At 39.7% G+C, this 72089-nt stretch overlaps 1 protein-coding gene across 2 annotated transcripts; it reads left to right on the top strand.

The window, feature by feature from the left end:
• Nucleotides 1–36864: 36864 nt before the first annotated feature.
• Nucleotides 36865–50136, top strand: LOC147891185 (uncharacterized). Of its 2 annotated transcripts, none has more exons than XM_087389937.1 (2): nucleotides 36865–38068; nucleotides 50054–50136. In XM_087389937.1, exon 1 carries the CDS (start codon nucleotides 36961–36963, stop codon nucleotides 38062–38064), a length of 1104 nt encoding a protein of 367 aa, XP_087246063.1. In that variant the 5' UTR covers nucleotides 36865–36960; the 3' UTR covers nucleotides 38065–38068; nucleotides 50054–50136. The 2 variants fall into 2 exon arrangements, with proteins under 2 accessions (XP_087246063.1, XP_087246065.1); XM_087389939.1 differs by lacking the exon at nucleotides 50054–50136 and having other exon boundaries at nucleotides 36865–37626; nucleotides 37738–38357.
• Nucleotides 50137–72089: the final 21953 nt, after the last annotated feature.

Here is a 72089-nt window from a genome sequence, read left to right as displayed (position 1 = left end):
GTTAGTTTGCTTGAAAAAAAAGCCGTTAGCCAGAAAAGCCGGTTCACTTGGAAAAAAAAAAGCCATCTGCCAGAAACATCGGTTCACTTGGAGCCATTTGCCAAAAAAGCCGGTTTGTCTAAAAACTGATGTTTGCTTGTTGAAAGGGCCTTATGCCAACCAAATGGGCTTTATGCCTGCCAAATGGGCTTTATGCCTGCCTAACGGGCTTTATGCCTACTTGTGAAAAGATTGTTGTTTACTAAGACTGTCAATGAAAAAAGAGAGTCAAATAAAGCAAAAAAAAGGAAAGAAAATAAAGTAAAGAAATAGAAGGAAAGTTGCCATCAACACTTTGCATATAATTACTGGTTCAGGAGATATCATTTATAAAATTTTCATTGTTTTAGTTATTTTCTATTTTCTTTACTAAGCTATGCACGGCTTCTAGAAGGACATTAAAGTGATTCATTTGAAACTATAAAGGTTGTTGTTTACTAAGACTGTCAATGAGAAAAGAGAGTCAAATAAAGCAAAAAAAAGGAAAGAAAATAAAGTAAAAAAATAGAAGGAAAGTTGCCATCAACACTTTGCATATAATTACTGGTTCAGGAGATATCATTTATAAAATTTTCATTGTTTTAGTTATTTTCTATTTTCTTTACTAAGCTATGCACGGCTTCTAGAAGGACATTAAAGTGATTCATTTGAAACTATAAAGGTAGCCTTGTTGACATAATTGTTTCTCTTTTAGGAAAAAAAAGGCACGCTTGTTCAAAACAACAATGGACCCAAACAAATAAATTAATAACATCTTGCACAAACATAACTTAACTGTGTCATGCATTATGCTTACACACTAAGCGATTGTTTATTTGACACAAGTTGCATACCTGTTGAAAAATGAGATGACCTCTGAACAACCACGGACTATAACAATCCAAAATTTTATTTTCAAACTTGCACAACAATAACCAGCACACAATAAACTCTTTCAACACATATTCGAATTTGAGCTTCATACGTGTATAATATGGAGTTAAAATGCACGATAAATACCTTATACGAATTAGTGTTTTGATATCATGCCATTGCATGGCTTTCAAAGTTACTTCAAATACCAATTCAAGTGTGGTAATCTGCTGGAAAGATACGTATGTAGTGTGGTAATGAAAATGTATTGATTCCTTTACGAATCTTATATGATGATAGTTCTATACACCCTTACCGCTTTGAGCCAATTGTTCTATACACCCTTACCGCTTTGAGCCAATTGTTAAAATGACAACTCAATTTGATGATGAAGTCTAATTCTTGCAACAACTACATACCCAAATCTCGCACTTAGTGTTGAAAACTAGCACTCAATTGACACTATCTTACGTTATCAACACAGCCCCAGTAATTGTTTATTTGATACAATAAAGTACTTAGTCGACACTATTGGACTCTAATATTATCGATGTTGCTTCAGCCTGAATTCTTACATCATTTCTCTCTTTTAATGCATGTTCTCGATGCAAATAAGTTTTGAAATCAACAAAAGAGACGCCACATGGGATGCAGATCGAAGAATGATATTTCATATGGTTGTAGTCCATGACACAATATTATTTAGGTTGCAACCAAGGATAAGTTATGAGCTCTTGTGAGTGTAGTCTTATTTATGTATTCGTTGGGCTTCAATTCCCAAAAGGTGCAAATCTTTGCACATCACCAAGGCAATAATAAAACACAACCCCTGACATTTGCAGGGAGGACCTATGTCGTGTCTCACGCTTATATTTTTTTCTTTTTTTTTCTCTTTATGATATTTTCATAAAATTGTAGGGTCCAAGTTTTAGTTTAAGATTGTAGTTATGTGCTCCATGACAAAAAAAAGAACTTTGACATATAGAGAGCTATCAATGACAATAAGTGGGTCTCTCAAGGTTAAGTAGAGGCTATTCACTTTGAAGTAGCCTTGAAATTTTACATAGCCAGCATAGAAGTGTTTTATGAAATTCTAAAATCATGCAGAAATTATCATTCATTTTGTTTTTAATAGAGCCTCATAATTTGAAGCCAGTGCTTTTGTGCATACATGCACTCTTGTTTTGGAAGGTTTATTTATTGGCCTACCATGGTTAGAGGCCTTAGTGGGAAAAATATGGATTTCTTAATTCCTGGGTCTTCTATGTATTCAAAATTCGTCCATTGGTGGATGTGCTTGTGGAATGAATGTCAACCGCTAGACTCGGTAGATAGACATTCCATTTTCTCTAAGTTTAGGCTGCAAGCAATGTGCATGGTTGGGATTTCGGCGGGTCACCAAACTTGTAGGTCATTTCTTTATGGCCTTTGAAGAATTTGCAGGTCTTCTTAATGGCGTTGGGTGGTGCATTATTCGCATGAACCTGATTTTGGCCGCTATGTTTGACCTCCACTGCTGTTGTGCAAGGAATTCTACTTAGTGCCACGATATTTCGTCCAAGAGAATCGGTGCTCCTTGTGTCAGATAGGTATCCGCTGGAGAATATGGAAGATCTAGCTTTGATTGTTCAAATTTATCTCTCATGCAATTCTTTCCTCGGGGAGCTCGCCATCTATAAAACGACGGAGATTGGTTGTGAACGACCCATCTTGTGAGAGTGTGCTCTATTTTGTTAGCTTTTGATATGGTTGGTTGTGAGGGTTTTGGAGAATTCATTGTTGATTACCAGATAGGACAAGGACCTCTTGATGCGGTAGAAGGCTCTCTGGAGTCCAAGGACACCGGAAATAATGCCTTCCAAAAGGGTGTTGTGTCATTCCATTCATTCTTCTGAATTCAATATTCAATTCGTCCTTCTAATTCACTTGCGAGGTTCATATCTCTGATTTCAATGTCCTGCAGAAATGCTAAAATGAGCTCGTGGGAAGAGTGTGCTTGATATCGATGACGAAGCAATGTCTACAGTGAAAGGTATTGTTATTCTTGTTGTTGCATGCATCATTGTCTAATACGGGCACAAAATTCACTACTAATTGTTCTGAAGTTCTACATGCATCTTCTAGAACCAGAGAAGTTCCACGAGAAATCGTGCGCTTCTGTCTTCAGTACTCGGTTATGCTCTCAAGTGGGAGCAGGCCTCCCAAGTAATCAGAGTTGCTGAAAAACTCTCCGATTGTGAAAGACACGAAGCGTTCACTGAAGAAGGCACTCCAGGTTACGACGACGGCTGAACAAGCGTACGCTCAAGGTTGCAAATTTTTGCTCTAGTTTTTCATTCGCCAATGCATATTACCTCAAGGTTGCAATTTGAAATACTTTGTAAACTTTGGTATTATTGTTGCAGCTACAGCTAGTGCTGAGAGATTAGTCTATCGTTTGATGACCTTTTGGAGATTTGAAGTACTAACAAACATTTTAATCATGAACAACAAACAATTCGTAGCAATTACAAGGCTGTCATTCTGTTTGTTGAAGTTTAAAGTTTTTTGATGGCTGACAATCATATGTTGTTTCGTTGTTGCTCTACCTTATAACGAATTGCAATAGTTTTGTTTTAAAGACGTTTGAATCCTGGTTGAGCGATGACCAAGAAAGACAATTACAGTTTTGATTGTGCATTGAACAAGAATGGCATACTTTTAGTTTTGAAATTAGATACTGTGGGAATTCTGAGAACTGTCAATTTGTTTTTGTCTTGTGAAATGGTATTTGTTGTCTGGCTTTTGCTTTTAACGCATATACCATTGCCCTTGGACAATTTCTCAAATGTGGATTTTAGTGCTTATTGAATTCAATAGTACCTTCACCTTCATTCAACATGGGGTGATAGTGTCTGTTAGAAACATGAATACAACCATTATTTGAATGTACTGCTACAGGCTTGTGTACAAAAATGTGCGACTAAGTTATTGAAACAATGTGAACTTACAAAATGGACATATCGTCATAGTGCTATACTTTGTTCTGCCCCCAAAATAAAGAGTTGTTGTTGCTATAACGACTTGGAATTACAAAGAAAATCACAAGCATTAAAGTTGCCATAACTTTAAGAAATCATTTCCTAAAATAATGTTTTGTAAGTCTTTTGTTTTAACGTATCCATTGCATTTTCTTAACAAATGCCTTTGACACCCTTTTGCATACCATCTATTGTTGTAGCAAGCAAAGCAACATCATTGAAAAAATCAAAATGCCCTAAAGCCCAAGAAGGGTTGGCCCATAATGAAGAAGTTTCAAGAAAAGGCCATGACATTGCAACACCCAACAAGGCGCTAGCCCTCACGCCTAGTAGATTCATAGGAGGGGGAAATACCTTGCCTACGCTTGCCATTGGTCAAGTCACTAACAAGGTTTGCTTTTGAGGGGAAGCTCCTTGTCAAGTACAAGAGTTTCAAAGATAAAAAAGCAACATATGCCACACGCTTATGTGCAGACTTAACTGATCATCACAACTGTGAGACCATAGCCTTGATCGTGCCTCATGCATTCATACAACAATACTAGGACACACTAATGCCAGATTCCTTCTATAGGATTGAGGGAGCAGTTCCTTGCAAGAAAGGTCCAAGTGAGGGGGGAAGCTGTTACTTTTCTTTGCATGTCAATGCAACGACCTTTGTGGTCAAAGGAGAAGAATTCGAGAGCGACATTCAATTCGTGCATGAAACATCAATAGGAGACTTTGCAGCATCATGGACAGTAAGAATGAAGCAAGGCACAATTTCAACTTTGATGGCCACCATTAGTGTTATTGTGATCAAAGTAGACGATGAGGGTGGCATCGTGGACCATGTGATGAGGATCGTGCAGCTCTAAGTCTCTTTGCCTCTTCTTAGCTTTGGGTAACTGGCGCTTTGCCAACCTTCTAACTTGCCATCCTCTATAGCTATCTTTCATCACAGAGCGGAGTATGGATTCTAGGAACTTAGGTAGTACTAAATTTTGTTATAGTAGGGTTATGGTTTAATAATTGTTCTTTGCATGCTTGAAATTTTATTTCTTGCATGAGTGGTGAGCAAGACTGAGTTTTATATCAAGTTTATGACTCAGAACGTTGACCTTATGGCTCATGATTATTTTGAACAGCACCATCGGGCTTGCTACTTGCAGTTAATCTTTCAATCACTGCGGTGGCCCATGAGTGATTAATTCAGGCATGGATGATTTTTAATGTTAGTTTTGTTAAGAATTGAAACTTTTATATTGGCATTGAAAGTTTATATGACCTAATAAAACTGAAACATTTGCCAAGATTTGAAACTTTTATGCAAAAATTTTAAAAGTTTTACTAGGAATTTAATATCATTAAAAAAGAAATTCAATATTTCACATAGAAATTCAAAAAAAATATAATAAAATTATACAATGTTTTGTCAATATCGTGAAACTAAAAAAATTAAACTTTCACCAAGATTTTATATTAATACAAAGGTATAGCTTTAATAAAATCATCCATGAATTATTATTGAAGGTGGATCATGATTATTTAGACGATTTAGTAGAGTGCCACTGTTACTATTTAATCATGGTCCCAAACATAGAGAATCTTATTTGGCTACTTGGCTCCACACTCCCCAGTTCTAGATCTCATCCACCCCCCTGCTCATTCGCTCTACTTCTCATCCAGTACCCTCATCTCTTTTCACTTGTTCATCATTGCCATGCTTCCTATTGACCCCAATTTTAGCCCCCCTTGTATTAACATGATCCCCATCTTTTCTACTTTCTCCTAAAAGGTGATCGTATTGCAATCCATAGAAATTGAGATGCTTGCACTTGCACATAGCCTTCAGATTCTCCATTGGCTCCCCCAAAATCTCCACATTGCCAACTTGAATGTGACGTACACAGCTAACCTCTATTTAGTTGTGTTCTAGAGTTTTCTCATATTGTTGTCAACCCTGGATTTTCATGTCAGCCATTTTGCACGATCTTCGGCCTCTCCATCGGCTTCCCAAAAATCTCCATGTTGCCTCCATTGGCTCCCAAAAAATTCAAAGCAGTAAGGTGGCCTTTACGAATATGAGAATGTATTGTTGTCTATCAACAAGCCTCAATGAGGCTCTCAACAATGATTGAGGTGTACAATATCCTCTTTGGATGTAATCTCTTTTGTTCAACTTTTGTTGAATGAAGCTCTCAGCAATGTTGAGTTGTTATCCTCACCAGATGTAATCTCTTTTGTTTCAACTTTAATATAACACTATTATGGCAAAAACAGTCTTTGGATGTAATCTCTTTTGTTTCAACTTTAATATAATACTATTATTGCAAAAACTATCTCTGGATGTAATCTCTTTTGCTCAACTTTTTCTCAATGAGGCTCTTAGCAATGGCTAAGTTATTATTCTCACCGAATGTAATCTCTTTTGTTTCAACTTTAATATAATACTATTGTCACAGCACCAGTTACGTACCGAGTGAAAATGGTTATAAAGAAGCATAGATGGCATACATTTTTCATCGTTTAGGATTTACTGCAACCAGTGCGGTCATTGTTGATTGCAGTCATTGCACAAGCAATTGTTGCACAAGGAAATGCATTTTCCTTGGTTCAAGATTACCTGTGAGCAGCACTAAAATAGCTCCAAGAACCAATATGATGGTTAGTTGAGAATATATATGTTTCTTGGTTTAGGATAAACTGTAACCAATACTAAAATAGCTCCAAAATCCATTGTGGTGGTTGCAAAGGAAGGCATAACTGCTTATGTAGTGATGTGTGTCAAGCTTTGTGGTATCCATAACAGTGTGTTTTGAGAGATTGTGTCTCACTTTATGCTAGTGTGGCAATCATTATGTTGAGAAAAATTTTGGCAAGAGCTCAAGTCTAGGATTACATTCACGTTTTCACGTTTGTGTTAATGGGTTATTAACGTTCATTAATTATGCTCTAAAGTAGCATGAAATCAACGTGATCATGTTGATTGGAAATAATTACCAAGAAACTCGGTAAGACTACCTCTTATATTATGAACCCTACGGTAATGTAAACATTATCAATGGTTATTATTACTGCCGGTATTATAACCAGTAGTAATATAATATTATCGTCACTAGTAGCTATAGTACCGGTGGTATTATTAGCTACAGATTCACAATTTCTCACACAATTCGATACTATATAATGGTGGAAAGGACAATACATGATCTTCATTTGATCCGATTGTGGTTCATATCTCGATAAACCATGTGGTAAGTTGGGATAGAAGGGTGAACCACGATCTAGATCATAGTGGTAAGCCTAAGGGGGGGAGGATGAGTCAGCATTCATTATACTTGTGGGTGTGGTTCACTACTCCAATTCCTTGCGTTTTGGGTAAATTGTAGGCCACGAACGCGAGTGCTAGTGAATGCAAGTGTTTGTTGTGTGCTCTTGGGGGTGGTCTATACTCCAACTCCTTGTGTTTTGGGAAACTTCTGAACCACGATCATGAGTGCCAATGAATGCGATTATTACTGAGGAGTCTTGAGTTAAGGATTTACGGGTAGAGTTGTGAGATTTTGATTTTGTTCTAATTTATCAATAAAGCATGGAGACAAGGGGGAGACAAGATGGTAGTGACATGAGCAGAAATGGAGTACGAGTTTTGACTAGTAATGCATAATCTAAAAGGCCTGTAACTAGAAATGTTCGTGCATAACCTTCAAGATGAGTTGTGACTAGGCAAATTGTGGATGGATCAAGTCATGCCAAAGCCAGTATTCATATGCTTGATAATGTTCTCGGGATTGAACAAGGATTTGTAGAAGAGGATCTCAATGCCAAAATGGACACTACTCCAACGCTTGATCCAACTTGTGAGATTGTAAACCAAGATATGAGAAGAGGATTTATGTGGGTGTCACAATCCTCTCAAAGAGGTATTCCATATGCACATGGAAAAAAGGTTAGTCACATGGTCCAGAATGGGACTTTGTCATTAATATTTATGACTATGTTGAGTGGAAATTCTAGTATTGTGTAATGCAAAAATCAAGGGGAGCACCTCGATAAGGGGTCACTTGAACAATTGCATAACATTGGATGCACAATTATCTCAAATGGGTGGACAAGCATAACACACCATGGTTTATTGAATATGATGGTTATATCGCCATGTGGGGAGGCCTTCCACACATTAACTGCTACCTCACATGTAAAGAAGTTGGGGACGTATATAGCTAGTGTATTATAAAAGGTTATGGGAGAGTTAGGCCTTGAAAAGGTTGTGCTAGTCGCCATGGACAATGCCAAGAGTTGTAAAATAGTGGGTAGAATATTTCAAAGGGAGTTTACCAATCTATATGCATCGGCATGTTGTATGCATACTTTAAATCTTGCATTGAAAGATTGATATAAGCAAGTGCCATGGTTCAAAGAGATTGTTCGTGAGGCTAGAGAGATTTTGAAGTTACTACAATCAAAGCAACGTCCCAAAGCAATCTTTATGTCTCATAATGGATCAACCATGTTGCAATTGCAAGCAACCAAAGAATTTGCATGGCATGTATTTCTACACTTTGCAATCCTTGGTGAAGAATTGGAGTTTTCTGATAGAGACATTTCATCGTGATGCGTTTGAATGATAAATGTCAAAATTGATTGATAGGGTAACAAAGGAGAAGATGCATGACCTGAAAGAAACATTGGGATCCCCTACATTATGAAGGAGGTTTGAGGATGCTGCTAATTTATGAAACCTATATTATACGTGCTTAGGGATTTGGATTCAAAGGCTCCAACAATTGGAAAAGCATGGATGCACTTTTGGAGTATTGAGTAAGCTCTTATTGCCATACTTGCCAAGGCCAAGGGAATGAGAGAAGACCATTTCATGCTACAAAACACAAGGAATTGTGGTAAATTTTTAGGCCTCTATGGGAGCAACCTTGCATAGGGTTGGGTACCTTTCAAACCCCGAGTGGTGGAATAGGAAGCCCAAAGAGATCCCAATTATCATGCATGACTTCCATGATGTGGTGTGACAATATTATACCCAAAACCAAGAGTCTTACAAAGTGTTGTAATGAGTTAGCTGAGTATTGATGCAAGGAGGGGTTGTTTGCATCTAGTGATGTTCAAGCATTGGTAGAAACTACATCTGTTTGGACATGGTAAAGATGAATGGTGGCACCTATGGTCTTCTATGCCTGAGTGCAATGAGGACTCTTTCTAAAGCATGGTCAAACTTGGGCTTAGAAGGAAACTAGAGACATTGTAATTACATTCATAGTACTTTACAAAATAGACTTCTAGAGGATTCAGTTGAGAACCTAGTATACATCTATGCCAATCATAAAATGTTGGAATTGTTAGGAGATGTTTGATATAAGGAGAAAGTTTCAAAATGGACCTATGATATCCCCTTTGATGTTATCCCAATCCCATCAGTGAAAATCCTAGAACCTCAAGAAGAGGATGAGGAGGGGACTGATGGTGCGACAACTGAGGAGGATAATGATGAGGAGGATGATTTAGATGAAGAGGAAGGAAATAATATTCACCTTCCATATGGGTCTAAAGATGAGGACATTGATGATGAGCATGATGAGGATAGTGACTCGTGAATTGTGGCTTTAAGATATCAGAACTTGAGAATGATACTAATGATGGCAATGCTAATGATAGTGGGTTTTGAATGTCTCATTGCATTCTAAATGTCTTGTTGCTTTGTGATTTATGGTTGCAAGTTTAGGATGGGATGAATATTTTGCATTCTAGTTAGCAAATTTTGAAGCACATCGTGTTCTTCTTGCTCTAAGTACCATCTCAAGCACAACACACATGCATGCATGAAGAGAAAACAAGTATCATGTTGCTAATGGGTGGCAAGATGGCGTTGTCTCATCGTACACTATGGTTTAGCTTGATGACAGTGCTAATAGCAAATGGAAGACGATGACCATGGGACCTTTATGGATTCATGCGAGGCATATGCGATGGTGACGAGCAAGTACGTCCTTCCTGTTGGGGTTAAAGGCCACTGTACCTTAACCCTAGTTATGTACAATACTCAAACACGTATATATGGATGACATAGAAGATTAGGGTATTCTGCACCCACCAAAACTTGTGTGGCTCTCTCTTCTGGTTCTCCATCTCTCTCATCTTCTTCCATTCCACTTCGTTGTTGAGATCTCTCAACTGGTATTAGAGCCTTGCCTTCGTGCTACCCTCTGCTATCCTATTGGTGTGGAAGCTTGCAAGAAAGCTTCTATTCGCTTGTGGCTTCAAAAAGAAGGAAGGAAATCTCATTTTTCTTGCTATAGTAGTGATTTCTAGCCTATTGCTTGCTTCCCAGGGCTTGTTTCTTGCTTGTTCCAGCCCAGAAAGGGTTATCTTTGCTTGTAGTTGTTGCATGGAGTATCGTATTGGCTGTGGGACTCCCGTGGGAGCTCTATTTTGACATATTCTAGGTCGTTTTTACTGTTTGGGATGTATATAACATACCGCTCTATTTTTTCGGATAGTTTGTTGCTAGTTTTAAGGGGGGGACACCATATATTCCTCTGGGAGCAAAAACGACCTGCTATACATCGGTTTCAGGCATGGGAAGCAAAAACGACCTGTTTTCTAAGGAAACTTTGCTACTACGAGTGCCGAATGTTGCCACTTCGTGGTTTATATCTAGGAGGTTGCCAATGATGTATTTGCGCATTGGGAGTTGAGTTTAATATCTAATGTTTAGGGTTTGAGGAAGCCGTAATGTTTAGAATTTAATGTGATGGATTTGTGGTATTGCATAGTGTTTTAAACTCTAATTAATGCATGGGTTTAGGTTTTAATTATTAGGATGGGATGCAAATGGTCTACTTTGAATGTAATTTGCATTATGTTTAGGTCTACTTTTAACTTAATTTGCACTCCTTAGGTAACCAATCAAATCTTTCAACAAAGATATAATTAATTGATCATAGCTTTCCTCAAATGCATTAATCTATTGATATATTAGCAACTAAAAAAGATTATGACCATTGGATGCATAAATGATTAGAGTTTTTCCATTGGATTAGATTTGTTTAATGTAGATTAGAATATGGCCATTGGATTAGATTTGTTTAATAAGTTAAGTGTTAATTGACCATAGCCTTCCTAAAATGCATTATTATGAAATAATCTATTGACTTTATTCCTTAGTTAAACAAGCAACTATTTCAATAGGGCAAGAATTAATTAATCATAGATTTTCCCAAATGGATCATTATGAAATATTCTATTCATACATTAACAATGCAAAATGATTATGATCATATGATGCTAAAATGATTAGACTATTACCATTGGATTATACGGTACACATCATCATATAAACCCATGAACTTTGACATGTGATGCAAAGGAAGGCCATGCTTTTGTGTTTTATAAATGAATTCCACTAGATCATATAGTACAATTTCTTTTGTCTTTGGAAAATATTATGTAAGTTCCATGAGCAAGGATATAGATGTAAAGAATATTCATTATATTGCATGATCATGAGATTTTTATTTTTCGATTGCACATGTCTCATTCAAAGTATTCTAAGGAGTATGCAAAGTGATATTTCTTGGCTTTGGTAACATTCTATTAGGCTCACTTTTGAGATTAGTTTTAATTGAGAGAGAGAGAGAGAGAGAGAGAGAGGGTGGAGGGTGTGGATGCTATGGACCTACCATCATCTGATGATGAGATTTGTAGGTTTGAGCAACCTGACTCCTTATATGCACTTGAGCATATAAGGAGTCCATGCTCAAGTGCATATAAGGAGTCCTTGCTCAAACCTACAAATCTCATCATCAGATGATGGTAGGTCCACAGCATCCACACCCTCCCTCTCTCTCTCTCTCTCTCTCTCTCTCACATGTCTCCTCCTCCTCGAGTGAACATGCATCAAAAGTGTAGTTGCCACATAGCACTTCTATCTTATACATTTCCGATTGAGATGTAGAAGCCTAACTCATCATTGTTACACATGCACAAATCATCACTCATGATTATGGCAAAAATGATAAACATTAGCAGCATATATTATTGTTACAACTCATGATTCTGGCAAAAATGATAAACATTAGAAGTAGTTAGACATTTTCAAGACATAAAACTTCATGCAAAACTTACACATCCCTGTTGAACGAAGAATGTACCTTGTCAATAGCCTCTTCTCCTGCTCTTGAATTACCTATAGTTTCATCTGTGATTTCTCTAGAATCACAGTGAGGGCTGATAGCTAACATTTCCCAAAGTTGTTCTGCTAGACGCACTCCAATTTGACCTGAGGTGACATAGCTAACTAATGGAGCTAAAGTAAAGACTAGAGGATGTTGCATGGCTACAATGTCTTGTCTGAGAAGCTCATGTTGCACAAAATGGCATTCAACTTCTAATAAATCAAGAGGTGGAACAGAACCTTGCACACCCCTATTGAACCATGCACACCCCTATTGAACAAAGAATGTACCTTGCCATTAGCCTCCTGTCTTGCTCTTGACATTCATTTAAGGTTTCTATGCAATCAAAATGAAATTCTTGCCTCCTCCACTATTTGCGTACTCCACCTTCTCTACATTGTTCATTGCCTCATCGTGATTATGACCTTCACAATGACCTCGTCGCTACCTTTGTCCAACCTCCTCATCCACTTTGCGGCTTGTCTCTTTTCCATTGCTTTCCAAAGTAGTACTTGCTATTGCTTTAAAGGTATTTGAAGGAAGGGCCCTCCTACCATATCTAGTTGTTGTTAACAAGACTTGTTGAATCGTAGGCGATGTATTGAGCTTATTTCTGAGGTGGTATCTTACTTGGAAAGGGAAATTGGCTTATGTATGGGAAAATAGAGCAAGAAACATATTGAAGCAAGCAAAACGATGCACGTAGTGGTAGGCAATTTCATTTAGAAGTAGAGGGAGATCTCTAATGAGGAATTTCTTACATTGTGAAATCTTTCCACACGAATTATGTAGCTTTTCTCACTTTTTATAAAGGTATTTTAAATTTGGCCTTTGCTTTTGTACTTATGTGTTGATCTTTGAGGAATCTTGCAATTTTGCGAGATGAGAAAAGTAGTATTGCGGCGACCGCATGTGCGAACATAACTCTAGCTGCAATAATTTCATTTGTGAACACTCTTTATTTTTCTTGGACAAATTATTTTTTCAGATGAACGAGTAGACTTTTTGAAAAATTTGGCGGCGGTAACTTAATCAATTGAAGGAAAATGGAGACATATATAAATTTCCCTCACTAGGTCAAATTCTATAGTGTTCCAAATGAGGCTAATAAGGAAGCAATACAAATTCTGTTTTGGAGTCTTCTATGCCCGTCTGTAATGCAAATGTTTAAGGAATTTGGCCTCCAACAATTTAAAAGATAAAGGTGACTATATACTCACCAAACTCTAATTGTGATATGCGAGTTCATCTAGATTCTCGTACAATTTTCAAGATCTTTTGTCATGTGGATTCCAATTTTGTCTTTCAATAAATCCTTTGCCTGAAAACCAAGATGAGAATAAGGTTAGGCTCTTTCCTTTCAAAAGTATGGCAAAGTTTCCCATGAAAATCTAGCTAATTGAAACTTCTTGGAGATGCACAATCCAACTTGACCTGAGGCTAATGCAACTAAAGCAAATACTGGAGGATGCTGCATGGCTACAATGTCCTTTCTGAGAAGCCCATCCTACATAGAATGACATTCAAGTTCTAATAAAGATAAAGGTGACTATATACTCACCGAACTCTAATTGTGATATGCGAGTTCATCTAGATTCTCGTATAGTTTTCAAGATCTTCTGTCATGTGGCTTCCAATTTTCTCTTTCAATAAATCCTTTGCCTGAAAACCAAGATGAGAATAAGGTTAGGCTCTTTCCTTTCAAAAGGATGGCAAAGTTTTCCATGAAAATCTAGCTAATTCAAACTTCTTGGAGATGCACAATCCAGCTTGACCTGAGGCTAATGCAACTGAAGCAAAGACTGGAGGATGTTGCATGGGTATAATGTCCTTTTTGAGAAGCCCATCCTACATAGAATGACATTCAAGTTCTAATATTCAACAGGTGGAACTGAACCCTTGGAAAAAGAGAGTGTGAACATTTTCTCAGTCCCTGCATTTCAAAATAGAATTAAATGTATTCTCGCATCTGCGTCCCTCCTCTTCTTACACATGATATCATCAATGATGAGTCTTTGCTTGTTATTTAGTTTCTTGTAAATTTTGCGGTACTCTTCATTGCACATTCTGTCATACATTCGTATAGGTTGTGTAGGTTTGTTTGTGCATTTCTTGGGAGCGTGCAAGTCCATACCTATGTCGTAATGCTTGTGCAATTGTTGTCTATCGCTGTCGCTTGAACTCGGGCTGGTTTCCCAACATTGTCTTTGTGTCTAACTCAAGGGTAATATTGCTTTATTGAATTTGACCTTGTTAGTGTTTATTGCTTCTTTGTGGTTCAAGTATACGTCATGCCAGGATAGGTCATGCATGTTCAAATTTCGTTCCTCTCCTTGAAATGGCAGGTACAGTAAGCACATCTCTCTGTAGTAATTATCTGGGTCTTTTGCTTCATTGAAGTTGTTGAACCGTATTATCTTTTGCCTCCTCCTTCTATGTCTTACGTGGTTGGTGACATTAAAAGGGCTTGCATACTCCGCTAGGCAAGTGTTGTTCAATTCTTGCAGCCTTCTTTGGTACTTTGTGATTATATCATCGAAGAAAACATCTTCGCTGGTGGGATCAAGTGTTTGTAGTTGGTGCTGTCTTTTTAGTAGCAATGTGCATTCCTCTTGTTTGCTTGTGTTAATGTTATGAACTCACGAGTGCAACTTGTCAGGGGTAAAGACAACGCTAGGTAGGCTGCTTGCTAGGTGCTTCTGTGCTAGGTGTTCAATATTGCATTTCCCACCTTGCGTATGCATTCATTCACTGTGTCTTTCTTCCTAATCGCCTCTTGTAATGCTGTTTTGACAGCCTCTATTGTCACCTTGTCTTCTTTGGCAATGTATGATGTGCAATATGCCGTCGCTCTATGGGGGTTCAAAATCAACTGAATGTCAGTGTTCACTCCCCATAGCCTAGACATTGTTGGGTTGGAGTTGTTAGTGTATATGTCTTTCGGCTCTCTCTTTAGGAAAATTGATGGCTTTGATAATTTTGACCTCAGTGCCGTAACATATTTGTCCTCCGTTAGGCCAACATAGTTTAGGAAACCTTGGAAGTCCATTGTTGTGTTGTGCTCTACTTGTAGTGCGTTGTGTATTAGCCTTGCATTGTGGAACTCCATCTCATTTTCAGCATCTTGCACAAAACATGTGAGAAGCACCTCCGAATATGTGAAGTAACATATCCACGAAGTAATGATATCAAAGCTAAATAGAAAAGAAACATTGAAAGAAAACATGTTAGCATGTTAATAACATAAAACATTTGGCAAGTCCTTTTCTTCCATAGGATGGACTAGCTTATGAAAGTGAAGCTAGTATTGAATACATGACGAGCAAGTCAAGCAAGATGTTAGCTTATAAGAGAGAAAGAAACATTAGATCAACATTTTCTTTTGCATATCAAGCACACCTACATGATCTTTACCATACTACTCCAGATCAAATACAATGGATGGCCTATAGGCATGCTTGATTAACAAAAGAAAATCTAGCCTTCAAAACAATACAAAATATTTTGGAAGCTCCTTTGAATCAATCCGCTCATGCTGAAAGTAAAGCTTGATATAGAATATTTGGCAAGTCTCTTTAATCGAGATTCATGGAAACTTGAAGCTGCAGCTAAACTTGTTAGCAAAACATAATAATGCATATATTATCATTGTGAATAAAACACCAACCATATGAATGTAGTGAAATATAAATAACATAACCTTTCAAGTGAAATATCAATAACAAAGCATTGTACTGAACTACGATGATATCATGGTTCCGAATCATGTACAACATTAAAGAAAGTTGGTTTATCTCTATACCAACAGGCAAAGAAAAGCTCCAACACATAGATGTATGTCATAGTGATTGCTGAAAAATAATCAAGTTTTGTGAGGCACCTAAGTATAGATATTGACAAAGCTCTTTAGTTGAAGGATGTTCTATGTTCATGCTGAGTAGCAAAGCACTTACACAAAGACTCAGCAAGCAATGAACTAAATAAGAAGTTGGTCAGTAAAGGATGCACTAAATAAAAACTAGCTTAATATATGTGAAGCATCATTGGCTTTTACTTTTGCAAAAGCAGCATGAAACTATAAGCGCTGAAGCGCTAAACTCTTGTTTTCACTGATGACCTAATAGAAATAAAAAATTACTTTCATATGGTAGACAGCCTTTTGTCCAAGTGATTTTCTCGATCAACTTTCTGGTTTATTGAACGTATATAATTATCACTGCAAAAGCATGTAGATTGGGCTGCCTTACTCTTAACGACAAGATTGAGACTCTACTTGGTATCGGTTAGATAAGATCTTCATCCCTAAAGATTGAATACACTTACAACAATGATCCTGTGCTCTTGGTTATGACTGGTGGGTGTTGGGTCTCCTCTTTATCTAAATTTTTGTGGAGTCCTAGAGCTAAAGAAGTTTGCTTTGTGTGATTGAGCATCTTATTTCTCCATGTGGGAATGTAAAAGCATGATATGCTAGTTTGTTAAATCCAAGGGAATGCAAATACTGAGTGCAAGATGGTGTGATCAACTGGTGGATACTGAAAGCGGGAGGGCGACACCGTATCAGGAAGTTTCTTATCATTAAGTCTAATTTTTCATTGCTTTTGCTTTTGCTTCAAATATTGTTGATTCAATAAAGTATGAACCTTTTCCATCCTCATGTCCTAGATCAAGTCCTCTTTGGTTATGCGTGTTCATCTTCCTGTCCAAACACTCTTCTACTAGTTTATTGACAATAGACAGCAAAAAGAAATAACCATAATTTTTTTACCTGAAATAGGAATATAGTGATCTAACCAGACAAAATAACCAATGCATATGCTTCGATCAAGCTATCGCGAGTCGTTTTCATCAATCATGACCACAATGCTAATTTGCAATGCATCTTTAATAACTTTTGCATATCAACTCAAAACCTAACGATCAAGTAGTCGAAAAAATCAGAAAGGATGTTCTCTGAATGATTACGTTGCCAGATTGACGAAAAACATGTCACTTTCTTCTCACAGTCATGCTAGAGCATAGCTAGGCTCTAATACCATGTTGAGAGGAAGAGAAAGAGGAGAGAGATGGACACAAGAGTTGCTCCCAAGGAAGTGATTCTATTCATAGATCATAGGCATATATATAGTTGAGGACTAGGCTGAGTTAGGGCAAACTATATATAGCTCTAACATGTTGCTCGTCGTGGGTAACATCTGTTCATCGTCACCAATAAAGAGTGCTAAACCCTTCAACTCTAGCTTGACATTGTTTAGCAATCTACTATATGTGGCTACCTTGTCAAAGAGTGGTATGGTGTGGAGGCATTGTGATGGAGGTCCAAGCAAAGAGCACTTTTCGCAAGCTTCTTCGTCAGTTAGACATGTTGAGCAAGCATAATAGCTTGTAGAAACACCTAGAGAGATAGTTATGCAGAAACACTTAGAGAGACAGTTATCATTGTTTCATCTACATATCGTCACCCTTTTCAACACCTTACAAGAAGGTCGTACATGGATCATTGAGCATCTGTGAATTAGAGGTGCGTGAGAGAGAGAGAGAGGTGTTTGGGGGGTGGGGGATAGCACTGAGAAGAGTAAGAAGGAAAATATAATGCTTATTTTATGTAATGAAGGGAATCCCGATGGAGGCTTTTCCTAAAATGAAGATGGGGAGTGCCCGAGCGATGCAGCCACGAGACATGTTCATTTCATGAACATGAAGCTTTTCCCGAACGTTGAGGTTTGAGGCCTTTGCCATGGATGAAAGCGACTTGAGGCTCATCTTCCATGTAGTTCTCAAGATGGAAGGTGACAACTCAGACTTGAAGGTCGATGTAAATTGCCAAAGTATGTGGATCCATCTTTTATGGAAGAGGTACACTGTGATCACACGGCACGTATTTATTTTAGGCCTACCTCGAACCTTGACGTGAGTAGAGAACTTACGAGTAGTTAATCAGTTATTCAAACATGCTAGATATCCTTGTAAACATGCTTTTGCCTAGAGGAACTTATGTAAATGAACTAATTCGGTTGAAGTTAATTTATCCTAACACCTTTCTCAAGTCCAAAATCATTTACATAACTTGAAGGGATATATTTTTGGAAACATGATTTGCAAGGACAAACAATGCTTCTTGAGGGCGAATCAATGTCTGGATTCCAATCAATATCCTTGGGGTGCCTCTTCTATTGCATTAGTGGCACACCTTCTTGCACAAAGAATCAAATTTGACATTTCTAGTGAGCTACACCAGACTCATAAGAAAATCTTCCCTGCCTGCCTTGAAAGCAAATGTACTCCAGTACTAATAACCCTTGAGAGAGATGACATTTCATGTGGTGACAATTCAAATTGCAATGTTTGGTACGGTCATTTTGTTCTTTACTCTTTGCAATGGCAATGCATGACTTCTTATTCCGATAGAGTGTAGACAGGACCTTCGCAAGGAAACTTAGTTCACTAAGTATGCCCCAAATCAAGATTCCATCACAAATGACAATTGACACGGAAATGTATTCTGCTTTGGTAGTAGAGGTATCAATTATTTCTTGCCTTTTGTTGGACCAAATAAACAAGCAATCGTAGTTCACTTGTGTGAATCACCCTAGTGAGCATCACTCTAACTTACAAGCATGGGTATATCTTGTGGGGCTTGTATAGGTAACTCCAAGCTCTTAAGTATAATAAAGATAGCAAAATATATGCTTTGCATCGACCAATGTGACATCCCTAGATTTTACATATGGATTGCAAGGATTTGCAGGAGATTTTGTTTTAAAATGACATTTCAAGATGTTTAAAACATTGCTTTAATCGGCTTGGGATTTGAAACGGTCAAGTAGGGTTTTTTATCAGAATTTGCTACAAGTAGCCACCACATGATAAACGACAAAACATGGGAGCTTGCAAGTATACCGCATGCTCACCGCATGGTATTTTCATCTATGGTGTGGTGTCTGTGAATGTACTACACAATATCATCATTATAATGCATGGTATGATTTTAACTATATAATATTTCCATTGCCGTCTTACTATTCACATTCTTGAGATTCCAGTGCTCCAACACTCCCAAAAGGATAAGAAAGAATTCTAAAAAATGATAAGCAAATCATTAAAATAAAACATTTAGAAAGTATCTGGTGTCGATGGTGGGATTGCATTTACTAGTTGATATCTAGCCACACTTAATACAAGTTGCATAAACTTGGTGTTTCTAGTTTGTTGGTTGTGGTTTGGTGTGACCATTTGCATGTAGATAGTACATTGTGGATTTCTTGCATTGAATTGGTTAATCCTTACTCATCAAATTCCATGACCAAACTAATGAAGTGAACCACTTGGTCAGACACAATCTCAATGGAACATCTGACTCGATAGATGGTGTTCTCATACAAGGACCTTGTTGTGCTATGGATTGTGGTGTCCCTAAGGGATTTCACTTTAGTCGAATTGATAACATAGTTAGGCGTCACCATGGTGCATTTCTGTGCTCGATACATTGCCATGTTGAAGAAACCAATGAAGTCCATTCTGGCCCACTTCTATAATAGCTCCCATGGATGGGTCAATTGCACTGGCATTTGGTTGGCCACTCGATCCATTGACATGCATCATAGTTTTTCCAATGCTTTTGTACATCAGCATAAATAGTGCTCTACCGTAAAGTATTGAACCATGATTTCAGTGGAGAATGCCCCTTGATGGACTACATCCGTGAGGATTGCTCTTCATTGGAAAAAGATGCATCACATGTATGTGCCCTTTCTATACAAGTAGATGCCTATTATTTGAATACTTCCAAGATTTTAGTGCAATCCTTCATTGTTCATGCTTGCTTGCATGTTTTGAAAGTGTCACTATGGAGCGATACTAGATGATTTCTTCATGCTTATCTTCGTACATCAATTTCCCAAACAAGTTACTAGAAGACTATCTTTGATCCCTTTTATTGGATTTCTTATCTTTGGTACAAGACAATTAGTCAGCTCCAGTTTGTGATGAACCTAACTTGTGGATAACCTTGAAGCTGAATTTTGGGAGCAATAGCATCCACTAGATCAATCTTGGCTTCATGATCATCTTGTTGATCAAGTACAATAGTGCTTGGTGATCCACATAGAAGACGAATGGGTTGCCTAAGAGTAGTGCAATAATTTCTATGCATAGTACACCATCTCCAAGGCTTCTTGCTCATTTGTTGAATAGTTCCTATGTGCCTATGAAAACATTAGACTCAAGTAATTGATTGGGAAATCCAAGTTGCCTTCAGGCTAAGACAAGATGGACCCAAGTACCATACCCAATGCATGAATATGGACATGGAATATCTAAGTACAATCGGTCTTTTGGAGAATTGGTTCATTGTTTGCCATCTCTTGCAAGACTTGCAATACTTTTCTTTGCTCTTTGCTCTATTCAATTTTTTTTCTCTCCTCTTGTTAGCTAGTGGCAAGGGTTAGTGACTCCTACAAACTCCTTGGTGAAGCATTAGCAGAAGCTAAGGGATTCCATGACTGAGCTTGCGTGACATTGTTCAACCCTATGATTTTTGGATGGCATCTAATAAGAAGAAGAAGAGAGAAAGAAGGAGAATAGAAGAAATAAATAAGAGAAGTAAGACAAGAGAAGAAATAAGAGAAGGGAACGGAGAAGAAAGAAGAAAGAAAAGAAGGAAAGAAGAAATAAGGAAGAAGAAGAAGAAGAGAAGAAGAGAAGAAGAGAAGTAAGAATAGAAGAGAAGAGAAGGAATAAAGAGAAGAAGAGAATAGAAGAAGAAAAAAAAGATAGAGAAATAAGAATACAAGAGAATAAGAGGAAGTAAGAAGAAGAACAAGAAGAGAAAGAAGAGAAAGAAGAAGAGAGAAGAAGAAGAAAAGAAAGAATAAGATGAAAGAAGAGAGAAGAGAAGGGGAGAGAAGAAGAGGAGAAGAGAATAGAGTAGGAGAAGAATAGAAGAGAATAAGAGAAGGAAGAGAAGAAGAGAAGAGAATAAGAGAATAAGAAATAAGAAGAGAAGAAGAGAAGAGAATAAGAGAAGAATAAAAAAAGGAGAAGGAAAAAAGGGGATCGAGAAGAGAAGAAAAGAAGAGAATAAGAGAAAGAAGAGAAGAAGAGAAGAAGAAAAAAAGGAGAAGAAGAGAATAGAGCAGAAAATAAGAGAAGGGAGAAGAAGAGAAGAAAATAAGAGAAGAAAGGAAGAGAAGAAGAAGAAAAAAAAGAAATAAAGAGTAAGAAAGAATAAGAAAGTGACATAAATAAGAGAATGAAAAAGATATAAGGGTTTCCTATGCCCAACACATTTGCTAGCGCTTAACGCGCTAGCAAATGACCATTGTAACATGGAATTATAAAAAGAAGAGAGGAAAAAAGAAGACTCTTACCTGGAGCTCAAGAAGTCTTGACGTGCTCGAAGCACGAGAATGCAGGGACAATAGGTTCCCCTATAAAATAAAGTAAACAAGCCACTTGTTATAAAAACTAGTAGTGAAGCAAGACCAAGTGGACGCAACAAAGCAAGGGGAACTCCTACTACAAGCAAAAAAAGAGGTATGGCTCTTTAGTTCCATCTTACCATTCAATTTGGTTCTTTTTTATGCAAAAGAGAGAGAAAGTACAGGAAAACTAGAGGAAAACTTAGGGAAAGTGAAGGGAAACCATAGCAAATGAAAATTTTCAAAAACCTAGAAATGCAAGAAAAAGTAAAGAAACACATATCTTGGAGGGAAAGAGAGGAGGACCTTTGTTAGAAGACTTGGAAAAGGGGAGGGAGATTTGTAGAGAGGATGGAGAGGTTGGAGGTGGGGAGGGAGATTTGTATGTAGGGAGGGCAAGTGGGATGGAAAGCGCAGCAGTAGGGAGGGTAAGAGAAGAAGAGAGTTGTAGGGATTTGCCTAATAAGAAGAAGCATTGCATCGCGGTGCTATTTTTACCCAGACAATCATGGTATATCCCGACGATTGGGGATACACAATGTTAGTGTTGAGATATGGTGCCATGAGCACATAGATTAAAGGGCTAAGGTATGTGCTAAGGAATGTATTAAAGTAACCACCCTAGGATGTGGACCACATGATGTGGAGATGTGGATTGAGGATATCCACAAGGAGAGATGTGGATGAGAGCATCCCACATGGTTTGACTATTCTAAAGGCTCTCTCTATATAAAGAAGCCTATCATGTATTGTTGAGAACACACACATTGCAAGAGATATAGATTTGCTATCTCCCTCTCATGTCTTATTCAGTGTGCTTTGAGCCTCCTTAGATCTTCTGCTAATCTTGTGTCCACTAGGCTAGTACGATCCACACTTTGACATGGTATCAGAGCTTAGGTCTAGTTCTCCTAGATTAGTTGTAGATTGAGGTTGAGTGTTCTCTTTTAGTGTTCATTCTTTCATTCTCCCGTTGAAAGAATTCTGTCCATGAGAGTTGAAGATTTTCGTTCAATTGTTTTGTGAGAGTTCCATTGTGAAAAAGAGAGCTTTTGTGAGTCCACTCTTTGTGCTAAGAGAGAGAGATAGGGAGAGATCCTATTATTTGAGAGAAAGAGAAATTTGTGAGGTCTCCTGTGAGTCCTATACCCATAGCAAAAGCTCCATAGTTGCCAATGGTCTCACAGCAGACATCACCGGTGACTACTAGCTCCGACTCCTCTTCAACAACACCGAGAGACAGACTCCAAGCTTCAACGACTCTCTAGCTATAGCAGATTGTAGCAACTTTAGCTAAAGCTAATCCAGCCAACAAAATCCACTAATGGCCAGGGCTCCCTACATCCTTGCGTCTTCAGCGCAACAGCCATCTCTTGCAATAAGCAATCAAGCAAGCCAAGCATAGGTGGATCCCTCCAATAAAGACTCTCGACTCTTCACCAATGACTGGCTCTCCAAGCTCACAGCCTTCAACGCTCACGGCTGAGCTCTCCTACAAACTCTGCTCCATAGAAGCTGCCTCCAAGATCCATGCAAACGGGTTGAAGCCACGGACAGTGCCTCAAGCAGACGCACAACCAACAGCACAGGTCATGCTCCAAGCCTGACTCCTGGCTCTCAGTTGTGCCATCCACAGTCCAGCAAGCCTTGCGGTGAACCTTTGCTTCTACCACAGCCAACGAGCCTTCTCCAAACGACACGACTCCTAATCTCCATCGACAGCGACGGCCTCTCCACAAGCTCTGCAGATCTATAGCTACACCATTTGCATCTCCAAAACATGCTCCAAGCTCTCGCAAGTCTCTGATTCCTCCTCCATGAGCCCGAATTTGCAATAATAGCGGCTCCCTCTCCAAGCATCCTCCTCATCGCGTCGCCGACTGCAAGAAGCCTCAAAGCTTCCATTTCCTTATGTTCTAAGGTCCTAACCTTAGGACACATGGCAGCCTAAAGTAGAGACACGTGGCAAATAAGCCACTCAACTAGGGTTAGTCTACAAAGTGACATGTGGCAGATAAGGTGGTCAAAGCTAACTGTGGTTAACTTTATAGTTAGGTTCAGTTTAGGTGGACCATGGTAAAGTCAATGTAACCATGGGTTAACCTATTTGGGTTTAAAGATTGCCACATGGCACAGTGCCACCTAAGCACAGAGTCCCTTGCTAAGCACAGTATGGAATTCAGCATGTGAATCCCTTTGCCACATCATCAAGGCCCCCTCTTCTTCATAGAATCTTCGACAAGCCGTAACTCTCAATCCAAAAAGAATTTGCACGCGCTCCAAAAAGGAAAAGTGATCGTCTTTTCAAGCTCTACGTGCTTGTTAGATAAGAATCATTGTTAGCAATTAGACATTGCCAATATTGAAAGAAATCAATTGGTAAGACCTTTGTAACAACTGGAAAATCAAAGCATGAATGCACACATCGCTATCATAAGCATGCCAAAAGTACAAGTGCATAAGATGACCATAGCACGAAGCATGGCATCCACACATAAAGCATCAAGGCACATGGAAGAACAAAGCATCATGCATGAAGCTACACAAGGAAGAAGATTGCAGATCGAAGAACGAGCAGGTCAACTACATAGCATCATCATCAAGCCATGAGCCAAAAGGTGACATCAATGGAATGTATTGAGAAACAAAAACCTTACCAACCTTGCCTATATTTTGTAATCAAGCCTGACCACTTGAGAGTAGATATGAAAGCACCCAGGGGAGGTATTGACATGTAAAAACCACACTTGACCACCTTAAGTAGCAATGCATGCACTAAGGGGAGGTGATGGAATGTAACTCAGATTTGACCACCTTGCAGTAGCCAAAGGATCATGGCACCAAGGGGAGGTGTTGAGATATGGTGCCATGAGCACATAGATTAAAGGGCTAAGGTATGTGCTAAGGAATGTATTAAAGTAACCACCCTAGGATGTGGACTACATGATGTGGAGATGTGGATTGAGGATATCCACAAGGAGAGATGTGGATGAGAGGATCCCACATGGTTTGACTATTCTAAAGGCTCTCTATATAAGAAGCCTATCATGTATTGTTGAGAACACACACATTGCAAGAGATATAGATTTGCTATCTCCCTCTCATGTCTTATTCAGTGTGCTTTGAGCCTCCTTAGATCTTCTACTAATCATGTGTCCACTAGGCTAGTACGATCCACACTTTGACAGTCAGTATATTTTGATATTGTGTATCCCCAATCATTGGTACATCCTGACGATTGTAGGGTTTACTCAGGAAGGGGATTTATGTTGACATTATTCGGTCCAAAAATGGGTATATTTTGATAAACAAGGGATTGCAAGAAAAGTAGTGCATGATTGGACAAATTTTTAAATTTTCAGGCCTTGACCTAGATATGTGTTGTAGTTTCGGAGGTGTGCAGATGGAGAGGATGAGTGGGATCTTGTCAGATGATGCACCAAGACCCGGGAGCATGAAGTGGCTCAGGGGGAGGTTGTATTGTCATTGTAGACGTTGCAGGCGATAAGTTCGACATTAGCATCGTATTGTCATGCGCCACATGGAGATATCTGGAAAGTTGTCACCGGTAACGATCGTTGGTGGTGGATGTGGTGGATCATCGATAAGTAAATGAATGATATCTGAGTACATGATCATCGACACATCATGCAGTGACCTTGTATTTACCCTTAACCACTATACAGGATGAGGAGGGCAATGAGGGAGCACATGCACTTGCACACATGGAGCCCGAGGGTAGTCTCCCTGATGTGCCAGATGATATGGTGGACATGATGGGTTCTACTTTTAGGGGCATTACATCACATGTGCACGTGATGTCCAAGTCAAAGAATCAGATGCGTGAGTTGTAATCAATACGCTTGTATGAGGCTTGTATGAGGGTGCTAGGATGTTAAAACTATGGGCTTGCCTATCGATCTTGAAGTTGCGAGTAAAGTATGGTTGGTCAGATACAGGTGTCTTGAACTTAGTGAGGTTAGTGCATAATTTATATGAATTGATGTTTGGATCTTAATCGGGTTAAGAATCATTAGTATCTCATACTACAAGTTCCTTGAATATTTGAATCACAATAGGCTGCTCCAGAAGATGCTGCCTATCCCAAATACCATGACCGCACCAAGAGACAAAGTAAAGAAGACTCTAACAATGGTTGGGATGGATTATGGCACCATCCATGCTTGTTCAAACGATTGCATTCTCTTTCATCATGAGCAAAGAGATGTGGTTAGTTGTCCTAAGTGTGGGGCACATCATTATAGAGATGATTTGTAGGGTGAAAAGATCCCAATAAAGGTCTTGAGACATTTTCCCATCATCACCAGAATACAGCACATGTTCCAATGCAAGTCCATAGCGAAGTTGATTACCTGGCATGCTACACATCAGTCCACTGATGACACTTTGAAGGCAAGTGATTGGATTCAGGCTTGGAGGGAGAATAGAGAGGAGCCTCCTCTTGGTATGAAGAGGCTATCAATCTTTCATGAGATTCCTTATTGGGGTGAGTTACAAATCAATGATCTCTTGGATCCCATGAATATCTTCAAGAATATGGGGCTTCTATTTGGGCGCACTTGGTTGGTGACAAAGACACAAGAGGAGTGTGAGAAGACTTGCGAGCTATGGATAGGATGCCTCATTTGTGGCCCCAAATGCGTGGTCCCAAAGTGGTCCTCCCAAAAGCACCATGGATCCTTTCCAAGAGAGAGTAGGTAGGGCTGAAGGCAGACATTGCCTCTTTTCTAACATGGATAGGATACATGCATTGCTTGAAAGGAACATTTTTGAAGGACAATAATCTTAGTGGCCTCAAGTCCCATGATTGGCACAAGATGTTATAGGTATTATTTTGTGAACTACAATTGTGTTGCACTAGGATAATTATGATTATGATGCATTATTGAGATGATTCCTTTGTTGCTTGGGTAGTTTATCCTCCTAGTATAGTGAAAGGATGCTTAACAGAAGATGTTAGAACTGCTATCTACAAGATCAGTGGTATTGTGAAGTATGCTTGCTATCATATCACATTGATTAAATTTTCTTCAATTTAATTTGAACGATTTGTAAAAAACTGAGAATCTTACATGGGCAGGTGAAATAGTTGGATATCTCAAAAAGAGATCTCCATATCGAGCATCGAGAAGGCTAGGCTTGACTCTATCAAAGCCGTGTGCTTGCTTGAGAAGCACTTTCCATCAAGCATTATGACAACTTAGGTGCACTTGTACACATAGTTGATGAGGTGGCCATTGCAGGAACCGTTCATAGTCGATGGATGTTTTTCCTTGAACGATTTATGAAAACTTTGAAGGGATTTGTAAGGCAGAGACCTAGACCTGAAGCAAGCATCGCAGAGGGATGGATTGTGCTATTATATATCACAGAGTTTCTTGCATAACAAGCTTGGATCTCAAATATGCCACATGCTTGGCATAACAAGGACGATGATCGCAAATATGTCATGGATCTCAAATATGCCACACGCTTGGCATAACAAGGACGATGATCACATTGTTGGCAAGGTTTCCCAAGGAAAAGGGATTAGGAGAAATATGAGTGAAGAGTAATGGAAGAAATTCAACCCGTTTTGTATCCTCAATAGCAAGGACATGGAAAAGTGGATTAAAAGATTTAAAGAGGCTAGAGATGAAAGATTAAATGGGAGGAAGAGTTTCAGAGTCTTACATAGGTGAGGCATACCATATCCACAGGATCTTTCCCTTCTCCCCAAAGACATGTCACTTGATTGGCTACAACAAGCTCTTTATAGAGTAGAACTTGATGGAGAGACAGTAACCAAGCGAGAGCGAGAGTTAGCAATGTATGATGCATGTAAGTTTCTTACCTTTTGACTTATTTAAGTTATTCATGGCAACAACTGCTATAAAATGCACCCTTATTGTTTTAATGATGTTTTTTGGTAGTACAAAAAAAACAGTGCATTGTGGCCACATGGATGGTATTTTCGTTTAGAACACATCGATTCAAAGAGAGTCACATATGATTGTGGAGTCATGGCCTATCTTCACACAAGAGAGCTGAGCAAGGGCTTCTGATTCCAATCTTCTCTCCTCACAATTAGATTACTGTGGGATCATACACAAAATCTATGAAGTTTATTTTAGACAATTTAGTATTTTCATTCTTGATGTAAAATGGTTCAGAACTGTCTACAACAGCCCCCATGCTACAGTGAGGAAAGATAGTAGTGGTTTATTTGCCATAGACTCCACCAAACTCTAGACCAATGAAAGTGATACTTTTCTTCTTCCTGAGCACTGTGAACAAGTACGTACTCATGAATTAGTTAAGCTAATGTCTTCATTTTTTAAAGAATTGGCACATGTTCATATCTAATTAAGCATAGATTCATATATACCGATACTAATATAAGTCGGTATATACTGACCCGTGCTTTGGTATATAGGGACCATTGACTCCCCGCCGACCATATCGACTTTGCACGCCCGGGTGCTTAAAACGTCAGTGCAATAGTGTCAGAAAAGGATCAAGGTGTAGTAGTGATCGCCTAAGAAGTCTTTATGCATTCTTGTGCCTCACCAGGGCCTCACCTTGTATACTCTTCATGGCAATGTTAAATCTCCACTTTTGACTATCTATCAACGCAACATTTCATCCCATACCTTTGTAGGATTTTGACCTCATTTCTCACAAGCCAAGATTGTTGTCAAGGTAGGAAGATAAACATAATTTTTTTGGTATAATTAATGTCCATTAGTGCCAATTTAATTTCTTTGTTTATATCATGTAAGTTATGACACTTCAAATAGTCAAATTTCATTTACAGTATTGAGTCCTACATCGAGGAATTGACATGAATATCTAAAAAATTACTCTTATAACATTTCATGTTAGTCAACTAGAGAGAGAGAGAGAGAGAGAGAGAGAGAGAGAGCATCCAATGGTCTTTCCGCATCTCAACGTAATTTGATGATTACAAACATGGTAATCTTCCTATTGAAATTGGTGTGGGATGGTGGGTAACCTTTTTCCACATTCTTCTCTATCTCAAGTGAGCATTTATCTATGAAATGCAAGAGATCAAGGAGGCTCAAAGTAGACTGAGTAAGACATGATAGGGAGATAGCAAATGTATATCTATATCAAATCAATACAACATAGGCTTCTTATATAGAGAGAACCTTTAGAATAGTCAAACCATGTGGGATCCTCTCATCCACATCTCTCCTTGTGGATATCCTCAATCCACATCTCCACATCATGTAGTCCACATCCTAGGGTGGCTACTTTGATTCTTTCCTATACCATACCTTAGCCTCTAATTATATGCTCATGGCACCACACCTCTCAATGCCTCCCCTTGGTGCCATGATCCTTTGGCTACTGCAAGGTGGTCAGGTGTGAGTTACAAGATCAAATTCTCCTTTGGGTGCTTTCATAGCTACTCCCAGGTGGTCAGGTTTGATTTACAAAATATAGGCAAGGTTGGCAAGGTTTGTTTTTTTTTTCTCAATACATTCCATTGATGTCACCTTTTGGCTCATGGCTTGATGACGATGCAACCTAACCACAGTTAGGTTAACCAACCTTATCCACTGGTTAACCAAGGTTATCTTAACCTAGCCAGATAGATAACTTAACCAACTCTATCTCACTAGGGGTTTTAAAAATGCCATGTGTCAATTTGTGGAGACCTTAGAGAACTTTGTGGAGAAACTGAGAAATAGGGATGGCATCGTGGTTTCAGAAGATCGCAGGGAGCTCAAAGGTGGTAATGGAGAAGAAGTGCTACGCTTTGCTGTGGAAGAGCCGTGTAGAAGGCGCTTGCTGCTGTCGGTGCTGGAGCTAGCTGCAGAGAGGATGGGAAGGCTGTTGTGCTGGCTGTATGTTGAGAGCTTGTGCAAGTGTCGATGAAGCTTGGCCGCTTTGTGAGATCTGAAGCCTTGGAGAGCCTTTGAGCCGTGGTTGCAGGGCCCTGGTTGTCGTGAGATTTAGTGAGTAGGGAGCTTAGAGCCGTCGGCACATCAGAGACACAAAAGGTCGTGTGAAGTCATGAGCTCCATGTGGTTGCGCATTGGGTCCCATGGAGGTATAGAGCTGGTTGTGGGTGGAGCTGCATAGAGCATAGAAGGCAGCCAAGCAGTTTTGGACTAGTCTAGTCTCTCATTGGAGAACTAGGGAACTAGGGCTCTGAGTAGTCTCCCTATAGAGATCTCTCTCTCTCAAACCTTTCAAATCTCTCCTCACATGGATCCTCACAAAGAAACACTCGAAGAAGAATGAACAACTCACTTTCAAAGGAACGATGGAAATATCTAAGAGATGAACGGAAATTTCTCAAAGTGAAAATTTTAAGCTTTCCCTCTCAAATTGGAGATGTGAACATGAGCAAGACCTAAGCTCTGATACCATGTGAAATGCAAGAGATCAAGGAGGCTCAAAGTAGACTGAGTAAGACATGAGAGGGAGATAGCAAATGTATATCTATATCAAATCAATACAACATAGGCTTCTTATATAGAGAGAGCCTTTAGAATAGTCAAACCATGTGGGATCCTCTCATCCACATCTCTCCTTGTGGATATCCTCAATCCACATCTCCACATCATGTAGTCCACATCCTAGGGTGGCTACTTTGATTCTTTCCTATACCATACCTTAGCCTCTAATTATGTGCTCATGGCACCACAGCTCTCAACACTATCTACACCATGGACATTTGTGGCATCATGCTTTGTTGATGAATGCCGATATTTCATACACGCTAGTACATTAACTAATGATACTTACATTTGTACTTATAGTCATTTCCAGTTGTCAAATTCTTCTTCATTTTCTTAGGACACTTACAATTTCTTTTGTTGACTTTCACTTGGAAGATACCGAAATATATTTACTATTTCATGTTTATAAAATATATGATCCATGAATTTAAAGATTATATTGCTACATACATTATAATCTATCAACACTTTTGTCTTTCTAAACAAGTATGGAATTTCATAGAGGTCATTTATGGGTTGATACAAGCTACCCTTTAAAAAAAAATAATTCAACCACAACTAGTTCAAAGTCAATTATTATCTCTTACATTACTTATAGTAGAATATATATTTTATATCTTTGTATGGGTTGTTATAGGTTGTCATATGCAAACCCCCAACCGACACAAGAAAGAATATATATTTTGTATTCGCATGCGAGTTGTTATATGCCAGCATAAGGGAACCCCCAACAGACACATATTTCTTCTTAAACAAACTAATAAATATTTTATAATTTTCTAGAAATATAAAAATTGTTCCTTCTAAAAATATGCTACTGCTACTATTTTTGACAAAGACATACATACAACTATTTATCTATTTATTTATTTACACACACACACATGCACCTGCATGGGCGTGCATACACACACGCACACACACACACACAGTTTCTTGTTTTATCCATGGCATGGTATTGATGGAAACAACTTTGTGCTTGGTTGCATTGATCTCGCATTGATACTAGGAACATACTTGGGGATTTCAGTCTCTTTCCCCTATCTTTTATGTACTATGAAAGGTTTCTAAAAGAGAGACAGGATTTGAAGTCTCTTTATCTTTGATGGAGAAATTAGAACACAAACATGTGGTTTTATCACATTCGCATCTCTAAATGGAGCAATTATAATACAAACTTGTATTTCTCATCTTTGCAATATACCATGTCATAAGTAAATTGTCTAATACATCTATGGTTAAATTTTGAATGTTTTGTTGATGTAATATAAGATAATGCCACTTAGAATTGTATCCATACTAGTTCCAAAGTTAAACTTGTCTCACAAAATCTTAAGGGCCTTCTACATTGAATTTGAAGATCTCATAAAAAATTTGGTTGTAAGCCTACCAAATCTCTTAGATCTATGGGCGCTCTTGATTTTAAACTAAAAGTCTTCAAAATTAGAGTTACAGTATACACCTTTCTCCATCTAGATCATGTTTCCTTGAAAAACAACCATGTTTTTCGTGGCTAATTTCTAAATTCAGCAAAAGCAATCATGCTTTTATAACCCTTCTAACCATGTTCTACTAGAAAAACTTGTGTGCCCCATCATGGTTTAGCCCTCTTGTTGCCTCAGAGAAGCTGCTTAAAAACTTCCGATGTTTCCCCACAATCATTTTCATATTCCCACCATGTCTTGGTGAAACGAAAGGATAATTGTGATCTTAATCTGAATCAAGCCCCAAACATTACTTTATCTACAATTCATAGGAAAAGCACACTAGAATGATAGAGAGGACCGTATATTCCAGTGAAATCAAGGTGTGAATCAGTCTCCATATATTCCACAGCGTGGTAAACATATATATCACCATGAGCATCTTTCTTGTATATTCTAATTGTAGATATACCCAAAAGGAAAACTTGACCATGAAAAGAAACAACATATGTAACGATTAATGGAAATAATGCATGTAATGATGGATTGAAAATAAATAAGTTTAAACAATAAAAATGTTCAAGGAAACTACAAAGACTAGCCAAAAGAACAATTGAAAGGGGTGATTTGAATCTATGAAGCGTCTTGCAAGCAAACAAAACAACTTTGAAGCTCAACAAGCCTGCCATTCAGCATCAAGATGAACAAAGTTGACCTTCTTGTATCTCCATTAATGTAGTGATCTAAAACCCTAATGATCGATACAAGTCAAGATTGTCATGTTCCTTGAAGGGAGAAAAAGCAAAAGCATAGTGACAATGATGTAGGTCACTTAGGACATTGAACAATGATCAAATGCATCTTGAAGATTGGGAATCATCATAAGAATGTAAAATATCACACTATCTTCATAAGAGTTAATAAGATCGAGAATCATCAACAAAGTTAATAAGATTATAAGAATCATCATAGGAGTTTGTATGATCACATTGTCAACGAAAAAGATCTAAAGCAACCAAAAATGCAACCACAATAATTTTAATGATCTTAGTAATAAAATTGAATATTCAAATGCCAATTGTGTCGTATCTTAAAAAAGAACCAAGGATCGGACAACTACCATGATGAACCAAAATGGGTCCTTGACAAGAATATGGAAAATAAACCATGGAGTGAACCATATGCTTTCACCTTTCCTTAGGAGGGCTATGCATTGAGTAAAAGCTGGAGCTTTTATAAAAGCCTTGGGACACAATATCTAGCACATTAATATTGTAAAGAATGGGAGAGTAATTGACCTCACTCTAATACCATGTCGAAGGGAAAGAGAAGATAGGAAAGCTAGAGACATGAGTCATGAGTTGCTCCTAAAGTAGTGAGTAGTACCTGATAGTTCATAAGCATAACTAATTATATAGGTTGAGTTAAGTTAAGATATACTATCTCTGACAATACGGTAATGAAGTTTCTGGTAGTATCGCTCTATGACAATTAATCGCACACCGTTTGCTTGGTGCATCATTCTTGAAGCTCCACGTTGGTTTGGACCATCAAAAGTCCATCAAGCCATGCCAAAGATTTGTCCATCAAAAGCCCATCAAGCCATGCCAAAGATTTGTTGTGTTCCTTTTATCATGGTCATGGACGTTTGCATGGGACTTTTTGTGAGTAATGTGAATATCTTTCATAAAGTTTCATAAGGATTAGACATCATTTGAGTGGTTGGACATGCATTTTTTTCCATTTTGACCATGTATGGTGCATAACTTCCAAGAAATTGCGCATTACTACGCATCAAACATAGACGTATAACATATGCATATGTGCTTTATGGTCATCAAATTTTTTAAAGATATTTGTTTAAGGTCCATATACTCACATATTCTCATAAGAGTGACATCTTTAAAATGGTACTATGATTGGCTACACTCAATTATGCTTTTACTCTATTTCCAATGCCGTCACCATCACTCATGTGGTTGTCATCTCTAGAGTCCTTCTTGCTAGGTGGTCTTATGGGAGTTTTCCTATAATGCAAACACAATTAGAACAAATAACTTTATATCACAAATCAAACATATTTCTACAAGAAAAACAAAAGTTGATTTAGAGGCTTAAAACAAAACTGTGCAAAATTTTAAATGAGCGGTGCTAATTTTGTGATTCTTGAGATTCTTATGAACAATGGTCTTCATAGTGAATTAATATGCTCCTATGATCTTGTAAACACAAAATCATTGAGCCTTAGTGTGGTGATAATTTAAGGCCTTAATGGGGAGGCACAGGTGATACACAATGAATTGATGACCATCAAACAGAATGCTCCATATCTACATCTAATTAAGGATGACCAAGATGGTTGGGATGAACACATACTTACACATAGTGGCAGAGACTAGATGGCGATAGAGTGGTGAAGGGATGAAAATTAGAGGGGAAAGGATAGAGATGGGAAGGGAAATGGGAAAGGACTGAAATCATTGGGGATGGGGATAGGCAAAGGGATGGGCTGATATTTAACCACTTTGGTAGAATTGGGATTCATTCACAGTAGTGTCTGCACCACGTGAGTTGTGAGACAAGATTAAGAGGGGGTAAATGGACTACCACCAAGTCATCATAAAGACTAAGAAATTCATGAGGGGACTCCAACCAAGTCGTCAAAAAGACTAAGCAAAATTATCATGGTGTTTTAGGAAGAAGAAGGTTACCATATCTACATGGGGCTAGATCATATTAGGCACATGAATTGATGAAGATAGTAGGGTTTTTACGTTCAAAATTGACCAAGTCTTGAGATCTCTAGTCTTGTCCCTACCATATTTTCCCAAGTCATACTATAGCGTGAGAATGAGATACTTATGAACAATTGTCTTCATAGTGCATCAATACACTCCTATGATCTTGTAAACACAAATGCATTGAGCTATAGTATGGTGATAATTTAAGGCCTTGATGGGGAGGCATGAGTGATACACAATGAATTGATGACCATCAAACAAAAATGCTCCATATCTACATCTAATCAAGGATGACCAAGATGGACGGGATGAACATACACTTACACTAAAAAAGATGAAGTTGAAAGAGAGTGGTATGGGCATATGGGTAGAGAGTGATCAAGGGTTGGAAATTAGAGGGGAAGGGATAGATATGGGATTCAAGGAAATGGGAAAGGACTGAAATGATTGGGGATGGGGATAGGCAAAAGGATGGGTTGATATTTAACCACTTTGGTAGAATTGGGATTGATTCACAGTAATGTCTGCACCACATGAGTTGTGAGACAAGATTAATAGCAATGTATGAGTGGACTCCCACCAAGTCGTCATAAAGACCAAGAAATTCATGAGGGGACTCCCACCAAGTCATAAAAAAGACTAAGCAAAATTATTATGGTGTTTTAGGAAGAAGAAGGTTACCATATCTACATGGGGATACATCATGTTAGACACATGAATTGATGAAGAGAGGGTTGTACGTTCAAAATTGACCAAGTCCTGAGATCTCTAGTCTTGTCCCTACCATATTTGCCCAAATCATACTATAGCATGGGTGCATTACAACGAAAATTTTGCTCTCCTTATAAATGATTAAATTTTTCCAAAAAGCATGATCTTTCCTAAAATCATCAAATGCATGGGCATTTAATCATACATCCTACATTTTTTTGCATGTATGAATGATTTGTATATTATTTCTTTTGGAATTTATGTGTATAGTTGATGAGAGGCTACTATACCTAGACATCCATTGGGGTTGAAGGTGAGGAACATAATGATCATACTAAAAATTTCTTAATAATAAAACAGTAATGATTATTCCTTGTAACTATGAATTTCCAATCAATTCAAATGATCATATGATTTTTAATTATGCGTAAATGTATAAAAATTTATGTGCAACACTAGAGACTATGGGAATACATGGATGCAAAGATCACAACCATTGGTGTTGCATTTTTGACATGGTTTCAAATAAGTACCTAACAAATACACAAACATGTACTCTTTCAAATAGATGGCTATAGCACAAAAGAATTGCATATGTATTTGATGCCACATTATTTAGATGCTCTACCATCGGCCATGTCACATAAATTTATGAATTCAAATAGATACCCATGGAATCCTATAGCAAGAGGGATTATAAACATAGGTCTATTAACTTAAATAATAGCCGTATAAAATGCAAATGTTCAATCAAAGAAGATAACAAATTTAGCAGACCAATCTATAGCTTCTTCATGGTTTATTGCACAATTCCTTGTGGAACAATAGAGAGAGAAGCATCATAAATAGTTGAGGTTTATTGTATAGAATAAATTTTAAATCTTGGAAAATTAATGCTTGAAATTCCACCTATTTTTGCAAGATTCCAATTTGATGGATACCACCAAATGATGGCATGAGTTTCAAGCATTTGGTCAATGGAAGAAGACAAATTTAGATGGACAGTTTTGTGGGACAAGTGAATGCTATTAGACTAATTATAACGCTTCCTAATTTTAAGTGGTAATTCTTATATGCTATTCTGTCAAGCAAGCACCTCAATAAAAAGAACACTAGTATGAGATCAAGATCCACAATATTATTAACCAAGGATGAGCTCAAAATTATATTGACAATTTTATGGGACAAGTGAGTCATCAAGATCCACAATTTTATCAACTGAGAATGAACACAAAATTATATGGACAATTTTGTGGGACAAGTGAGTGATATAAGACTAATCATATCCTTGTATTATGTGCCATTCCTCTCGGCACCTATAAATAAAAACAACATTAGCATCACATCAAGACCCATAATATTATCAATCAAGGATAATGACTATAAATATATGTATGAAATACAAAATTACTCTTAGGAGTCTAAAGAAAAATTCACACAAACATCTATTCAATGAGCTCCTTTGATACTATTACCCTCCGATTACCATAGTTTATAATGCTAAGTACTTGTACTGATTGCTGTCACACAACCATGATGACCATCAAGACACTAACTATGATAGCAAGGGAGAACTCATCTCCCTTACTATAACACCACCATTAGAACCATAAAGATACTAATTCTAGTGTTAGATGGAAAATGCCTCCAAAAGGAATTGGCTAGAAAACCTTCTTCGAGTAGTTTTGCGACCAAAGAACCTTCTTCCATCAGCCAACAGAGACTTGCCTTTTTTCCAACTTGACTGTAAGGTCCGATGACTTCACGGATTGCGTCTTCCTCGAAGTTATTTTCCACAGAACCAACGTGAAAGTTATCTTCCAAGAAGACGGTGGCCCTTGATGAGGCAATGCCCATGCTTTTTACAAATAGGCTTTGAACACACCTGATATATAGGGTTTATACATAGTGAACCCCTGAGGGGTCCCACGACTCCACCGACTGCAACTTCTTGAAAATGAGAGCTGCGGATCGTAAGGTGCAAGTAATCTTCCAAAGAACCAATGTGGAAGTTATCTTCTAGAGTCGAGGCAATGAGTGGCCTCAAGTTTCAATTAGAAACGAACCCTCAGCAGTCACTCTACACCCATGGCACCCAAGCCCAATCTCAAGCTCTCCGTCTCCCCTCAGACTCTCTCCATGTGGGGGGCTATCCTGCTAGCCAACGCTAGCTCCATCATTCCCTTCCCTGCCAATGCCGTGTTGCTCGTCGTGGGTAACATCTGCTCCCTTGCAGCCTTCATCATCGCCAGGAGAGATCAGTCCCAAATCGTTCAGCTCCTGCCTGACCTTGTTTGGCAATCTACTGTATGTGGCTACCTTGTCAAAGAGTGGTATGGTCGCCTAACCAACCCCCAGTTTCTGGCGTTCTTGGATCATTTGAAACGCACTCTGGATGATGTGCAGGCGTTTGTGACGGAGGTCCAAGCGAGGAGCACTTCTCGCAGGCTTCTTCGTCGCAAGCATAATGACTTGCAGAAACGCCTGGAGAGCCACTTATCATTGTTTCAACTGCAGATCGTCACCTTTTTCAGCGCCTCACAAGAAGGGCCAACACGAATCATCGAACATCCGCAAATCCGGCGGTTCTGGCAGTACCGCATTGGGCCTCTTCAGGAAATCTGTTGGAGTCGCTTCTGGGATCAGTTTGTGGCAGAATTTCCGGAATTGGGGAGTCATTTAGAGGTGCCCGCGAATCGAATCAAGCTCCAGGGCATGGCAAGCAACTTCTGGCGAACACAAGACGCAGACATGGTGGGTGCATCCGAGATGAACGAGATCTTCAAGCCTTCTAATTGGCCAGTGGAGTACATCATACACACGATTCTGTTCTCGCCAAGTTACATGTGGATCGGTGCTCAACAGGTTGGCGGCGGCATCGCTGCAACTGATCCATATACCCGATGGTGGTCCTCCCCGGCTCTGGTGCCCGCGTTGGAGCCGAGCAAGACCAACGCTGATCTGTTTTTGAAGACGTACGTTGTCATTGAAGATCAATGGACACGAGCAGATGCATTTGCAGGTTTACATCAGCCGAATTATCTTTACGCACCAGGCCAGCTGGATGCAGCGCCAGTGATAGCGTACAGCGCCCTACTACCCAGTTATGCATTTCCAGATCCTGAAGCCTCAACGTCTGTTTACCCACCAGGCCTTTATGCACCTCTGGTGACACCTCCTGAGTATCTCTAACGAGGTAAAATCACAACTCACTCTTTACGAAGACCGGATTAGCCGAACACCCTTCTCCTCCTTCTTCTCTTCCTTCTCTTCTCCTCGCTTCTCTTCTTCTCCTCCTCCTCTTCCTTCTCACCCTTCTTACTAGCACCCGAGTGGATCTCCTTTGGTTTTTGAAAACATGCGTAAGATCAATCAATTATTGCTTGCCTTAATTTGTTGGACCAAATCAACCAGCAACCTTAGTTCACTTGCATCTCCACCCTAGTGAGCATCATTATATGGGAGGTGGTGCTCTCACACAGTGTAACGCGTGCGGATGTTTTGGCACGTTTTGTGAATACATGCATTCTTCTGTAGCGTTTTCGATTCCCTTGGTTTTCTTATTGACACTCACGCACGGGGTGGGTTGAGTGTACGTGAAAGAGAGGGGGGAACGGGGTGAACGTCCAGGCAGGTGCCTAGGTGCTTGGCTGCAGGACGCATCATGAAGGACGTGACGAGCGCGAGACCCCAGCGGACGGGGGAGACGTGGTCGTGGAGACCCCTTGGTACATTTTTGATTGAGGAGCTTCTTGAACCGTTGCGATGGGCACGTCGTGCTCATCGAGGCTAGGGTAGTGGACGTCCACGTTGGGATCCCAAGAGGGAGTTATTCAAGCTGAAGTCGGCGTGAGACTTGGCTATGTTTAAGGGACGCGGAGTCGCCTCGGCCCTCCCACGATTAAGGGAGAGGTGCGATACCTTACACTTGGTATCAGAGCCTCACTCTGAGGTGCACAGTGGGAAAACTGTGACTTGGGGGAGGATCTTGTAGCTTGTGGGCATTAACCCGGACAGGATGCCGCACCAGAGGCTAGAAAGGATCGATGAACTACCCAACGAGGGTAAAGATCCAGGCAGGAATGACAAAAGCGAGAGGAGAAGAAGAACTAAAGGAAAAGAGAAACTTGAGACCTTGGACGCAAGTCGTGAAAAGAAATTGGACGTTGCAGAAACGACCAACGCAGCTAACGATAGAAAACGTGATACCGCCGGTGATACAACCAACGTAGGGGTTGGAGAATCCATTCATGAGGACAAAGGCGCTCATGTGGATTTTGAAGATGGTGTGGATGAATTCCTCAATGTTGATGATGAAGAAGCTGGAACCAGTGACGTGGACTCGCACGAAAGTGCTTTTGCATGGGTAAGCTAAAAGCTTGAATAGGGGGATAGGGAAAGGAAGCAATTGTCGGAAAACATGAACAAGGTTCATGACACGTTGAAAGAGTTAGTGACGACCCTGGGGAAGGGTCAGCCAAAGAGAAAGAAGTTAGAACCTCTGAGGAGGAGGAAGACCAGGCTTGAGGTGGACTCAAGTAGCGACTCTGAGGACAATGGGAAGGCAAACTACGGAAAATATAAGCCGCAGTTGCCTGAGAAATATGGTGGAGACAAGGAGTCTCTAGCTGTCAAGAAATGGATCAGGGAGATAAAAGATTACCTTGGAAATGGCAGAGGTGCCTATGCAATTCCATCTCAAGATCACCATCAAACAATTGTCAGGAGAAGCCTACAATTGGTTTTTAGCCGAGGAGGCTCATGATGAGATAACTAACTGGGAGGAATTGAAATCGAGAATGAAGGCATACTTCATTCCCCAAAATGAAGTGTTCAAAATTCGTGACGAATGGAGAAACCTTCACCACAACGATGTGAACCGATACAGGCAAGTCATGATCCAGGCTGAAGACATGACAAAAGTAGACCGATTACACGGGTTCTTGTATGGTCTACAAAATTGGACTCGCCGTGAGATTAAGAAACAAGAACCTGAGGATTACGCTACAACCTTGAAGATGGCTGAAAGAATAATCGATCTGGAGGGGAAGATATCCTTCACAAAAGCAAATACTAGGGGCAGCTCGTGGATGAGCAAGCCCACTCCTAAACCCGAGGGCAGGTCAGAGAGTGTCTCGTCAAATACTAACGGGGTGAGCTCTAGTGAAGCAATGGTGACTCGGAACCCGATGAGAGGTGGCTACGCTGGTCGAGGGGGCTTCACGAGTAGAGGCGCCAGCTCTTCCGATACTAGGCAATCACCAACAGGGGGTGCTTTGAATGCAAAAAGGACCATTATGTCAAGGATTTGCCCGAAACGTGGCAAATTTGGAAGGCCTCAAATCGCCTTGACCCAGGCTGAGGAAGCCGGGGATCATGAAGACATAGGAGAAGTTCAAATCACAGAGATTGACAAAAGAGGCTCCTCCCAACTGGATGAATAGCCCAGGATAGGGGCATGCACGGTAAGTGCAAGATGCATGGCTGTGAGAGTGGCAATGGGCATACCCAACATTTATGTCAATGCACAGATGAACGACGTCCTGCAAAGGGTAATGATCGACTCGGGGCCACACACAATGTGATTACCCCTAAAAAAAGCTAAGCGCCTGAAGATCAAAACGATCGATCTAACAGATATTCAGGTGGCATTTGGGCAAGGAAAGTAGGACTATGTGAAGATAGCATGGAATGTCCCATGTCAGATTGGAGAATGGAAAGCCAAGATGGACTTCTTGGTAGTCCCCATGGATTCGTATGAAGCTATATATGGAATCGAATGGTGGGACAAGTTTGTGATCGCAATGATGGGCAAGAAAGTGGATTCCTTGATCCTAGACATGCAAGGATGTGGAGTCCAAGTAAAGTGCATCAGATTGGGGGTATCGCCCAAGGATGCAAAAGGTCTTATCAACGAGGGAAAGAAACCAGCAGTGGCTCAGAACTTATTCACCCGAGTGATAAGGCTTCTAACAAACTCATAAGTGCCAAGCAATTGAGCAAGGAAGTCAAACGAGGTGCGGAGGTGCACCTAATGATGATGTGCATGGTAGAGACCGACCATGGCAAAAGTAGCATTTGTTGTAATGCATCCAGGGCGAGCCCAAACAAATCCAGTGGATTGGATATGATTTTGGAGGAATTTGGCGATGTGATGCCAAAGGAACTCCCCAAAGGATTACTGCCACGGAGGCATGTCGACCACCGAATCGAGTTGATTCCTGGCAGCGCACCACCAGCAAAGGTGCTGTATCGAATGAACAATGACCAACTCAGGGAGTTGAAGAGGCAACTCAATGAGCTGGTTGAGAGCGGATTCATCAAGCCAAGTAAGTCTCCATACGGGGCTCCAGTATTATTCGTGACAAAGAAAGATGGAAGTTGTGCGTGGACTATAGGGCGCTCAACAAGATCACAACCAAGAACAAGTATCCAATGCCGCTATTGGATGACTTGATTGATTAGCTGGCCAGGGCTAAGTACTTTAGCTGAATCAATCTAAGATCAAGGTATCACCAGATAAGGATCGCAAACGAAGACATTGAGAAGACGGCATTTAGAACCAAGTACGGGAGCTACGATTGGCTAGTCATGTCTTTTGGACTTACCAATGCTCCGGCCACATTCTGTACCATAATGAATGATATTTTCAGCGAGTACCTGGATGACTTTGTCATCGTCTATATTGATGACATATTAATCTTCAGGAAAACGATGGAAGAACACGAAGAACATCTGTGGAAGGTGCCAAGTTTACCAAACTTCGAGAGCACAAGTTGTTCACCAAGCGCAAAAAGTGCGAGTTTGGGGTAAGCGAGATAGATTTCCTGGGGTTCGTGGTGGGAAAAGATGGGATCAAAATGGATCCATCCAAGATTGAAGTAGTGATAGAGTGGGAGGCACCAAGAAGAGTATGCGGAGTACGAACTTTCTTGGGATTTTGTAACTTCAACCGAAGGTTTGTAAATGAATACAGCAAAGTTACAGCTCCTCTAAATGACCTTTTACATAAGGAGGAAAAGTTTGATTGGAACCTTGAGTGCAGTAAGGCATTTGGGGAAATGAAAGAGATCATGATCGATTCGCCCATGTTGAAATTCCTAGAGTTTGACAAGCCATTTGAAATACACACAGACACGTCAGACTTTGCTCTAGGAGGGGTGCTCATGCAGGATGGGCACCCAGTGGCTTACGAATCGGCTTACGAATCACGAAAGTTAGATGCAGTGGAGCATCGGTGGATGACGCATGAGAAAGAAATGTTGGCAGTGGTGGAATGTCTTTGGAAGTGGAAACACTACGTGTAGGACAAGCACACCAAGGTGTTGACCGATAACATTTCATTGAAGTATTTTCAAACTCAACCAAAACTTTCTGCGAAGCAAGCACGCTGGCAGGATTTCTTGGCAGAGTCTGATATTATGATCGAGCACAAGCCAAGAAAGGCTAACGCAATGCCAGATGCATTGAGTAGGAAAACCGAGCTAATGGAAATTAGCATTATAAAAGGGTCTCTCATGGAACGGATCAAGGAGGCCATGGAACGAGATGCAGAATCTCAGAAACTGCTTCAAGATGTGAAGCAGGGCGTCATCCTGTGGGGAATGTACAATGAGGAAAATGGATTGCTATCTATCTATGAGAACCGCTTGTATATCTTGGATGACTTGGAGCTCAAAAAAGCTTTGTTATGGGAGTGCCATGACTGTAAGCTTGTTGGACATACAGGGCAGAACAAGACACTTGAACGAATGCGTCCAATGTTTTTCTGGCCCAACATGCGCAACGACGTAGTGGAGTATGTAGGCACATGTCCTACTTATCAGTTTGTGAAGGTTGACAGACCCAAAAGGGCATGCAAGTTGCGAACCATGCCTGTACCATCAAGGCCATGGGATGTGATGAGCATGGATTTCATCACTTGTCTTCCCAACTCTCATGGTTACACCGCAATCATGGTGGTGGTAGAATACTTCTCTAAGCAGGCCCATTTCATTCCTATCAAATCGCCCATCATGGCGAAACACGTAGCCCATTTGTACTTCACGCATATTTTCAAGTACCACTAATTGCCCCTCGCAATCATCTCCGACCGGGACCCTAGGTTTCTAAGTGACATGTGGACTCAACTCTTCAAGATATTGGAATCACAGTTGCGTTTCAGTTCATCGTATCACTCGGAGTCTGATGGACAGACCGAAAAGGTGAATCAAACTGTGGAAGATTTCTTGCGCAACTATGTTCAAGTGGACCAAAAGGATTGGGCGTTGCACTTGGACATTCTTGAGTTTCACTACAACAACATGGTGCACCGGAGCACGGGCTTCACACCATTCGAACTGGCAATAGGTAAAGAAGTTATCATGCCAATGGCTCTTGCGTCAGGGGTTTCAAAGGTGGATGATCTTGATGCAGAGGAGTTCTTGAATAGATGGCAAGAAAGGTTGAATATTGCAAAGGAAAGCTTGCAAAAGAGTGACCTAGTCATGAAGAGGTACCATATAAGAAGCGCAAGCACGTGGAGGTCTTTGCTGGCAACTTGGTACTTGTGAGCTCTTGCAACATTAAGCTACCGTAGAATATGACCCCGAAATTCAATCATCAGTTCTATGGACCATATGAAGTAATGTACGCGCTTGATGAGGTGACCTACAAATTGAAGTTACCGCCGGAGGTTGCCATCCACAATGCTTTTTATGTACAGCTGTTGCATCGTTTCTATACAGATAATAAGTTTGGTAGGAAGGTCCCCCCATCATTCTCTAACACTGTAAGCCCACCTTATGAGCCGGAGGCAATTTTGAAATATAGAATGTTATGGGGTAGAGTAGAGTTCTATGTTAAGTTTAAGGGTAGGCCCATGATGGAATGCAGGTGGATTCCAGAGGCATTTATGATTGATAACTATCGCGACATGGTTCTCAACTTCTATAATGCTTGAAAGGGACTTCAAGATCCATCGAATTGGCGAGAGTATATGGGAGGTGGTGCTCTCAGACAGTGTAACGCATGCGGACGTTTTGGCACGTTTTGTGAATACATGCATTCTTATGTACCGTTTTCGATTCCCTTGGTTTTCTTGTTGACACTCACGCATGGGGTGGGTTGAGTGCACCTAAAAGAGAGGGAGGAGTGGGGTGAATGTCCAGGCAAGTGACTGGGTACTTGGGTGCAAGACGCGTCACAGAGGACGTGATGAGCATGAGACCCCAATGGATGGGGGAGACATGGTCGTGGAGACCCCTTGGTACATTTTTGGTCATAACTTTTGTGTTTGGGCTCCGATTGCGACGGGCGCGTTGGGATCCCATTGCGACAGGCACGTCGTCCTCTTCGAGGCTAGAGCAATGGACGCCCATGTTGGGATCCCAGGAGGGAGTTATTTAGGCTGAAGCCAATGTGAGGCTTGGCTACGTTTGAGGGACACGGAGTTGCCTCGGGACCTCCCGCGACTAAGGGAGAGGTGCGGTACTTTACAATCACTCCAACCTACAAGCGTGGGTACAAGCGTGGGTATATCTTGTGGGACTTGTAGGTCGCTCCAAACTTTTGACTATACTAAAGATAACAAAATATATGCTTTGCATCGACCAATGTGACATCCCTGGATTTTACATATGGACTGCAAGAATTCGCAATGTATTGTGTTTTAAAACGGCATTTCAAGATGTTTTAAACATTTCTTTTATCGGCTCAGGATCGATTTGGAACGGTCAAGTACGGTTTTTTATCGAAACCGGCTACAACATGATAAATGACAAAACAACATGGGAGCTTGCAAGTATACCGCATGGCATTTTTATCTATAGTGTGGTGTCTGTGAATGTATTGCATAGTATCCTCATTATACTGCATGGTATGATTTAACTATGACGTCTTACTATTCAAATTCTTGAGATGCTACTAGTCCCAAAAGTCTCAAAAGGATAAGAAACAATTCTAAAAAATTATAAACAAACCATTAAAACAAATTTTGTATTATCCTTTTAGAAAATATCTAGTGTTGATGGTGGGATTGCATTTACTAGTTAGGATTTGGTGATCATTCCACACACACAAACACAATAATATTATGTTTTGAGTTTTCAAATCAACCTTAGGTCGATTTACACTTCATGGATGCTAGTGATCAATCGCTCTCTCTCTCTCTCTCTCTCTCTCTCTCTCTCACTACTCTCTCTCTCTCTCTCTCTCTCTCTCTCGATCTCTCTCTCTCTCTCTCACTCACTCACACACATGCACACACACACACACACACACACACACACAAACTCTTAGACATTACACACACACATAAACACATTTTAAGACTCACCCACACACTCATCGGTCGATTTGAGAAGTGATAGCATAGGATGTTGAACACAATGGCCAAGCTTTTAAATCAACCTTAGGTCAATTTGATGATCGCTCATGCGCGTGCACACACACACACACACACACACATTCCTTTGGAGATCCTTGTGCTCTTTAAGATTGTCAACATACTGATGGCCCATTAAGGTCGGATATCCTTGTGTGCTTCAAGATTGTCAATATACTGATGGCCCATAAAGGTCTGAAATCATATTGAAGCCTTTCGAAAAGAATATGATGTCCCACTTATGCACAAGCTTAGTCCCATGGAGGTTGTCACATCCTATAGGACTTGACAATACTTGTTATTAGTGTTTTCTCCATAATGCTTTTTATTAGTGAACATGGAACTAGCATAGTGGAATTAATGGAGGAACATGGCCAAGCCATTTTTTATTTATTATTATGAACTTTATCCACTAATAGAGGAAAGTTATATGGTTTATTATGCTTTAAAACACGTAATTATTACTAGTAGGAAAACCTACTAGTATGCTTCATTAGGACCAGCTTCACATAGTGACCAATAAGGGATATAAAAGAAAAAAGAGACCATTTGGTCCTTACTTTATTAATTGTTAGAGAAGGATTTGCATTGAAGAAAGGGACCGAAAGTATTGTATAGAGGGAAGAGATCACATATTGATATGTTTTAAATATTATGGAAGGACTCTTTGTACTTGAGGAGTTACACTTTTACCAACGTGGTCTATTGGGAAATTGAAGGCATGGGGATCTACATCTTCCCCGAGGCACTTCCCTTCTAACCTCGAATTGAGAACAAGAAGAATCGAATGCTCGTCTCTCTACATTGAGAACAAGAAGCTGTGAAGCATCCACTCCATGCGATGCTGCCCCTAACTGACGCCTGAGGATAATCTCTATCGTGCTATGTTTGTCGTTACTGAGAAAGCGCTGAGATGGGGTCCAGTTTAGGGGTCCTCTCTCGTTGAATGGGCCTGAGAAAACTATAAATCTGAACCCCGTTCAAGGGAGGTGAAAGGAATTCACCTTTTACATCCTTTACTATGCCCTCCCTCTTAGATGTCAGGTAGTGCCACCAACCTTAAGAGCTGCGCTCTACGCAGCTCTAGCTCCTTCAGCTCTAGTTTTTGACACCATCCTCTTTTCCATCAACGATCCGGAAGCTCGAACGTCCACCAAAAATCTACGTTAGCTCGTATCCTTTTGTTAGCTCCCTTGTTGGAAACACCTTGTTGGAATTGATGCTTCGTTGCCCTTTGGTGTGACCTTCAATGGATTTGCGAGCTTCCGAGTTGCAACTTTCCATGAGATCTCTAGAACAATCTCTTTCACACATCCATTGCTTCCAAAGATCACAACATCATGGCACGTGATTAAGAAGGGACATTTTGCAACCAAAAGCTAGAATTTTGGTTGGATCTGAGTGAGAAGACTGAGGGAAGCCTCAACGGTAATTCAAAGCTTCCATAGTGCGTCGGATGCCAAGCCAAAGAAAAACTTCATGAGATACTAATCAGCTAAACGGAATGTGAAGGAGGGTCAACATTTTTACTGGGCACTTGCTCGCAATCACAATCATTAGACAAAAGACCATTCGCCTGTCAATCAATGAATCGTTTACCACACCCCCAAGGATTGTCCCTCATTAGACGAAAAGACCACACGCTGTACAAATACCAACTATGCTTTTCTGCAAACCTTTTCCAAGCATGGATGGAATTGTCATGCCATGCATCGCTGGACTGCAGAGATCTACCTAGTACCCATATTGAACTAGAATAGCGCTTGTTGGATTCGCTCATCGATCTCTTTTTGCATATTGTCTACATTGAGCCCCTGCAGAATGCTAAGATAGACAAAAGTCTTGGCAAAACAAGTTCCCAGAGCAAAAAGTCATGAGCTTGCCTCCTAATGCTTGCAGTGATCCACTTTCACTACGTAAGGCTTTCAAGCGCACAAATGGTGGTCGCAGCCTACCACGGTGAATCTTGCAACGCACAGGAGAAAGAAGTAAAAGTTGTGCTAGGCAATGTAAAGAACATCCTAGTGTCGCTGAAGCTGAAGCTGGACAAGATCCGAAGCTGAAGCTGGAGAAGATAGAGCTGGAGAAGGTCCGGGCATCAATAGTTGGCTTTGTCAGACATTTCAAATTCTCTGACGTCTGACAGGGTAGGGCATGGTAAAGCAGGGCACGGTAAAGGAAGGGTTTGAACGGGATTCAGAGTTTGGCGTTCACGGGTTCGGCGTTCAAGAGGAGAGGGAGATTATCCTCAGGCCTGACTGAACGGATATGCTACCCAGGGACATGCAACAGACTTTGGAGCATGGAATACCAACAGGTTCGCTATGTGACAACCTTCCCGAGGGCTCCTACTGATCGAAATACCTGTATTTTTGTTGCTGCGCAACAGTTTTACTTTATCATGCTCATACGCATTTATCGTCAGCAAGAGCGAGCTTTGCAACGCGATATCAAGCTCACAAGCTTGGTACATTTGCTTGACTGCGTAGTTTATCCATCTTAGAAGATTTGATTTCCCTTGGCTGCACAGAGCGTTCCGTGTCAAGCAAAGTCTTAAGAACCATAAGTCGTTCTAAGGTCACGCAGTCTACATTCTGGCCGAAGCAGGGATTAACGATTAGTCTCGGTCGAGGGGAACGACAGCGAGTAGGATCCTACAATAGTTAATTTTCTAAGGAATGATTTGAAATTTATCTTCTTACCGACTGATGACCTGCAACCCGTCACCACTAAATTCCATCTCTTCCCCAAAATTTCGAGAGCGATGCAGACATGAAAGGGTTGTTGAATTGCGGATCCGATTCCAGACCGAAAAATGTGTACTTGATCCATAGATGATTTAGCCTCGAACACCCTACATGAGCGTAGAATGTTTCAAATCCCCAGACGATCAGTTGGATGCGATGCAATGCAAGAGCCAAAAATCTGAGAAGCAAAATGCGAGACGGAAGCTGCAAAGCTTTGGAGAGGAAGTAGCACCTTCTCAAGGAAACTTGGTTATAGCATTGATGAGACAGCGAAAGTGTTCGTTTGAGGTAGCAGAGTTGAGTTCTCTTCCTTGCTTGTCTAAGTTGCAGCAGATAGTCAAGCACCGCCAGTGACAGAGAAGAAAAATTCCGAAGAGCTAGATTAAGACTGTCCGGAGCTAAAGTATGGTCGAGTAGGGAACTATAGGAGTTTCGATGACTCAGAAAATTCTTAGGAGAGAAGGAAGGACTGCCCACTATTGAGAGCTTCTTACTGACTATGACGAGACAATCTTTGATGTATACGTAGCTTCTGAGTCCATAAGGAACACGAAATCAACACAGCTAGTCTTACTGGCCCAAACCATGTCTAACGCAGATAATGTCTACTGTGGTTCTTCTCTAGCTTACCCGAGATATTTATCACAAACTGCGGCACTGAGATTAAAATAATTCCTACCACACTACCATCACAACACAGATAGAGATCTAGTCGTTGGGATAGAGATATACTTAATAGATATCGAAATTGCTGTCTCTCCACAAGAGTCACTATTCCAAGGTCATTTCACTTGCAATTTTTAGTCCACGGGACCTCCATGTAATAGGTCACGAGTAATATCTCCTCGATGTAGAATGAAGGTGAGCTTCTAAGTAGAACATCACCTTGTGCTCTAGTGTTTTTTAACACCTCTCATAGCTTTTCATGTAGCCACTAAGAGAAAGCTATGTCTACTAGACTGTATTTATTAATGGATCCGACCAATAGCTCTACTAGATTTGACATGCAAGAATTTTCTTTTTAAATTTGAGCTTTTTTAATTAAGAGGTGTAGGGGAGCCCTGATCTATTAAAAGCTTACATATTATTGGTCCATTTAGTTGGATATGTTCCAAAAGTTTGCTAGTAATAAGATTCTATGATCCTAATTTCTTACTAATGATCAATTATTTCAAGATGAAAGAGATAGATAGTTTCCATTGAGCTATATGTTATGGCAGTTCTAAACATAAGAAAGGAAATCACATGTAGATTTTCCTTCAATTGGAATTTTTTGCCTTATGAGAGAAAAAATGTCTTTTATGGTTATTATAAGGGAAGATTTCTTTATGATGTGGGTTATAATAAAATTTCTATATGATATAGCCTATTTTACCATGGAATTTAGGGAATTTTTTTGCTATCTACTGTTTGACATTTTATTATTGTATTCTATGATCATTGGATTAGATTAGTCCTTGGTATATTTGAAGATCCCAAAAGCTTGGTATCATGAGGACTTATGGCCATTGTGATTTTATATCATGAGGACTTGTATGGTAACAGGTACACTTTACACTTTAAGCTTTGATATTTTACACTTTACGCTTTATACTTTGATAATTGGAAAGGGCCGTCATTTCTCATTTATATGCCATGAGTCGATAACTTGTTATAATTATTAGGAAAATTGGACGTGGAATGGGACCATGGCCTTATAACATGGACTTTGTCCTTCGATACTAGTAATTAGAAAATGCCAACAGGAAATCAAGAAAAGGTATAAGTATACAGAGGTTATACTTGGATTTTTCGACCTCGGGAATTCCCTTAGACTTGGTTGGAACACCCATACTTATGGTTTGTTTGAGATTCCCACTTTTTACTTGGATTTCACTAACATTTTATATACATTTCTTCATATCTTTAATTGCCCACCTCTCATTACTATTGAATAGTAAAATGCCAGGATTTGATTATGCAAATCTAGATCGAGTGACACGGATAACAACTGTGAGCCGGCATTGAAGCTTGCAGTCCCACAATTCATAGTGTACATGTTCTAATGTGCTATGTTTGTGGATGGATGTAGGTGAGTCGGCATACCTCTCCATCAGGTTTGCATTAGAAAATCTGAGGCATGAAGATACGGTGTTGGCAACTTCGAGAAGCGCTCTACAACGGAATTTTCCCAAGTGTTGTTATATATAATTGAACTCTTTATTGGATACTAATTATTAGTATCGTTGTACTTTTGCAATGTATTGATATAAATGTGAGTATAATAATTGACTCCCAAGTTGACACCTTGTAAAGAGAAATGGTATGATATGGTTTATTCTCACTTATGAGGTATTGAGATTGGTTATTAATGGACTATTCTCACTAGTTGTTTGAAAAGGACAATAGTAGATGTTTGTAATTGATTTACTTTGATATTGAAAACTGGTCCAGTAGTATTATAGGATAGATGTCTGATAAGTTAAAACACACACACACACACACTCTTAGAAATTACACACACACATAAACACATTCTAAGACTCACCCAAACACTCATCAAATGGACCTTGGGTCGATTTGAGAAGTGATAGCATAGGATGTTGAACACAATGGCCAAGCTTTGAAATCGACCTTAGATCAATTTGATGATCACAGTCTCTCTCTCCCTCTCTCTCTCTCTCTCACACACACACACACACACACACATGCTCGTAGACACACACACACACACACATTGTAAGACACACCCAAACATCCTGCAAATCTACCTTGGGTCGATTTGAGAGTTGATAGCATAGGGTGTTCAACACAATGGTCAGTCTTTACAAATTGACCTCGGGACAATTTGTGATGATTACTTACACATACACCAAAACACATTCAAATTATGATTTGAGTTTTAGAATCGATCTAAGGTTGATTTGGACTTCATATATGTTGGTGATCACTTTTTCATTAAAAAGGGGAGAAATTTGTGATTAATAAATAAAAAAGGGTTTAATTTAAAACTAGAGAAAGACCTAAACCTATAACATAAATTGAGAGGATTAAATTTAAGAGGGAAAAATCATGTAATCTATAAATAAAAAGGGTTAAACAGAAATGTAAAATGTAAAAGGTTTAAAATTGAAAGGATTGGTGTACCGCTACATTTTCAAAAAGTAAAAAGTTTAAAATCTAATTAAAAAACAATGCAAAGACTAAACCTAATTTTGTTATATTAGGAGAGCTAAGATTTTAGGGTGGGAGGGAAAGAGGAGGGAGGATGGGGGGGTAAAGATTAATTTTAAAAGGGGTTAAAGTGATTAACTTTAAAGGATTGGAAGATTTTAAGGGGGGGATAATTTATAGGGGGTGCGGGGGGATAATTTTAAGGTGGGGTGGGGGATTTGAAAAAAGGGGGAATTTTTAAAAGGGAGGGGTTCGGTTTTTTGGGGAGGGGGTTTACCCTAATCTCTCACCTCTCTCCCTACCCTAATCGCTTCACATGCGCCACCTATTGCTCTCAGCTCTCTCTCTCACATACGCTACTCTCGATTGTAGCTCCCCTTCGAAGAAAAGCACGAAGCCTACAGCTACTATGAACCTGCCATCAAAAAGACCTTGGAAGCTCTTGCTCTAATGCTCTTACAAAGCCTGGAAGATCACAGCAGAGAAGCACTCATGCTCACAGACACAGTAAATCTGCACCCTCCATAGAGATAGACAATGGCCAGAGGCAAAGAGAGCCCATGACCTCAAGAAACAAAGAGGTTTCTCCTACAAAAATCAGCTAGCAAACTCCACGCATGTCCTAGAACTGCCAATGACCTCCATGCATCTGTCTTAGACAAAAAGTTTCATGAAACTTTCCATCAAACACTAGCAAAGTCACATTTACAAAACCTTGAAGCAGTGTTTTAAGAAAAAGAACCTGTTTACTACAGATTCCGAGTGTATAGGAAGATTGCAATTCACGTTGAGGTAGATTGGAGATGTTTTCCTGAAGCAAGCCAACCAAACTTTCATTCAAGTGAAAGAAATCAAAAGAAATCCGTTCGGAACAAAAGTAATCGAGAAGAAGACATAACAAAATCAAAGAAACCACCTTTGATTGAGCTCAAGAGAAGAAGTAAGCTCTCTCTCTCTCTCTCTCTCTATATATATATATATATATTCATATCTGTCTCTATTGCTCTCTCTCCACACTTCAGATTTGAAATTTGAAAATCATATTTGAAATTCTAGGTTTGAAAGAAAAATTTTAATTTTGAACTCTCAAAATTATTAATCAACCTCAAGTCGATCTGCAAGTTGATAAAAGAAAAATTTGAAATTTTATGTGTGTATCTCTAGAAACCTTATCAAATCGAACTTGGGTCAATTTGATATGGTTTCTAGAGATACACACATTCACACAAAAACACATTCTTGGACCGATAAATACACAAAAACTCAAAGGAAGACACAAATTCTATAGTATCAAAATCGAACATGAGTCGATTTGATATAGTTTTTAGAGATACACAAATTTTAGATAATTCAATGCATATCATCTACCATCCATGTTTGTGTGTTTGTGTGGATATAAGCCATCGATTTGGAACTACAAATATTGTTGGACACCTAAACACACACATAAGATTTGAAAATGAGCTTCGGTAATTTTGAAAGTGGTAGTGAACAGTAGACATTCTAACATTATGATATGACACACACACACACACACACAGAGAAAAGCACAAATTCTATAGTATCAAACCAAATTTGAGTGAATTTGATATGGTTTCTATAGACACAAAAATTCACACAAAAACACATATTCTTGGACACATAAATATATACTGTTATGGAAAGAAGAGGTCTCGCCTTGATCCCATCTCGTTTGTTACCAAACTATGAGGTTCCTAGGGAACAAAGTCACTTTTCCTGATAAGGAGAAGGAACAACGCTCACGGGATTCCAAAATAATACCATCTGCTGGTTCCCCGGTGGGAGGGTGCACTTGGAGTCACTTTTCCCCACAAAAGATTTCAAATCGAGCTTGGGTAGTTTTGAAAGCTATAGGGAACACCAGACATTCTAACATTATGATGTCTCACACACACACACACACACACACACACACACATGCACGCACACACGCACATTAAATTAGCCTAATATTTTTCTTAGTTTCACACACACACATTTTACATTTCTCTTATATATACATGCACTCATGACTGCACATACACACACTAACTCATGCACACACACACACACATCCACAAACACTCACACACACACTCTTCTTGTCTCTCAGATTTACTAACACTTTTGTGCTACACAATCTCCCTCTATTTTTTAAGGTTGAAATCATGGCGTGTGAGCGCACACACATAGGCATACTTTAATTTTTGTCTTAATTAGTTAATTTTGATCCTTATTAAAAACATTTGTTATATTTATTAGCATAAATCCCCCCTTTTTTTAATAAAAATCGATGTAGAGTTTAACCTTGTTATAAATAATGTCGTTTATATTAGTATTATCTCTTGTATTAACTTTGGTGTAGTTTCTTTTATAAAAGCCTACCCATCTTAAAAGTTAATTAATTGATGTTGTCTATGGCATACGGGCCCTTGGTGGGTAAATATTACCTATGGCATTCTATATGGGTGACAAAATGGGGATCCTAACATAGTAATTTTCCACACACACACACACACACACACACACACACACACACACACACACAAATTAATTTACTTTTTATTAACTTAGCTTAAATTCTCCTCAATTTATCTACTTATATATATATTTCCCCCCCTCCCCTTATAATTTTTATTTTTGCACCCTTACCTAAGCCAACCCCTCTAAACCTAACCTCAAATTACCCCAACTCAACCTTAACTCCTATGACCCTTTCCCTTAATCCTAACCCAACCCAACTCCCTAACCCTAACCAATAACCCCCAACCCCCTATCTTATCCCTTCCCGCTCACTGAGGTGCAACAGAAGACTGGTAGCAAACCAGCCGAGAGACAAGGAGGGAGCCAAGGAAGCTGGGAGCAAGGGAGAAAGCCTGAGAAAGGTCACAGTAAGGGAGAAGCAAAGGGACGACTACCTTACGAGATGCCAAAGGGAGAGAAAGAGAAGAATAGGTGGAGCAAGGAGAGAAGGAGACGAAAAGTAGGCCCAATAAAGCAAAGGAAGAAGAGGTTAATAAAAGGCCACCACATGCATGGTAGTGGGGCGAGCACTGTGTGTAAAGACTCGTGGACAGTGGCGATGAGGTCAAGATGGGGACGACTTACCTCTACAAGAACTTAGTAACGCTTTACTTGATGGCGAGCTTCCGTTGCTCTTTCTCTTAGTTGATATGCAAACTCTCAGTGTGCTCCATCTTTGCCTTACATGAGTCTACTGCCCTTCGAGTTTCCTTTAGCCCGAGCTCGTGGTTCACCACCCTAACCTTACAAGCCATTGTATAGACCCTGTCTTCCCTTCGCCTCACTCGGCATCGCTGCCTTGTTTTCCAGTGCCTTGCTTCTTGCCAACTTATGGAGGCTCTCCCATTCTTATGTGTGGCTACTCAAGTTGCTTGCTTGCATGCGACCTTTCTCTCTAGTTGCTTTGTTGTGGGCTTGCTCTTGGTTCGGATTTTCATCCTTACGACTTTTTCTTCACACTGAACAAACATTGATTTCTCGCTTTCTCATCTGCTAGTCTTCATAGCCCACAAGCTTATTAGTATATGCAACTCTTTCACCCTCAGGGGGGTCACTACATATAAACCCTCTATAGCATGTGTGTTCAAGGCATACTTGTAAAATCCCTTATCAGTAAAAAAAATCTTAATAAAATGTACCCTTTTTCTATACAAATCTGTAATTTTATTCCAAAGCTAGATTAAATATTCCCTTATGTAAATTAATTTTTGTAAAATTTAGGAATTAAAAATAACCTTATGTTGAACTCACGTGATAGGGTTACATATGATGAGTGACCCCCCCGAGCTTTCACCTTAGCCTATGCTTTATGGTGACCTTGTGATTATTGTGCCTCCTTTCTCACTCTAATCACGAACTTGCCGTGTCTCCTCGACCCTTTCTTGCAAGCTCTCTTAGTGCTCTCTTTCTTACAAACTCTCTCGGTGAGTTCTCAGTGATCTCTAGCTCTCTGCTCTCTTTCATTGGGCTTCCCGTCTTTGTAGCTCTCAACTCCCCTAAGCACCATCATGCTTGAAGTTTTGGTGCTGACTGCTCTCCCCAAGCTCTCTCTCTCTCTCTCTCTCTCTCACACACACACACACACACACACTTCCCCTTGGGGATCCCTTGTGATTTTTGAGTATGCATACTCATTCGCCTGGGGAACCTGTGAAAAGTCTATGCGTGAGAACACTTTAGCTTATGCAACCAAGCTACCTCATGCAGCCATTGCTGCACCCCTGTACTCAGCCTCTGTGCTCGACAAGGCAACTGTAGGCTATTTCTTGTTGCTCCAAGTGACTGCAGCACTCCCAAAAGAGAAGATATATCCACTGGTAGATCGTCTATCAGAAATACTACCAACCCAATCAACATTAGTGTATCCATGCAACTGTATCTGAACCCCAATCTCATAAAATAGTCCATACTGCAATGTGGACTTCACATACCTGAGTATGCATCTAGCTGCATCCAAATGCGGTTTCCTTAGAGCTGCATAAACTGACTTACCAATCCAACAGCATAGCTCAAATCTGGCCTGGTAATAGTCATATAAATCAAACTTTCTACTATGCGTCTGTACATAGTAGGGTCTTCTAGAAGCTCACCTGCATCCGCGCTCAGCTTCACATTCTGCTCCAAAGGAACTGAAATAGGCTTACAGCCTGTCATCCCATATTTGGACAGCATGTCCAATCCATACTGCCTCTGCAAGAGCCGTATCCCACTTGGTGATCTAATCACCTCAATGCCCAAGAAATAATGCAGCTCTCCCAAATCCTTCATCTCAAACTTCTGCTTCAATAGCATTTTCACATGAAGGATATTTTCATCACTATCACCTGTGATGATCAAATCATCAACATAAATGACAAGCAGCATAATACCTTTCTCTGTTTTTCTCACATAAAGTGAGAAATCTGCCTTGGAAATCTGAAAGCCAATAGTGACAAGATACTGTCCTATCTTGTCAGACCATGCTCTAGGTGCTTGCTTCAAGCCATACAAGGCTTTCTTCAACCTGCAAACAAACTCAGGATGAACAGCATGAACATAACCTTGTGGCTACTCCATAAAGACCTCTTCTTGCAAATCACCATGCAAGAAGGCATTCTTTACATCATCTGATGTAAAGACCATCCCTTTAATGCAGCCATATCAATGACTACTCTTACGGTTGCCATCCTTGCAACCGGACTGAATGTTTCTTCATAATCAATGCCATATGTCTGTGCATACCCCTTGACAATAATCTTGCCTTATATCTGTTCACAGAACCATCTGCATTGTGCTTCACCTTATAAACCCACTTACAGCCAATTGTTTTCTTGTCTTTAGGCAAAGGCACTAATTCCCATGTAGCATTTGCTTCCAAGGCATCCATTTCTTCATCCATGGCTTTCTCCCATTTTTCTTTTCCCATGGCTTACTCAAAAGAAGTGGGTTCTGGTTCCTGTATCACTTTGACCATATAGGCATAGTGAATGGCTGTAAATCCATAATATTTCAGCCTATCCACAGGATACCTAACTCTGGTAGACCTGCGCAAAATAGGCTCACTTCCAGGTGCTCTCAAAACATCCATGGTTTTTCTTACTCCAGGTATAACAACAGAAGGAATACCCAACTCATCATCAATGCTCTGTTCTGAGCCACTGGATTCACCATCCACATAAGAGTGACCTGCATTCACATCAAACATGGGCTGATCTACCTTCTCTTTTCCTTTTCGTGATACCTGCATACCACTATCTGCCTTGCTTTGAGGAGATTCTCCTGATCTCAATCTGCCTGTCCATGGCGAAGTATGTGAACCACTGCTAGAGGACACTGTAGGTCCACTAATATTTTGTGATTGCTGTTGTGAATTCTGTGCAGCATTACCATTTTGTGCATATACATCATCAATCACATTTACTGGTTTATACCAGCTACTCATCTCATAAAAAACAACATCTCTGCTCACTGTAAACTTACGAGTAGAAGGGTTATAGCATCTATACCCTTTCTGCTGCAGAGAATAACCAATAAAGATGCACTTCTTAGCTTTTGGATCCAACTTGGACCTCAACTCATCTGGCACATGAACATAGGCAATGCAACAAAAAATTTTCAAATGAGAAATATCTGGTTTCCTACCAGTATACATCTCCTCTGGCGTCATGCCATGTATTGCTGCTGTGGGAGTCCTATTCATTATGTAAATTGCTGTAGCAACTGCTTCAGCCCAATAATAATATGGTAGGTCTTTTTCATTTAGCATGGCCCAAGATACCTCTCCAATATGCCTGTTTTTCCTTTCTGCAAGTCCATTTTGCTGTGGGGTATGACTGCATGAATATTGCTGCTTTATGCCATGCTCCTGCAGGAACCTTGCAAACTCATTTGAGAGGTACTCTCCCCCTCCATCTGACCTTAGGCATTTTATTTGTAGGCCTATTTCTTTTTCAACCATAGCTTTAAAAGCTTTGAAATGCCCAAATAGTTCACTTTTCTTTTTCATAAAATACACCCAAACTTTTTTGATGTAGTCATCAATAAAAGTGACAAAATAATGACAGCCTCCAATAGATGCAGCTTTAGTAGTCTACACATCAGAGTGGATTAATTCCAATGGCTTCTTACTCTCTTGAACATGTCTAGGAAATGGTTTGCTTGCCTGTTTTCCCAATTGACAGGCTTCACATACCTTATGCATTTCTGCAACCTTGAATTTAGGCAATCTTGCAATAATATTTTGGGCCTGCATTGATTTAAGTCAGTGTACATTAACATGACCAATGCGTTTATGCCAGATATCAATATCTGCAACTACACCGGTCCCATGTGCAAACATTGCTACACTCAATTCAGGCATGTCCGCATCCAACATAAACATCCTGCCCTTCTTCTTTCCTTTTGCTATCAAGCGACCGTTATTTTTCATATCCTCAACAAAGCATCCATGAGGATTAAATTTGACCTGCAAGCCTTGCTCAACCATTTGGCCAACAGAAACCAGGTTCTTGGTGATATTCGGGACATGAAATACATCAGACAGGTATTTCTTTTTCCCATCCTACATAGACAAACGAATTTTACCAATCTACATAATAGGATGTGCAGTATCATCACCAGTCTCCAAAAATCCTGGTCTTTCCATTTTCCTTGCATCCTGCATCCATTCTGCATGACCTGTCATGTGATTTGACGCACCTGAGTCAATGTACCACACATCATTACTTTCTTCTGCACTTGTCACAAAATTGGTCATGTGCTGCACCATAAATAGATGCTCATTTTTGTCATCACCCTGTCTACTAGAAGATGCATAATTCCCTTGCTGCAATTTTCTATTCATGATGTCATTTTGCTTTTTATAGCAGTCTTTAGCCATATGACCCATTTTACCACAGTAGTAGCATTCAACATTGCTGTTTGCATTTTGGCCTCTCTGCCATCCACCACGACCTCTTTGGCTCCCCCTGCCTCTAGAGTTACCACATCCTCCTCCATAGGACTGGTTTTCTTGAGTTTGCTGCATATTCTGATTTCTACCACGGCCTCCAGATCGGCCTGCTCTACCTCTGCCTCTACCTCTTCTAGCATTTGAGTAGAAGACAGTTTCTTTTGAAGTTCCTCCTGAAGAAGATGCACCACCATTTCTCTGCTCTTCATAAATTAGAAGAGCAAACAACTCCTCAAAATCAAGAAATTTTTCACGGACGGCAATGGAAGTCCAGAACTGTGCATAATCCTTTCCTAGACCATTCAAGGTCACAGAAACTAAATCATCATCTTCCACTGGCAACCCAATGGAAGCAAGTGCATCTGCAATTTTCTTCACCTTCATGTGGTAGTCATTGATGCTCATATTTTCTATCTGCACATTGTGCAACTCATGCTTGAGATACATTTTCCTGGCTTGCATATTTGTGCTATACATTTTTGCCAAAGTATCCCATGCCTCCTTTGGCGTACTTGCATCCTGAATATGCACAATCATAGAATCTGAAATACTGATAGACAGCCAGTACATAACTTTTCTGGCTCTCTCATATCATCCTTTAAATGTCTGCATTTCCTGTTGATTGGGAACATTAGGAAGAACTGGTGCTTCTTCATTTCCTGTAATGAACTCCCAATAATCTTTTCCCATAAGGAAATTCATCATTCTAAACTTCCATGCTTGGAAGTTGTTCTTGTCAAGCTTTTCAGTGATAATCTGTGAAAGAGAATCGGATGCCATTACAAAACATTGCAAAATATTCTGTCACTGCAAAAAACACAGCTTTTGTCTCAGAAGGGCAAATCTGCAAAACTGACGAAAGTGGTATTTGACCACATAGTCACTTCCTAGTGACGATTTTGCATAAACAGGAAATAAGGATGATTCTGTAACACCCAATATCTTTGCGCACAAGCATATGATGCAATTTCTGTGGCAACTTTTCACTGACCTGCAGAGCAGTGGTCGCACATCAAAAACAAGGTCTTTTTCTCAGTGCTTGCGGAGAACTTCCACCCAAAACGGGCCCCGAAATGGCCTCGAATAAAAAATAATGCCCTCTCACCACACCGCGAAGGGTGTCTCAATCTGAGACAATATACTCTTGCACTTTCTGGCTATGCTACCTATAGAGATTTGCTCCCAAACTCGAAAAAGGAAAGCAACACTGATCCTCTTACCAGGACACCGCGAACTTGGTTTGCTTTCTTGAGCTCCTTACCACGAACCAAGCTCTAATACCATGTAAAGATAGTGGGAGAGAAGGAAGGAGTCTCACTTGCAGCTTTCTCACATACACAATGGGGGAATACACACAAAGGTGGAGGCCGAAAACAGTTTTCCTCTTCTTAGTTGTGAAAGCCAAAAGAACTCTAGTACAAAGAAATAGAAGAACCCTATATGTGGGTCTCAAACCAAACTCAGCTAACTAAGGTGGCATACTAACTGAGCCATGAACTAGAGTACATAAGGATAGTTGTCATCCAGCTATTATTCATGGGCGGTGTACCAACCGCATCTGTAGCTAAACAAGTCGGTGACATAAATGCACAACGGTCACCCTGGCATATCACGAGTGGAGCTCGATATCTCAACAATCGTCCCTGGACTTGTGATTGGGGGTTTAATCATGTTGGAAAAGTTTTGGCCCACTTAACTTCTTGATTGTTTAAATAAAAAAATTCCATGATTATCTAACCCCCCTTTTGTTTACTTAATACTTCTTAGGAGTTCAGTCAAATTGTCATGAAACTTATGATCATTTAATTAGTTTCCTCTGTCATGTAATTTTGGTAATGTATATGGCAATTTTCTAAGGGTGTGGAATTCCCCCCCTTGTCTATTCCATTTTATTTAATTCTTAAATAATTATTTAGTTAAGGGTGTGGACTAACCCCCCTTTTTAATTCTTTTCTCAAGTAATTTATGTACATTTTATTACCCTCACTATTTACTCCTGTCTCTAAAAGAATCCTTTTTGTTGATCTTAAATCTTGTTAAATTTTCTGGTAGTCTAAGAAGTTGTTTCAGTTTCCATCTAGAATCCGAAAGGTTTGTTCAAATTCTTAGGTAAAGCGATAACAAGCTAGGGAATGCAGGCATTACCTGTCTACCCAAATTTAACTATATTGTTCTAACAAATGGTTGGTTTGGATGGTGGCAGGTAAGTAGACCCTGACCTTAGAGCCTCGACGACTGGATGGATTTGACACTTGTATACTTATTTTTGGAACCATATCAGTGTTTGACCATTTTAAATTAAACTTAATTTTAGTTAGACCTCTAGTCTTCACTATCCATTTCTAAATAATTTCTATTTAATGTTTTAAAGCTATTCTGTGATTGAATCGATTGTATGGTTCATTAATTGATGGGAATTTTGAATCTAAACACACACACACACACACACATACTATTTCTAGAGATTCACAGATTCACACAAACACATATTCTTTGACACACAAACATAGACATAGAGGATTGCAAATCAACCTTAGGTTGATTAGGAAGCTATAGTGAACACAAGACATTCTAACATTATAATCATCACACACAGAGGAAATCACATATTTCCTACATATTCCCTAGTATCAAAATTGTACTTGGGCCGATTTGCTATAGTTTGTAAAGATACACACAATTTAAGATATTTCAATGCTTATAATCAATTATCCATGTTTTTGTGTTTATAAGAATCAAGCTTGAGGGATTGTGTTTGAGTTATACATACATTGTAAATATTGCAATAAATTTTCTTCTTTGTTATGTTCAAGTTTACCACTATTCATCGATTGATCTATTGATAAATTCATGTACACATGCTTGGCAGCAGTAATACTAACAATGTGTCCATGTACATGAATTCAATGGATACTCAGAATGAGATGACAAACCGAACAAATGAGACACCAAATCCCATCAAACGAGAAAGATACTTTTACAAATGAGACAACAAATCAAAGCAATGATAAAATCAAATCCAACCAATCAGAGCACTAACAGGATGGATTTTTTAGATAAGAATGTTGGGCATCATTTTTCATGCCATTCAAAGCTCATGCTCAAAGAAATCAGCAAAATAATTGCCTAGGTGAGCCAACAAAACGAGAGTCTAGTTTAATGCCAAGGATATGTTCAACATATTTGGATCCAAGCAAGTCACAAATATGGCTAGAGAATCTTCCAATACCTATTGGAGTGCAATTCAAATACAACAGAAATTTATACTCAGTAGAAGACTTGACAATCCTTGGTGCAGAAAAAGGATTGTTTGTCCATTCAAAGGTGCATGTTCAAGGTGTGGATTTGTTTCCATACTATGGAACATGATATGAGTTTCATGCATGGAAGGATTTGGTGCAACACAATCCAAGGCTAAAGAAGTACTCATTTTGTGAGGATTATGAAGTACAACCAGAGGGAGATAGAGTAATGATTATAGGAGATGTTGAGAATTCTAATGTGATTGGTTATATTAAGAGCTCCAAAAATTGTGTAGAAAAGCCAAATGAACATTGGGAATAGGTTCGATGCTTGCCACATTACATAGTAGCAACCTCGAATGACATTGGACACATTGTAACAACCATAGCAAAAATGTAATTCTATGAGAGGAGTTGTTCATTGAATTTGATTTTTAGGCATGTTCATGCCTCTTCTATAACATGATATTGTTGCTTCATGATTATTGGTGTTCAATTTGTCTTTTTGATGCTTTTGTATCTCATACTATGTGTGGTAGATTCTTATTCTAGTAATTTCGCTAGTTCTTGGAGTTATAGCTCCATTACCTATTTTTATGTATTACAGGAGGAGATCTATGAAAGCCACCACACTAGTTCTTGGAGTTATATATTTTTGTACCAAGGAAAATGTATTCCATTGTGCAACCAAGCAAAATGCAATTGACGATATGGCCCTTGAGGGATCCCCTTTAGGGGCAAGGGCCATATCGACATGCCATTTTTGTCCAGTGGCATCCTCGATATTGTATAATGCACGTCGATATGGCCCTTGCCCCTAGATGGGACCCCTCAAGGGCCATATGGTCAATTTCATTTTTTGAAAGTTTAACTATATTTTTTCTAGATGTATCTCCATGCAACCACAACGGTGGGGTCGTTGGAGTTATTTTAGCACTTATTTGGTCATAAATCAAGGAAATTGTAGTCCTTTCCTAATCTGATCAAGGGCTTGCTCTAAGGTGCATGTGTGCATCTAGGGGAGTCACATGTGTGTGTGTGTGTGTGTGTAGTAGAAGCACACCTAGTGCTATGAGGTTTCTAGACCATGACATAAGTGATGATGTAAGTGAAAAGGTCCCCACATGGGAGGTTCCTTTGATTTAGCTAGTTCCTATGATGTAGGGGCTGATTGCCACTGATGTAGGGGAGGTACCTATGATCTAGGACACCTTCCTCTCCACTCTATATAAGGGAGGTTCTCGCTTCATTTCAATACAGTTGATTTTGCCTTCACTTGTGCTCTTCCTTTGTCACGTCATTATGCACCTCTTCTATCCCACTCATCTCTTCATTTGGTATCAGAGCTTATAGGTTCTAGAGAATCCACTTTGAAAGTGCTACCTCATCATCTTCTCCACCACCTCCATTTTTGAAGCTCCCTCTTCCTTTCTCTTTAGATTTTGCTAAGCTTCTTTCTCTTCATCCATTGTGCCATTTGCCAAACCCTCTAAACTAAAGTTTCTTCCCCCTGGGGCACACCTCTGGCTCAAAGCATTCCCCGAGATATCGTCTCTACTGTGTGTATCAACAATCTCTGTCCTCTATGAACTGTTAGCGAAATTCTGCCTCTATAATAGAAATGACAACCTGCCCTTCAAGCAAAATTTAGGCAATGCTAAGAGCTTTTGCTCTCGGTGAAATCTGAGCCCATTTGGTCTAGTGGTTGTTGCTGAGAAATTAGCAAAAGACCAATCGACATTGGCATGACTCTCACGGGCAATGTGGCACAAATTTTCACCCCTCCTCTACTGTGCTTATTCTCTAATATAGGGACTTCATTCCAGCTCACAAAGCCCCAAATTTTAAGTTATGTGGAGTGATATATCCAGCCTTCAAGTTACTCTTTTTTTTGCAAGAATTTTTTACAGTTCTTGAAGTTTGATGCTAAAGTAAGTGCTAAGTTGATGCTTGAGGTATGAAGTGGTGCTAAACTATAGTTTAGAGAATGATCTTTCAGTTTGAAGTTCAGTTGTCATTGATATCTTGTCAAAATGCCAACCTCTCAATGCTCTTCCAATGCTAAGCACTTGAAGAAGACTACAAAAAGGACAAAGTACAAGGTAAAGAAGACCCCAGCTAAGAAGCTTTGGAAGAAGCCAACTAGGTATGCATATGCTAAACAACTAGCCTTTTCTGAGTTTCTCTCTAGCAATCTACATTTATATAGTGAGGGAGATTTCTTTGTTCAGCAAGATTAGTCATTTTGTAAGAGAGTAGACACTGCCTGATAAAGGTAAGACCCTCTCATGGCTACCTTTAAGATTGACAAGTTCAATGGCCAAGGTTTTCACACTTGGCAAATGAAAATCAAATTTGTTCTTATGAAAGAGAATTTGTGGGACTTGGTCAAGTCAGGGAATCAATCATCTCAAGAAGGTGAATCAACCACAACCAAAGGTAAAGGGAAGGCAAGTGACTCTTCTTCAACTACACCTGCAGATGCTAAAGGATAGAGAAAGCTTATGCAATAATTGCATTAGGTTTGGGAGATGATTATGTGCATCACATTTCAAATTTGGAGTCCCCTTTTGAGACCTAGCATAAGTTAGATGTGTTATTTGGTGCTAGCACTCATACTTCTAAGTTGAATTTGAAAATTAAGTTCTTTGAACTTAAGATGGATGGAGACAATGTTGCAGCTCATGTTAATACTTTGAGGAGTCTTATGACACAATTGGCCTCAATCAAGTCTCTAGTTACTGAAGATGATGTGGTTGTGCTTTTGAAGAGTATGCCTCAAGACTATGATTATGTTGTGACTACTTTAAAGAATCTTCCCCAACCCACACTGGAGGGCATCATCAGTGCTTTACAAGAGGAGGAGAGAAAGAACACTTCAAGAATGGGTAAAGTGCACACAGAAGCACTTGCAGTAAAGTTTTCATCAAAAAGCAAGTACAAGGCATGCAAGCATTATGGGAAAAAAAATCATCTTGAGAAGGATTATTATAAAATCAACCCTTACACTTATTGTGGCAAGAACAATCATTCAGAGAAATTTTGCAATGAGAAGAAGAAAAACATAAAGATCTGGTTGAAGAGAGTAACTCCATCAACAAATGAAGAATCAAACTTTGTGGTAAAAGACAAAGACTTCAGAAATTAGAAGAGCAATCAACTCCTCAAAATGAGGAAAATTCTCACGGACGGCAATGGATGTTTAGAATTGTGCATAATCCTTTCCTAGACCATACAAGTTCACAGAAAGTGATAATGCTACCTTTTTAATGCCAGAAAGTGATAATGCATAATCCACTGGTGACCCAATAGAAGCAAGTGCATCTGCATTCTTCTTCACTGCAATCTTCTTCACCTTCATGTGGTAGTCATTGATGCTCATATTCTCTCTCTGCACATTATGCAACTCCTGCTTGAGCTACATTTCTTGGCTTGCGTATTTGTGCTATACATTTTTGTCAAGGTATCCCATGCCTCCTTCAGCATGCTTGCATCCTAAATATGCACAATCATAGAATCTGAAATACTGATAGATAGCCAATACATAACTTTTCTGGCTCTCTCATGCCAGCCTTTAAATGCCTGCAACTCTTATTGATTGGGAACATTAGGAATAACTGGTTCTTGTTTAGCTCCAGTAATGAACTCCCAATAGCCTTTTCCCTTAAGGAAATTCATCATTCTAAACTTCCATGCTTGGAAGTTGTTCTTGTCAAGCTTTTCAGTGAATCTGTGAAAGAGCATCAGACGCCATTACAGAACACTGCAAAATATTCTGTCACTGCAAAAAAACACAACTTCCACCTCACAAGGGTAAATATGCAAAACTGACGAGAGTGGTATTTGACCACACAGTCACTTCCTAGTGACGATTATGCATCAATAGGCAATAAGAATGATTACAAAGTACTTGGGCTAGCACACAAACTACCCCAACAAGTACTAACTAACTAGTAGTCCATAGTATTCCTTTTTTACCAGATGTAAAAGATCACTATTTATTCATGGGCCTAGCACTTGGCTAGGAGCAACATGGATTTCTTCATAAAAACCAAACCTCTATGAGGATACTTGCTTAGCAAGCAGATGTCCCATTGGATATCGTCTCCTGAGTTTTGTTGCCATGCAATTTCTGAAAAATCTTCTATTAGCTTGCTTTTAGGAAACGATATTTTTTACTTCTCATCATGTGCAAGCTTTGCTTTCTTTCTCGGATTCCTTTGCTGTTTTCCAGGCCTTATTTGTGTTTTCGCATTCCTGGTCATACTAGTGATTGCATGGCTTTTAAATGTTCATTCCTTGCCTTTACTAAAGCATTTTTTTGCTATTATCAACAACAAATCTATTTGTATTTTTTCAGCTACTTTTGTCTGTTATCAGCAACAAATCCATTATGTACTTTTTAATCTCATGGCAAGTAGATGGCATTTGAACTTATGATAATGCTACCTCAATGTCTCTCATAAATATGCCCATGTGAAGAACCTGATTTCTTGAGAATGTGAATGTGTGCAATGCATGCAAAATTTGAATGCCAATGGGCCCTCCAATGGGGAAGAGCGCCCTCGTGAGACTACTTGTTTCTCTTTTCGACCTACATGCAAGGTGGGAGAGAGATGGCAGATGAATGCAAGGTGAATAGAGAGAATGCTATGTGATTCACAATGAAAGGGTGATACCCTTTCATTAATGTCCCTTGAGATCACTCAAGTTCGATCTTCCCATTTACACCTACACTTAGCCTATGACCCATGCATCTACAATCCAATGCACTTTAATGCACCCTTCCCTTCCTATTGCCCCTAGGACCTAGATACGTGTGCACATTTTTATAAATAAAATAAAGTGTCACATGTCCAAATTTGATGCCATTTGAAGTAGTGGCTCCAACTCGACTAGTTCTATCTACTGAGATGATCCAGCACCATAACAAATTGGTCCATGTCCATCATAAATATAAATACATGTTACACCATTGGTGTATAATATATAATAATGTTCTAATGTCTAATCACTGATTAGTGATTTCTCTTGTCATGACAGCCCCACTCTCAGCCTTGGTTGTGTGTCAATTCTTTGTTTTTTGACAGCACTGTGATGCCTAGAGACATTGCTCTACTGGGTAGTAATTCCCACAAAGGTAAATCATGAAGCTCTAATCACTCATTACCATGTCTAATCACTCATTACCATGCACTCTAGTTCTCTACTGAGCATGTGAGCCTAGTGACTGGTAATTTTTACTGCACTCGTAGTGATCATGCATGCTAAAGCCCGGTGGTGGGTGAGCGGTGGCATGGTGGAATCATAGCCACGACAGACGTAGCCACCACCATTGGGTAGTAATTCCCACAAAAGTAAATCATGAAGCCTAATCACCTCTAATCCCTCATTACCATGCACTCTAGTACTCTCCTGAGCATGCAAGCCTGGTGACTGGTAATTTACTGCACTTATAGTAATCATGCATGCAAGCCCGGTGGTGGTAACTGGAAGCTAAGTAATTGTGGGCCACTGCAGTGGCTGGTAATTAATTGCCAGCCCGATGGGTCTTAACCACCACCACAGATGTGGCTGGAAATCTTAGATGCCACCACCTCCAATCATTCATTACCATGCAAGTCAGTACTGTCGCCTTAATTATTCAAAATTTGGGCCAACCACCGTGGTGGCTCTCACCTTGATAGTGTAGTCGGGCTACATATTGGTAAATTCATCTCATACTCAAGATTTTGATAGGTTTTCTTACTAAAGGGAGTCGGCACCCTAGGAGAAGCACATGAAGGAGCTCCAACATAGGCTCTGAGAAGTGAGAAATGACGGCATGGCGGACAAGGAGCTAGAAAAGATGCGAAAGGATCTTGAAGATCAGAGAGCTGAAAAGGAGGGTCTTTACAAATGGCGTTGCAACATGCAGAACGCATTGAACATTGAAAAAGACTAGATGATGGAGGAGCTAAAAAGGGAGAATGTAGAAACCATAAAGGTGATGCAAGAACTGCAAGAGAGCTTCAAGGCAGGAAGGATGGGGCAAAAAGCAGCTGGGGTGGAGAAGACAATGAGGTAGCTCCCCAAGCCAAGAAGGATATAGAGAGTATCCATGGTGGAGCAAGTTCCAACCACCACGGTGGAGCAAGTCCTAGCCACTGCGGTGGAGGACTTTGCAGCAGCCACGGTGAGGGTTGTTTTTTCGAAACACTATTGGAAGTCCAAAGAGCAAGCTACAAGACCCTGCAAGAAGATCAAGATAGATGTTTGCACGAGCTTGCCGTGGCTTTCGACAGTTATGAAAAGTAGTCCGTCGTCCTAAGAGATTTCCAAACTAGAGTGGAAGTCTTGGAAATGGCCCATGAAGATGTTTTTCAGCAATTTACGTAGCTTCAACAGATGTTGAGGGATCCAGATGAAGCTGTTGCATAGAGCGAGCGAAAAGTGGAGGAGATGAAGGAGAACATCTGCAGCCTTCATCATGTATAGAGCAAGACTGTGGTATTGATGGCTGCAATAGTTAAATCGGATGCCTATCCTGCTATGCAGCAGGATCCAAAATGCATGGTCTACCATACCCCCATCATAGATGACTGCTGTATCCGCTCTGCTGTATCTGCGATGGCCTGTGTGCTACCAATCTATGCACATTTTTTGCTTTGGAGTGTTTGTGCATACAAATTCGCTATGTAGAGAATGCCATTTGACATTGCCAAGGTCATGGATAGATCAAATGTGCCTTCCTGTTACAACTATCTACGATGAGAAAGTAGATGTTGCAGCTCAATTTGCCATTTAGACAAAAGATCTTAAAGACAAGGAGCTCAAATTGAAGAAGGTGAAGACCGAGCCGGCTGACTACGAGGAAAAGAAGGAACCAGACTTGGTTGCATGTATGTATAGAACAAAATTTTGATGTTTTTGAATAAAATGCTACATCCTATAGTCTTCAGGATGCTTCACATGCAACATAGCAATTGTAATGCTTTAATGGTCTCATTCCAATACTTATTCCATAATTTTTTGCTCTCATGTTCAAGTTTGGAATGTGTACTTCTTGAAGATAAAGTTTTTCAAATTCCATTGAGCAATGCATAAGCTATGGGTCATGCAAGATACCTATATACAGAAAAGTCCCCGAACCTCAACAAAATGGCTACACCTAATTGAAAAAATGACCTGCTCCTACTCCTTTGCCTTAGCACCCTTATCAACTTGCTTCTCCTGGTCATTCTTATTGCTCGACTCTTGTTTCTATTGGCTGTTGTCATGTGTCTGTCCCTATTCTTGTTCCTACTCTTGCTCCTCCATGTCCTCATTTTCTTGTTCATCCCCTTCCACATGTTCATAGTTTTGGGCCCTTGATGGGCTTGCTCCACCTGGTGCTAGAATTGTGTTTGGCCACGATACATGCCCCATCATGAGATGGTGTTATAGCCTTGGGGGGTCCATCTAGGAAATGTATATATACTATGAGAGTTCAAAATGAGGGTATTTTAATTCTCAAGACTTACAAAAATATATTTATAGCAGGGGTAATTTTATATACTGTTTTTAAATTAATAGGTAGAGTGTGTTTATTCTCATATCCAAATTCAAAGTTATTTTTTAAATATTCTTTCATGTAGGATGGTGTAAAAGCATTCACGATTTGTTGATGGGTAGCTCAAAGTTTTAATGTGCTGAATAGCCCTCACAGTCATCATAAGTAAATATTGGTGTTGGATTCAGCCAGATTGGTCTCTCAAGTTCTCCTCAAGTTCCAGACACTCCACAGATCGTCTTGCATGGTGATCAAGAACTTACCGATTCCAACCATAATAAATTCCTCCTTGAATAAAAATATCAACCAGACCCATAGGAAGATCATCATGAAGTCATTGGTAGTGTGGAAGGTGGGGCCCTCCATGCCACCCCATCAGCTAAAACCTTCACGAAGAGAATCAAAGAAGCTACCAGGTCCATTTGGTCAAGGATGGAGAAAAGATTTAATTTTTTAGATATGCCTATAAAGTCTTTGCTCACTACTCGGGGTGAAGAGAGAAGTAAGGGTTTGGGTAGGAAAACACAAAGGTTTTATAATTGTAGTGAAGAATCAAAGACCTCAAGCTCTGTGGCTTCAAGAATTGAATTGCGTCCCGAATGAGAATTCCTACATGCATCGCGAATAAGCTATTTCTACTCATATTAGAATACTCTTGGATAGATAGCCAATTGGATGTTATTGTTAATATTACATGGAAAGTTGATATAGATACAAAGACCTAGTAGGCTATTTCTACGGTTGACCTAGTAGGCACGAGGTTGCTTTATGTAAATCTCATGTAAATACTTTAAGCTATATGCCTATGTTTATGTATGCCTGTGTGAATTCCCACGTTTATGCTTCTATGTTTCTATATGCCTCTGCATGTGTATGCCTATGTCTATGCTTCTACATTTCTGTATGCATTATGATGTATGTTTATGCTATATGTGAATGCTAGCATATGCATTATGCCTATTTAATGAATGCCTATCCTTCTATGTGCCTATGTGAATGCATATCCTTCACATCTATGACCTATAGAGTTTAGATAAACAATTATTATTCTGTAGTATGGTCGTCTTGCAACAATCCATCATCCTTCTATGGACCATATCATACGACTTCACACAAATGCACTATATCTTCTCATCCATGGTTTAAACATGTAGACATTGTGCAAAGGTCTCATTAAAATATACCCCATCATGGATTATTTTCTTTTGCCAAAGATAAAAAAAATTATTAAAAGAAAATATTTACATTGCAAAAGTTTTGATCGTGTAGGCATTTGAGAGGCATTGCAACTCATGCAAAGGTCTCAATAATTGTAAATCAAATTGAATAACTTGATAATAAAGCATCTTATCTTCCTTATTTTAAGGATTGAGTTGTCAATTGAGGGGCTAGCCATGTGTCATCCATTCGATCAATGTGTGTGGGATATGGGGAAAGTGGGGAATGAAATGGTCATCATAACCATCATCGTGGCTCCGTCTCCTATTACATAGCCTCCGTGCGTCCACCACATTTGGTCTGCTTTCCTTTGACATAGCTCTGATTTGTCAACAAAATTCCTTATCTATAGCCAATATTAACAAATTTAAATGGCACATCCAGGGACCTCCCAATAGGCAAGGGAATGGAAAAGGCTCACATTAGAGGGGCATGATCTGAAACCCCAAAGCTGGCAAACAACTTCCCCCCCATAGGAGCCTTCACTTGAGTTATCAAGATGACCCGCCTTAAAGTGGCCCCCCTTTTTGTGCCTAAGCGTGGAGGCTAATAAATCTTATGTACATTGTGCTTAAGGGGGAAGGGAAGGGAGAGGCGGGAAAATACAATTTGGGGACAAAACCCAAATTTTGTTGAAACGGCCCCCATTTCCCCCAAAGCTCAGCATCACTGCAACAACTACTTTCAAGCTTCCTTCCTTTATACTTGTATGATTTCAAGCTTCCTTCCTTTATACCTGTACGATTGCGTAGCCATAGCCATAGCTGCAAGCTTCCATCCTATTTCTTCATCCCCTTTGCAATTCCTTCTTTCCAATTTGAAGCTCTTCTATGCTTCCCATTCATGAAATTCTGCACTTTTCAACATCTCCTTTCTTCCATCATCCCCTCCTCTGTTGATTTCCTCTTCCATCTTTCTCTCATCTCAGATATCGCCTCGAGGTTCATCGCTCTTCAATCCCCTGGATGCTTTACAGAACTCATCTATTGTCGCTTTGCTGATGCCAGACACTAGCACAGCCTCGTGGCACGGTGTTTTTGCTACTCAGTTTTTGCACTTTCCTCTTTTTCTTTCGTAACTTATCGCATTTGGATTACTTGATTGCAGATGTATCAACCTTACGCAAACCCCAGTGTTGCAATACCTGATAACCCGAACTCAAGTCAGTAGCAAAAATAATTGGCTTTGTCTGGAACTAATCTCCCTAGGGATATCAACGTCCTAGCTTCCGACGATCCAAAGCCTCGGCTTTGCTGGACACCAGAACTCCATGAACGCTTTGTTGATGCTGTAATCTAGCTTGGGGGAGCCGATAGTAAGTGATGCTTCTTCACATGGCCCTACTTTGAAGGAAGCTCTTTTTGTTTTGATACTTAATTGAATGCTGTGGGTTGTGTGGTTCTATTCTATGGTTCTATTCTTTGAGTGATGATTACGCCATTCATCCTACACTTGATGATCGTCCATAGGAAATGTAAATGCTGATAAATCTGTTTCATTACGTACATAT

This window comes from Dipteris shenzhenensis, chromosome 18 (genome assembly GCF_047967505.1).
Source record: "Dipteris shenzhenensis isolate YYH24624 ecotype China chromosome 18, Dip_SZ_1.0, whole genome shotgun sequence".
NCBI classification, from domain to species: domain Eukaryota; kingdom Viridiplantae; phylum Streptophyta; class Polypodiopsida; order Gleicheniales; family Dipteridaceae; genus Dipteris; species Dipteris shenzhenensis.
This window is presented reverse-complemented; position numbering and strand designations above follow the sequence as displayed.

Coding starts and splice junctions, on each gene's coding strand:
- LOC147891185 (XM_087389937.1), top strand. CDS start 36,961: ATGGCACCCAAGCCCAATCTCAAGCTCTCCGTCTCCCCTCAGACTCTC.